The sequence below is a fragment of the Eschscholzia californica genome, unplaced genomic scaffold (assembly GCF_041429995.1).
Source record: "Eschscholzia californica isolate CP2 unplaced genomic scaffold, dmEscCali1.0.p SCAF_6, whole genome shotgun sequence".
Taxonomy (NCBI): Eukaryota; Viridiplantae; Streptophyta; class Magnoliopsida; order Ranunculales; family Papaveraceae; genus Eschscholzia; species Eschscholzia californica.
In genome coordinates, this window is record NW_028238483.1 from 13,054,169 (window position 1) to 13,124,979 (window position 70,811).

At 37.3% G+C, this 70,811-nt stretch overlaps 5 protein-coding genes across 5 annotated transcripts in view; 3 read left to right on the plus strand and 2 right to left on the minus strand.

Annotated features, from left to right (window-relative positions):
• Positions 1-10,147: 10,147 nt before the first annotated feature.
• Positions 10,148-13,464, plus strand: LOC147531803 (ranBP2-type zinc finger protein At1g67325-like). Its single transcript, XM_086646407.1, has 10 exons — positions 10,148-10,384; positions 10,654-10,699; positions 10,937-11,052; positions 11,295-11,568; positions 11,706-11,776; positions 11,923-11,965; positions 12,081-12,187; positions 12,485-12,509; positions 12,605-12,765; positions 12,979-13,464. Exons 1-10 carry the CDS (start codon positions 10,376-10,378, stop codon positions 12,979-12,981), a joined length of 855 nt encoding a protein of 284 aa, XP_086502533.1. The 5' UTR covers positions 10,148-10,375; the 3' UTR covers positions 12,982-13,464.
• An 11,714-nt stretch (positions 13,465-25,178) lies between these two features.
• On the plus strand, positions 25,179-28,391 carry LOC147531804 (uncharacterized). Its single transcript, XM_086649031.1, has 4 exons — positions 25,179-25,245; positions 25,338-25,544; positions 26,095-26,870; positions 27,005-28,391. The coding sequence occupies exons 1-3, from the start codon at positions 25,196-25,198 to the stop codon at positions 26,573-26,575; spliced, it is 738 nt and encodes a 245-aa protein (XP_086505157.1). The 5' UTR covers positions 25,179-25,195; the 3' UTR covers positions 26,576-26,870; positions 27,005-28,391.
• LOC147531805 (uncharacterized) lies at positions 26,619-28,044 on the plus strand. Its single transcript, XM_086649838.1, has 2 exons — positions 26,619-26,655; positions 27,005-28,044. Exons 1-2 carry the CDS (start codon positions 26,619-26,621, stop codon positions 28,042-28,044), a joined length of 1,077 nt encoding a protein of 358 aa, XP_086505964.1.
• A 13,068-nt stretch (positions 28,392-41,459) lies between the features above and the next one.
• On the minus strand, positions 41,460-59,172 carry AUG3 (HAUS augmin-like complex subunit). The gene is made up of 18 exons (XM_086645748.1): positions 58,653-59,172; positions 57,757-57,793; positions 56,791-56,894; positions 52,706-52,901; positions 52,060-52,126; positions 50,946-51,049; positions 50,023-50,107; positions 48,857-48,911; positions 47,513-47,644; positions 46,831-46,900; positions 45,703-45,760; positions 45,551-45,606; positions 43,657-43,809; positions 43,366-43,477; positions 43,148-43,289; positions 42,713-42,788; positions 42,475-42,570; positions 41,460-41,853 (listed from the first exon to the last, which is right to left on the minus strand). The coding sequence occupies exons 1-18, from the start codon at positions 58,826-58,828 to the stop codon at positions 41,725-41,727; spliced, it is 1,848 nt and encodes a 615-aa protein (XP_086501874.1). The 5' UTR covers positions 58,829-59,172; the 3' UTR covers positions 41,460-41,724.
• Positions 59,173-69,848: 10,676 nt separating this feature from the next.
• LOC147531807 (uncharacterized) overlaps positions 69,849-70,811 on the minus strand; it is a 1,045-nt gene continuing 82 nt past the window's right edge. Inside the window, exons 1-2 of the mRNA XM_086649839.1 lie at positions 70,488-70,811; positions 69,849-70,366 (exon numbers count right to left, since the gene is read on the minus strand). The exon at positions 70,488-70,811 is cut by the window's right edge and continues 82 nt beyond it. Of these exons, the coding sequence (XP_086505965.1) occupies positions 69,849-70,366; positions 70,488-70,811 (842 nt within the window). The remainder of the gene's footprint in view (positions 70,367-70,487) is intronic.

Below are 70,811 nucleotides of genomic sequence, written 5' to 3' on the forward strand. Positions count from 1 at the left end.
ATCGTTGTACCTCCACCACCGCCACCATCCCCATACCTCCACCACCATCACCATCACCATCATACCTCTATCACCACCAAACCCCATAATCATATCTTCAAGGCACTCCCACCACCATTACCACCAATATCACCACTATTTCGTATACAAGAGTGATCGTAGAAATCATAAATAAATTCAATTAAAATCAAGTGTCTTTATGAGTAAAAGAAGAACAAAATTATCAAAAGTAAATTGGATTACCAAAATAATTTTTTTGTTTATAAGTAGTATTTTTGCTAAATATGCTTTTAATTTTTTTTACTTCTTTAAAGCAAAAGAACTTTTACCAAAAGCAAAAGTACTTGTACTGTTAATTGTCAAACGACACCTAAAATAAGTTATTTTCTTGCTTAATTGAGTAAAAAAGTAAGAAAGTTAGTTTGGTAACGTGAAAAATTCCGACTTCACTAAAGTTAAAATTTGACTTTCTTTAAAAGTTTAGATGTTTAGTTTTTTGCCTTTACAGTTAAATAATTTATGTTCAACATATGCATGAAGTTTACTTTACCAAATCTTTTTTTCTTTGTTTATTTCCGCTCCACCACCACAATTAAACTTCCACACACCACCGTACCTACATCGCCATCACCATAACAACAACGTACCTCAACCACCACCACTTATGTACCTCCACCACCACCACCATCATACTTCTATTACTACCACCACAACTATACCACCACCACCATCACCATCACCATACAACTCCACCACAATATGCCACCACCATAATACACCACCACACCTCAACCACCATACTTTAACTACAATCTCCGTACCTCTACCACCATCACCATACCTCCATCACTACCACAACCACATCTTACCCACCTTCATTACTATACCACCACCATCAGCATACCTCCACCACCACAATTTTATCTCAACCACACGTACACCACCACATTTCAAGCACCACACGCCTACATCACCAGGCCTCCAAGGCTACACCACCAGACATAAACCATACTTCCAAGGCTGAACCACCACCACCACTACTGTCAATGTCATAACCACCTCTTCCACAAGAGTAATCGTGAAAATCATAAACAAATTCAATCAACATCAAATATCTTCACGAGGAACATAAAAATAAATAAATAAATAAATTACTAAATTAACTTTTTACTTATGTACTTATAGGAAACATTTTTGCCAAATATATTTTTGTTAGTTTTTTACTTTTTGAAGCACAAAATACTTCTACTACAAGCAAAAGTATATAGACTTTTGGTTGCCAAATGTCATCGTAATGATTTAAAAAAGTAATCTTTTTTACTTATTATGTATAATATTTTGACTCATTCAACCACTTTATATTGTGGTAAACATTTAAAAAGTGGCAATTTGGGCCAAAACAATTGGGTGTAGTGACAAAAAAATCGACTATGATATCAATATGGCGAAAAAGCAAAAAACAGGTTTAACGGTACTTTAGGCCACTAAACGACAGTTTCCGCCATAATTTATGTTCGCCAACGCCGGTCACATTTTCTAATAAGAACAAAACTACCTTTTTGTACAAACAATTATTTGTTTTCCGCAAACAGTTGTTTGCTTTCTACAAATTGTCATATGTTCTAGAAAATTAGTTATATTATGGGTTATGATGATGTTTTTCGATCTGATATGAATTTTGATGAAGCTTTAGTATTTTTATATCCGCTTTGATATGTGCTTCATGATGTGTTTTCATCTATGTTAGATCTATTTTGATATGTATTTGATGTTTTGTACATCAGATATGTTTTCTAAACATTTGTTTGTTTGATACAAATTGTTGTTTGCGCGATACAACCAACTCAATATAAATATTGTTTGCTCAATACAAAGTGTTGGCCCCAAGGGACAAGTTATCTTAAAAGAATGAAAATGGAAAACGAAGATAATAATAAACCAACATCAGTTTTCTCAAAACAAACATCAATTTCTTCAAAACAAATAATAATAGTTCAATGAAAACAATAGTAGTTCAAGGCAAACTCTAGTTTGATGATCAAACAAGTGTTTTTATCAGCCACACAGGTGTAAGTGGTTATTTTTGACAAAACGAGAAAATAACGCTTCAAAAATGATCATCTTAGTTGAAAAAATGAACAAGAAAACGGTACAAGATTACATTAGAAACAACAAAACAGTAAGAAATTTTTTTTTGGAAAAATCATTCAAATAAGGTAAAAAAAGGATATAGGGTGAGAAATGAAAAAAAATAATGTAAAGACAGTCAAAAAAACATTTCAGAAAAAAAACAATGAATTAAAAATAAGAAAGTAAAAAAGAAATAAAAAATTCATAGGACAAAACTAAAATTTTTACAAAATATACAGACAACATTTATTATGGTGTGCGTAGGATCAAGACTAGGATATAAATGTTACGTGTTGTTGTCCTTTTGGTACTTTTGCACCAAGAAACCAAACATCTATTAAGAAAAGATAGTGGCTCTTTTGCCATTACCGATCTTTTTATGGCTGACTCTGCCTTAGTTCAGTAGAAAGAAAAAAAACCAACTACAACATTCACAACCACTTAATTAATTAGGTGGATTAATTTCATTTTGGCTTCAAATTTATGATCAACTAGTCGTTTTGGCCCCTAATTGTGTTTAATAGTTTGTTTTAATCTCAAATATGTCTCACAGTTCCTTCGACCCCTAATTTTTCTCAAACTTACACATTTTGCCCTTCTGGCCTTTTTGTACATTCTTTTTTTGTCTTTATTATTTTACTAAATTCTTTTCTTTTTTTTACTATCACTCTATTTTGTCAATTTCTCTCAGTTTCTCTCTCTCTTACTTTCTTTATCTTTCCTCTCTCTACCCTCTCTACCACCACCCGCACCATCTTCATCAATAACCACCATTACCATGTCGTCAGGGACGGATCTAGAATTGAAGACTAAGAGGGCAAATGTAATACGGTATTAATTGTGTTGGTTTATTTACAGTTTATATTTACACTCCACTTATAAGAAATAATTTTTGTATGTAATGTGAAACAAGAGTAGTACCATTGATTAAAAACCACGGTTTTGGTTAATTTCTTTTTATTTTCATCACTTGAGGTATTAAAAGCTACGGTTTTGGTTAATTTCTTTTTATTTTCATCACTCGAGGTCTTCTAAATAGAGGTTTTTGGAACAAAAGTTTTCCTAAAAGAGTCATAGTTTTTTTTTGTTGTCCAATCCATTTAAATGAATGCTCTGTTTCTCAAACTCAGAAAGAAAATTAAAATATCTAATATTAAATGAGGTTTTCAATAAAAAAAAAGTTGTTAGTATTTTCTAAATGCACAAGAGAAACATACATGCTAAACCAAAAAGTTATATGTTTATAGATGGGATTAACCCTTGTCACATAAGTGGTATCTCTGCACTGTTACCAGAAAGCCTAGAAGATTTTACTTATTAATCTTTACGTTTTCTTTTCATTAACATGGCATGAGAATCATGGTTGTACTATAAACCACTGCAGCTAAGTCGAGGGGCCATGACCTCCTCTGGCCTAGCTGTAGTTCAGCCCCTACATGTCGTGGTGACTTGGGTATTGAGCCTGCAGATTTGTTGAAATCCAAAGCTTAAACAAATTGCCACAACCACCATATCACTACCACTTGGGGTTTTCAACTTTTGATTGTCATGGTCGAAGTAATTATTGGCCGCAAAAGTAGAAACCATCGTTCTTGATAGTTGTGGTGGAAGTGATTTAAGTGTAGGCACTCAGATCGGGTGTTTCGATCTACAAGACATGAACCATGGTTGCATGTGAATGAAGGATTTTTCTTAAGTAAGCAAAACAAATCCTGCTTTACACCCTACTTCATTTACTCTTCCAAGATGGGTTCTTGATTATATGAGGATAATCATGAAATTACAACCCAATTGTTTTGTTTATCTGTGAACAGATTTAATGGAGTTTGTTATGTTAAGAATATATTGAAGCTCACTTTTTTCTAGAATTTTTTGTTGGGTTATTTCCCTAATGGCCCCGAACTTTGTGACCAGCTTCCCGCTTGGCCCCCTACTTTACGAGAAATACCCATATGGCCTCCTTCCGTTATAACACCGTTACTTTCTCTCTTCCATTTCTTTTATCTCTCCTCCAGCATGTTTTCTCTCTCTGCCACCTCGTTAAAACCAGCCACATCATCGTCTTCACCGGTAGGGTCGCCGGCCGGCGACCTTCAAACTTTTTTTTTCTCTCTCTCTCTCTAAAAAATATATTTTTTGTGGTCTGTTCGTGATGAACAGACCTAGCTCTGGCGAAGGTTTCCCTTCGTCGGAGTTTAGAGAGAGAGACGAGAGAGAATTTAAAAAAAAAAAAATTTTTTAGAGAGAGAGAAAAAAGAGAGAAAAAAAAAAAGTTTGAAGGTCGCCCGAAATTTGGCCGGCGACCCTGCCGGTGAAGACGATGATGTGGCTGGTTTTAACGAGGTGGCAGAGAGAGAAAACATGTTGGAGGAGAGAGAAAAGAAATGGAAGAGAGAGAGTAACGGTATTATAACGGAAGGGGGTCATATGAGTATTTCTCGTAAAGTAGGGGGCCAAGCGGGAAGCTGGTCACAAAGTTGGGGGCTGGTCACAAAGTTGGGGGCCATTAGGGAAATAACCCTTTTTTGTTTTATTGTAGGATTTATTAGGAAGAAGAATTGGGAGATAAAGACGACATGACGAAAGGGTGGTGGGCGTAGAGAAGGAAAAGATATAGATTAACAATGGCATGGAGAGAGAAAATTAGAGAAAGAAAGATTGACAAAAGACATAAATAAATATATATAAAACGCAATGTTTTTTGCTGACTGGGACAAGTCGAAAGACAAATCCGGTCGTTCATTGCGTTTTCGATAGCATCTTGGTAGTTGGATCTATTACCCACCTAAGAAAATGAAAATTCGTTCACCCATTCAATGAAACAATGTAACAAACCCCAATTTCAGATCTATCCAATAGTCTCATCTACTTAAGAAGAATACGTTTTTATTCCTCTTTATTTATTCTTCTTTAAAAAATTTATTCATCTTTATGGAGTTATCAGTTTTTTTTTTAATTTATTATTCTTCAAGAGATTTCATTATGCTAATTAGTTTTGAAATTCAATTCTGGAGTTACAATTTTTCTTATTTATTTTTAATAATTTGTCATTTCATTTATTCTCTATACTCTCTTCCATTATCTTCTTTACCATTTCATTTCAAGATTAACCCAAAAAAAGAGGACTCCATTTCTGAGTGGCTAAAGTAAGGGAAATCAATCGAGAGACCGCTTATGAATGTAAGTGCCCATGAAACTTCTGAAAAATAGTAATAAAGAAATTTTGAAGTGTTTTTCTTTCTATGTGTTATTCTTATGAAATATCCTATATTACTCATGATGTGTTCTTCCATTACTCTATTTCCTATTGAATGTAATTTTGATTCTTAACCGAAACGTACCACAACATGTTTTATTTAATTTTGTTTGTTAAAAATTGTTGTTTTTGCAGGTTCATTCTTATGAAATATCCTCTAATTCATGGCACACTATGAGCATATTTTACTTAATTTTGATGTGTCTTCATGAGATCCCATACGAATATTGTTAAAATATCGAATCTAAAAAAAAATTTAATGTGTTGTGAATGTTTGCCCCATGTTCTAGGTTCAATTGGTTGTCATGTTCATTCATGAGTAATATTTTATGTCCATCAAAGGTACACAGCTCAAGAACCATCTCATTTTGAGGAACTATGAAAAAATATCTTCTTTAATTTCACATTTCATGGACATTCCCAAACAAAATATCTTTAGCCAAATATTTACTTTATTGTTGCTTTTCTTTTGATGTTTTCAGGGAGAAAATATTCAAAGTTTGAACAAGAACATTTCACGATTAACCCAAAAAACAGAGATTTAACAAATTTTTATGAATGTAAGTGTTCATGAAATGTCTATTTGGAATTCTTCTGAAAAATGGTAATAAAGAAATTTTATAATGTTGTTCTTTTCATGTGTTCTTCGTATGAAATATCCTCTAATTCATGATGTGTTCTTCCATTACTCTATTTTCTATTGAATGTAATTTTGATTCTTCACTGAAACGTACCATAAAATATTTTACTTAATTTTGTTTGTTGAAAATTGTTGTTTTTGCAACTTCATTCTTATAAAATATATATCCTCTAATTCATGGTACACTTTGAGCATATTTTACTTAATTTTGACGAATCTCCATGATAAATTTGTGCCTTCATGAGTTTCCATACGAATATTGTTAAAATACTGAATCTAATAAAATTTAACGTGTTGTGAATGTTTGCTCCATGTTGAAGCTCAAATTGGTTGTCATGTCCATTCACGAGGAATGTTTTATCTCCATCAAAGGTACCAACTCAAGAACCATCTCATTTTGAGGAACTGTGACAAAATATTTCTTTATTTTCACATTTCATTGACATTCCCAAGCAAAATATCTTTAACAAAACATTTACTTCATTGTTGGTTTTCTTTTGATGTTTTCAGAGAGGAAATATTCAAAATTTGAACAAGAACACAAGAATGACTTGTTTGAGTTTTTGTTCATGTGCTTTTTCTGTGGAAGGACTTTTAGTTATGACACTTTGAGATTGAGAAGCTCATGTAGTTTATTTCCTACTTTCTCTTTCACAAAATACAAATTCTCGTATGAATATTATAAGAATTTTTTTACAATTTATAATAGAGGAGGTTTAGGTTTCAACTTTTCTCTTTGTGAGCATGTATCTCTAATTAATTTGTAAATTGATCATTCTAAAAATTTAGAAAGCTAATAGCTAATTAATTTAATTATAGTATTTGCTAAGAAAATCAAAATTTCAAAGTTTGACTTTGATCTGGACCGTTCTTTTACCCGTGTGACTCATCGAGTCAAGAATCTTGTCAAAGATTTTGTGTACACTTACCATTTCTCTATTACTTTTATCTAAAAAATCAAAATAAACCATTAAATTGAATTTATTATTTTAGAAGACCAAAATATTCTTCTTGAGACTAACTATTGAAATGCTTTTTTAAGTTTGAAACATACAAAATCATTCCTTAAATACATTCTCCGCAATTATACCAGTTGCATTGAAATCCGCACGAATGAATGAAATAATTGAATTTAACTTGTGTTTTCTATCTTTCAAACTCACAAAAGCATTCTAGATAAAAATAAAATTTGTATTGGATAAATTCTTTCGGATAAGTGAATTTGAATGTATTCTACTATATAGTTATGAAGCTTTTCACTCTCAAATAGTATTTTGTTTGGTTCATTTGCAATAAGAGAAGATCCAGTAAAGCATGATTAGAAAATGTCAATTTATGCCAAACAAATGTTAATTACTTTTGATAATTGACCGTTTACCACTATATAGTGCTTAAACTGTTCACCGAGAGCAACCGTGTCGGAGGCACGGGTTATTTCTAGTAAATAAATAAAAAATGGGAAATTCATGGACGACATTCTACAACTAAAATATCAATTTCGCTCCATCAAATTCATGCATGTCTCGCAGGATCACAACAAATGGTCGGACAAACTTGCTAAATGTGGCAGGACAAATGATTGTAATAGGATTTGGAACTCTTTGATTTAGCTCCACGACGTTCTGAGTGTCTAATTGTATGTATCTTCAACAACAAAAAAAAGAAATAAAAAATGGGAAATGCTAAGTGTACAAAGAATCTTTGACAAGATTCTTGACAAAATTCTAAAAGAACGATCTCGATTAAAGTCAAACTTTGGAAAACTTTGATCAACTCTTATCTTTTAATGAAAATGAGTCATTAAGTCCAGAATTTTGTCAAAGATTTTGTACATGTAGCACTCCCGATAAAAAATAGAGACTTTGCGATGTTACAGGTGTTGTTGTAGAGTGGACACTTCACATTTCTTTTTCTTAATCATTAATCTTTGTTTCAATCATTCAATCTCTATGTCCGATAACGAATTACAATCTCTGCTTCATCATTCATCCTTCACGACTATTTCTTTACAAGTTTGAGGTGTTCGATTAAGTGCCTCACTAAATTATTTTATGTTTCTTTTATATATGTTACTTCAAGATGATTTTTTTTACCTTAACAGTTTCTTTTACTTTAATAGTTTTATCTTGGTAACCACAGGGGATAGATTGCTGTCGAGGGAGATTATTTCTTGATAACTATCGGTAAAATGTTTGATAAAACTAAATTTAGCGGGGATGTCTCACTAAATTGTTTTCTTATTTATGATTTTTTGTTTATTTTCTAGTTACTTCAAGATGACTTTGCTCACTGTAGTTTTGTTTCCTTTTCCATTTTTTATTCCTCTTAAGATCTAGTTTTACTTTATCTCCTCTTGAGTTCAATTTCTTTTTAATCTCTTTCCCTATCTATTTGTCTCTCATTCTCCCTCTATGTCTCTCCCCCTTTCGCTATCTTACTCTCCCTTTAATTCTAATTTTAATGTCTCTTTTACTCATCTAAATAGTCGCTATCTGCTTGTAAGCTAATGTTTTGATTTGAATCCTTCTTCATTTATGAACGATTAATGTTAATGCTTCATAAGAGAATGTTAATGTTTTGAGGTGTTGGTAAGTTATTGTTTTGAAGGTGTTTGAAGAAATGTCTGTCTGAATTTATTTTGTTTAAGGTGTTTGAAGCTAAAAGGTGTTTGAGGTAAAAATTTTCATTCCCTACGAACTAGATCGGTAAGTTAAAATGTTTTTAAGGTGTTTGATGAAATGTCTGACTTCTTTCTCTTTAGGTTTGTTTATCTTTGTGTTGTCCTTTTAAATGTTTTTAAAGTGTTGTTTAAATGTTTGGCTCGATTTTTTTTCTTTGTTTTAGTTTTATTGCAGAGAAGAGTGTTTAAGATGTTTGAAGATTATTTCTGTTTCACCCAAGCTTCTGACAGAGGTCTTGGGTTTCCGTTAATTATGTTTGGTAACACCTTGGTCTCCTTCTCTCTCTCCTTTTCTATAATTTTTTTTATTGATTTGAGTTATTTTGCTTGCTAGGTAGTCAATCTTTTGTGTCCGTAGTTTATAAGTTTGGTTTGCTGTGTATGTAACACGATGAGGATGATGACGAAGATAGTAAAGTAAATAATGAAGAAGATGATGATGAAGGTGTTTTTCAACATTCTCCGAGTGTAAGTGTATCATGGTATCAGTGTTCTAGTCGTCTTGCGTCACAAGGCAGTGGTGCCAATATTCATACCATGTGGGGTCATGAGAGTACCTGTTATTTAAAATCATATGTTGATTTCGAATTTAATGATAAACTGATTTTAGATGACAGATAAACACTTGCAGCAATCTGTTTGCACATATGCGTGTAAACTCGATCCAATGTGACGCTAGACAACATGAGTAGATACACATGCGCACACGGAGAATCCTAAAAATCACTTTACGTGTAAAACTGAGATGTTATGTACATGCATAACGACGTTAGCCGAAAGAAATTTACTGCGCCCATAGGCCGTAGTGGAAACTAAGTATTGTTAAAATTGCAAGATAATAGGTATAAATTATTTTATATTATCTTTTCTCTTAAAATAGAACATAGATACAAAGAACTAAAACTTTGACAAAAAAAATGTCAAGGTCCAATCAACTTGTATATATTCCATACAACAAAATTTAGACGAAATACGAAAAACATGGTGCACTCTTTGGGGCATAAGGAAAAGTCTTCAGGGCATAGAGACGGTCAGTCAAGATTAACTTAGGGGAATTTTAATTTTTTAACCTAAAAATTAAATGTGATTGTTTTTTTATCCCCTGGTCTTCATCTTCACCTCACCTTCACCCACAAATTCCAACCACCACCTCAATTTCCGACCGGCGCCAACACCACCACCGCCACCACTTTTTCTCTCCGTCTCTTTCTTCTTCTTCCTCCCACCGAGATGAAGGGAGAAGAGAAGAAGAAGATCGTCGAAAAAGAAGACTAGAGAGAGGGAGAGGGAGAGGAAAAGGATGAGAGAGATGACACAAATGGGTCGGGCTCGGGTTGAAGTGGTACTCAACATCCCGTCGCAATTTATAGGCGACTTTTAGAACTTCCTAGGTTCTCTATTGACACCTCCTAGTTAAAGGGCTGAGATGAACTTCCAAATCATCCTACGACTCACATTACTACTTACCCCGTGAGAGCGTTAAATACATATATCTTCACCTTCCCAACCCCAATCGTCAAGCGTAGGTAAAAGTTTTGAAGGAGCAAGAAAAGAGGAGAGAGAAAGTAGTCAGAAACGCAATCTCCTTCCATTTTTAGGGCGACTTGTTCAATCTGAAGTCATCTTCAAGTCTCGATCTAACGAATCATCACTTCACTCTCTCTTTGCCATGTCTCAGGTTTTGATTTTGATTTCATTAATCTTCTCTCACTTGATTATGTTCTTGAATTTCTGTATGATATTACTAGTGTTTATAGTTTTTATCATCTTCTTTGGTTTCAATTATAGATCTGTCATACTATTCTGTAGTAATTCGATTTTTTTTTGATGAATTGATAATTTGTGATTTAAGCATAGCTATTGGACTCCTTGTTAATGGGAAATTAGGGTTAGGGATTGTCATCTCCTCCCTTTTTCTTGATCGCATTATACTGGTTTATTTTTCAGGCGGATAACCGAAATTCTTCAGCAACCAAGCGTGCTCGAACTGATGGTAATAATCCGTTTTTATGTTTGATGTATCGATTTTGTACTGAAATGGGTTCTTTTCTAGCCAAGATCTTTACAAACTTAACAACAATGCTAGTTATCAACTAGTTTTTCATTCCAAAACAAAATATTTCCAGTGTAACGTCTGGTTTTTGTTAGTTTCATTATTAGGTCGGTAATCATCATTAATTACTTCATTAATTTCCCAAAAAAAAATTAATTACTTCATTATGAATTTTAGGTAGTCGTCGTGAAGATGATTGGACATGTCCCAGCTGTGGCAATGTTAACTTTTCCTTCCGTACAACCTGCAATATGCGCAACTGTACACAATCCAGACCTGCCGATCACATCTCGGTAAGCCGTACATCTAATTTTGTATATATTTGTAATATGATGAATCATGTTATGATATTCCCCATAAATACAATGGCAAGAAAGATCTGTTTCCATTTCTGTCTCGAATATTATGAGATAGTAGAAAAGGGAAAAAGGACGTTATCGTTCATCATTTGAAATTTCGAATCAGATTAGCGGTTATCTTACTATAGTTCAATTTATTTTTTCGCATATCCTAATTGGACAATTTCCCTTTACAGAAACCTGCGGGTAAGCCCCTTCAAGCTCCTCCGAGTTACTCCCCGGGAGCACCCTATCTTGGATCCGGTGCCCCCTCGTCAATGTATCTTGGCATGCCTCCGTATGGCTCTTCTGTATTTAATGGATCATCTCATCCTCCATACGATGTTCCCTTCTCTGGGGGATCAGGATATCCGTATGAGTATGGAAACCGCTTTTCTGCTGGGAGCCCTTACGGGCCAATGCATATGTCTGGACCGTCACCCTATTCCAATGGCTCTATGATGGGCACAGGTAAAACTTTCTTTATTACCTCTGTTGCTAGGCAAATAATATCCAATATATTATGTCAGAAGCGAATAACTTTCTTTGGGCCCTAGTAATTTTGTCATTTTTCTTAAATGTATTCGTTTATCCTTATTCTGTCTCAGGTGGGATGTATGGAATGCCTCCTCTAATGGATAGATATGGCCCGGGATTGCCCATGGGCCATGCTGCTATGGTATGTGTGAAAGGCACAGTTATTGGTTGATTCTAGATGTAGTTTATTAATTCCTCTCTTTTAATTTGCTTGTGCCTTGTTGTGTACTTTCGATTCCGTTCCTACCCTTACTTTAACATGATGTCATGCCTGAACTTGTGGTCTAGGGAGCAAGGTCAGGAGTCTTCCAAGGCGAGAAGAAGGCAACAGGTAAGCTGACTTCAAGCTGTAATATGTCTGGAATAGATATTTCGTTTTATATTTATTGCAAGAAGTTCTTCATATACCTATTCATTGCTAAAAGTTATTTTGTGGACTTTTCTAGATACACGTGACAGCGACTGGACGTGCCCCAATTGTGGAAATGTTAATTTTTCTTTTAGAACCGTTTGCAACATGCGGAAGTGCAACACTGCTAAACCAGGAACCCAGGTTTGAACAGTTGACTTTTATTTTAGAAATGATATTTGCTTGAATGCGTCATTCGATATGTATTATCTAAGTTTGTCAACCTGAATTACTTCGTTTGCAAACGGTGAAAACATTGGCATTATATTTGGGATGATTATGGGTGGCTGAAAGGGAAAGTAGTTTAAAACAAATTGGTTGGCTACTTGGATCCTTGAATGCGATTAACTGATATAATTTCTATCCAGGACTTCCTTTCTAATTTTTTTTTTCCAATTCACGTATGTCTTTTCTCTATTAAATGTACACCTTTTGATGCAGGCCGCTAAACCCGAAAAGACTGCCAGTAAGTTTCTCAGTTTTTTTATTTTTAATTAATTGCCTTCTCCTCTGTTACTCCAATTTCCGTTCTAATATACAACATATTATCCCATCATGTAGAGCCAAAAATGCCTGAAGGGAGCTGGAAGTGTGAGAAATGTAATAACATAAATTATCCATTCAGGACCAAGTGCAATCGACAGAATTGTGGGGCCGAGAAGCCATCCGAATCAAATGAGTCTCCTGAGGCAGTGCCAGCTGCACCTGAAGTGGATGATCAGGTTCGTTGTATGATATGTCTATATTTTACGACCATTTGTTTCTTGAATTGGCTGATGCTTTTTGTCATTTGTATTTCTTGCAAACATCACAAAATTGATAGACCGGCAATACGACATAGTATAATTTTATTCAGAATATTTCCTGCTCTAAATATAATAACTAACATCTTTACAAGTACTTCCATTGATTTATACTGTTGTCTACTGTTCCAGTGAGTTCTAGAACACTTATGAGGGTTCAAAAGGTCCAGAGTCGTCGTCGTCGTGGTCGTTCAGCATTGCTCAATATGGTTGGTGTATGAAAGTCAGTCAGTCATGGTTGTTCGTCATGTTGCAGCTTTCTTATGATACATTTCAAGTTGCTATATCCTGTCTGTTATTGGTTTGATACTCAAAAACAAACAAACATAGTCTTTATCGTTTTCTTTGGAGTTGTGTCAGTGAGTCCAATATGGTGAAGTAGCTCTTACCAGTGTGGTTCTCCTGTCCGGTTCTTTACTTTAAGGTAGTGGGTATTTCTTTATTACTTCTTTGGAACTAAATCTTGGCAACTACTCTGGTGGGTAACCGGGTATATTACATATAGACAATTAGACATGAGCTTCCTGGTACTATTAGAACTTGGAAACACTTTGATTCTGCCATGCCAGACTGTCTTGTTCTTCATTTGGGTTATGAATTCATCACTGTCTTATAAAAGCGTTGTTTTCTTGAGCTTTGCGAAGTTGTAGATTTTAGAAAAGTTGCTAGGCCTGGCCCTGTTATTTGTCATTTCGGCTTTAGGAGTTTTTTGTAAATTTTCATACCCAATAATGGCTTGAAGGGAATGTTATCGCGCATGGACTATTTTTTAGTTAGCCTACGTGAGTTTGACAAAACAAGATGGGAAATTTTTAATTTCACACGTAGGTACAAATATTTACACCCTTGCTAACATTACATGTTCTAGTTAGGAATTGAACGATGTGATAGAACTTCACATGAGTTCAGGATCTAAACCCCTTGTAAGGGGATTGGCTTGTGATCGATATATGTAGGGAATTTTAGTGATACCTCTACCAGGAATGCCCTATTCTAATGTGTTATTACCCTTGAATATAGGTTATTTTTGACCGGTGTGGTCCACGCGCGCACTGATTGACGAAATTGCCCTATTCAACTTTTTCGTTCTTTCTCACTTCACATTTTTAGGAGAAAGAAATTAGAGGGAAATTGCAGAGACTTGAGATTTCATAAAACTTGGCCACCTTGTTCATAGAGAGGAGCCCCCACCCCCACCCATTTATCTCTCCTACAAAGAGGATAGAGGGAGAAACATCATCTCTTGACCTGTACAACCTTCCCCAATGAAATCAACCTCTCTATTCTCTTTCTGGAAGAATGTCCGAAGTGTTCGGGTATCGAGACCGTCGGCTTGGTCTACCCCTACCTCCCTCTGATCCTAAGTTTAGTTAGGTGGTTTCGGCGATTCCAATTGCATAGAAAAACAAGGCATAATCATGATTTGATTATATAATTCCCCAAATACCAACAGAACTTGGTGTTCCAGAGGTCTGATTTGTGCCTTTTTGTGCTTAGTCTTTTCCCTTGTAATTGCTGTTTCTTTTAGGGCTCTTACTGGTTCCTATCCTCCGTTGTTTTTGTTTTTGTCTACCATTCAGTTTTATCAGAGTACCTTAAGAAGTCCTGATGTGTTGACATTGAAGTATTAGTTTTTGTCTACTATTGGGAGGTTATTAGGGTTTTAATTGTAGATGTTGGCACTTGTTTCAAGTACAGTTGATTTATGTTTATTAGGACGTTCTTCTAGTTTCCAAAGCCTTGTTAAAATGATCTATAGATGGTAGATTTTGGAACCTTTTCCTCTTTCCCAATTAGTTTGATCGATTTACGGTTAGAACGATGTTTTAACTTATTTGTGCTCAAAGTACAGTGGAAAAACCAAAAGAAAAGTTGTTGGGGTGTGTTTAGTTTAAGTTGGGGTGTTAGTCTCCAAGGCCGTTGCTTCTTTACTGTCGTTTCATTCATATTTTTTTTTTTTTTTTGATGAAGAATTTACAGGCAATGGCCCACGGCAATGTATTTTGTTGCTTCTATTAAAGAATACAGATCTAAGATCGAGACTAAACTTATTGGAATCTGTGATGGAATCTTGCGTTTACTTGACTCTAGGAGCATTCCTTTCCATTGGTGATTCCAAGGTTTTTTATCTCAAGAAGAAAAAAGAAATGGAGGAAGAGAGAGAAAAAAAATTGAGCTAGCCGGCCTGAGACGGCCGGTTACGGCCGCGCTGTTAGGTCAAGCATTGGTTGAGGCATTGTCTTTAACCAAACTAGGGATTGCCTTTAACCAAATTAGGGATTGTTCTTAGCGAGATTTGTCAACTTTGGATAATGCCTATGAAATGAGTTTTTAAAATTTGTGTGTTTACTGTGAAATCTAAATTGGTTCTATCGTAGGTTGCTTGTTTAGTGTTTTGAGGATTTTACTTCGAAGTCTACCTAAAATTTGGATGCATGCTAGAAAAACCCATTATCCGTTTGGAACTAGAAACCCTCATGTTGGGGGTTCGCCCAAAGGCCTAATAACTTTCGCAAGATAAGCCCAAGAATTTCACCCCATGTTACAATGTGCTCAGGGGCGGATCTATGTGGAGACCAGGCTGGGCAGTTGCCCGGCCTGGTCTCCACATATACAACACAAGCTTCCACTAATATCAACAGCTCATCTTAGCTCTTGTGGTTCACCTTGTACATTTACAACCCAAAGACCCAGGTTCAAACCCCTCTCCTTGCTTCAAGCTCTTTCTTTTTTGCATGTTTGTTTCAAACCTAAAATAAGTGCCCAATAGCTAGAGAAAGTCTTGTCTTTTTTGCATTTTTGTTTCAAACCTAAAAAGTGCCCAATAGCTAGAGAAAGTCTTGTTTTTTTCGACTTCAAGTGTTATTGAGTAATTTAACACGAAGACCTTAGATTAAGGTTAAAAAATTATGTGGTTTTTTTGTTCTATAAGATGTAAAATAATTGATAAAGATCTATTGATATTTTAGTACTCAATTGAGTTATCCAATGTTACGTTAATTTGTAAATTTAAGTCAAAAGATCACTTCCATTATTTTATTTAGATTATTAAGATAAATGTAAAACTCATGATATGAAAGGATGTTCTTAAAAAAATTGTCTTTTTTTTTTTTTTTTTTTTTTTTTTTTTTTTTTTTTTGAAACACAAATGTCATAAAAACACAAATGTATTACAGAGAAGTCCAAGAAGTAAACCAAAAGGTAAATCTGGACTAAACCGAAATAACAATGATCAACATACACTTCAAAGTGATTTTAATAGGTGTGGGGGGCTATTGCCGAAGTTGCCAGGCTGTGTGCCTCATTGTTGCTCCCCCGAGTGCAATACTCCACGGTAACATTGAGTAGGTTCACCCTTGCTTTTAATCCGTAGATTTCATTAATCAATCTCCATGGGATTTCTTCATCGACGGCCAAGATTAAATTGATCAAGACTAGGGCATCCCCTTCCACTATAAAATCAATCAAACCTAATTCCACCCCCAAATCTAGGGCTGCCTCCATTCCTTTGAGCTCACTGTAAATCGCCGACTTAGATTCTACTTCTCTTACCTTCGTTCCTATATTAACTCCTTGGAAATCTCTTGCGATGGCTGCACAAGCAGCTTTGTCACCTCGAAAAGCACCGTCGAAGTTTATTTTAAACTTACCCTCCGGTGGAGGACACCATCGGTTTTCCTGCGGAAGGTTAGTAGAAATCAAAGAAGGGGTGTGGAGAAGAGATACATACCTCAGAGCTGTTGCTGTATTCGACCAAACCCTTGTCAGATCTGTGTTCTTGTTTTGAAAATGCTTGTCGCATCTCGTTTTCCACCATTCCCACAACAAATAACAGAAGGTATACCAATCCTTTTCCCCAATTCCTTTTTGTAACAGAATAATCTTTAGGTTATTAATAGGGTCTGTGTTTCTTTGAAGGATGTGGGTGAGTCCTGCTTTGCCTAACAGATTCGCAAATGAGTTGCAACTCCCGAACAGGTGCGTGATTGTTTCTGTTTCATTGTGATTACACATGATGCATGTTTGAACTATATGTTGAACACGAGATCCTATGTTATCCAAAGTTGGAAGACCATTATGAATGAGCCTCCATATGAAGTTTTGAACCTTTGGGCTCATATGAAATCCTGGTTCCGCCCCTGAATGTGCTAGTGAAGAAGCGGAAGAAAATTTCAATATGTATAAAACTGTTATTGGGCCTTTGGGCCGATCCACCAATTTTAATGCACCGTGCATAACCAAACTTTCTAAAATATCTGTTTTATGTATCACGCATTTATAATTTGTTGAGAAACGGAAAGACGCCCAAGACATAAAAAATGCAAGACATTAAACAACAGAGGAGTCGGGGGTGGGAAATGAGCCGGGCTCGTGCACCCATTTGTATCAATGGGTCGGGTTGGGGTGTTTGAGGTAGGATATTTCAAAGTTTAATGAAGTTAATAGGCGGAGCCTAGGTAGGGAAAATTCAAGAAAACCTTGTTTCCCGCCATGGGTAGTGGTCGTGACGGGCATAGCGGGCTTTGGGTATGCGATTGCGGTTGTAGGTACTTTGCAATGGAAAGGAAATGTTTTTAGGATTTTTTTAGTTTATCCCCTCAATACTAATTTGAAGTTGAGTTTACTACCCTCAATGGGTAATAATTGAATTTAATCTCTTTGACATACTATTTTTGTCAAAAACACTAAAACAATGTTTGGCATGTGGAAAAATAATTTGACTACAAAGAATAATGATCGAGTAATTTGGTTTTAGTAATTATAGTCCCTTATAAATTAGGTTTAGTCAAGAGTATAGTTCTTAAAGATATATTTTGTCAAAGATTATTTGATTTAAAATTGGAATTCTTGGTTGTTGGTATTTACAGAGTAGTCAAGAGCAATTTACAGAACTGGTTCGCAGCTGGCCAAACAATTTGACTACTAAGAATAATGATCGAGTAATTTGGTGTTAGTAATCATAGTCTCTTATAAGTTACGTTTAGTCAAGAGTATAGTTTTTGAAGATTTATTTTGTCTAGAGATTGTTTGATTTAAGATTTGAAATCTTGGTTGTTGGTATTTATAGAGCAGTCAAGAGCAATTTACAGAACTGGTTATTTGGTACTTACAAAGCTTTAGATTTTGGGTTATAGTCCTAAATATAAAATTAACAACTAAACTATCAAAATCAAAATCATTTTATAATAAAATAGAAATTGGTGGAGAGAAAAGATAGATTATAGTTATTACACTGTCTGTTTATTACTCACTCAGGGATCATAAGAAAGATGACAATTACAAGGTAAAAGAAGAGAGTGAGAGATTCAATGCAAAATTATCTAACCAGGTTCTCCCGTATCAAGAATGAGAAGTGAGTTCTCTATATATATAATAATTAGTGGATGGAAGTAATGACTCCATGGAGGGACAAACATGGGAGTAATGACTCCATAAAGGCACAAGTGGTAATGCATGGGAATAAGGACTCTGTAATGGGACACATGGAGGAGGAAGGAATTCCAACACTTTTTATCTAAGTAAACTTGACTTCTTTGGATAAGATTTGTGTAACACTCAAAGCAACCATAAACTTGTCTATGGGCAGCCAACATCATATATAATACTTCCCCTTCGATGACTCCACTCTAAATAATTGTCTCATTAAAATCCTGTCAGAAAAACCCAGTGGAATAAAACTTGATGAAAGGAAAAATAGTACAATAGTATAGATTCTGAGTAACGTTGGATACGCAAAATGCAGCCTCATTAAAATCTTGCCAGAAAAACTCATTGGGACAAAAACTGATCGAACGAGAAGGAGTACAGAGCGTAAGAGTGATACAGGAACCTGCACATGATAATATGCTCCGTCTGATGAATATCATATCTTGGACCGATGTAGTCTTACATCATCAGAATTTTCAAGCGTCGCATTTTGATGCCTTCTACTAGTTTTCTGAACGTTGTAGTAGGCAAAGACTTGGTAAACAAGTCAGCGTAATTCTCACACGATTGTATCTTTTGGATATCAATCTCACTATTCTCACACGATGTGTTTATTTTTGTCGTCTTTGACATATCCTTCTCTGATCTAAGTAATGCATGCCGAATTATCTTCATGAGTGACTGGGGGAATTTGTAATGAAATCTATACCACTTGAGCTTCTAATGTGCTCAATAATGGATCTGAGCCATAAACTTTCTCTTATTGCTTCATGGAGAGCAATAATTTCTGCATGTTTATATGAGGTAACAGTATACTTTGTTTACTAGATCGTCATGAGAAAGTTGTACCTCCGCTTGTGAATACATAACCTGTCTGTGAAATCCCTTTGTGCGGGTTAGAGATGTAACCGGCGTCTGTGTATCCCTTTACTTGGGAATTTTCAGATAAATTCTTAAAATAGAATAATCTCATGTCAGTTGTTCTTCTAAGATATCTTAGAATTTGCTTTAACCCAATGTCTCTTAGTTGGTGCGGAGCTATATCTGACTAATAGATTTACTGCAAAACTAATGTCTGGTCTAGTGCATTGAGCTAAGTATGATAATGTACCAATAGCAGTCAGATATGGTACTTATTCTTTCTTAGGTCGAAATGGATCATTCTAAGCATCGAGAGGCCTAACAACCATGGGAGTAGCAAGTAGATAGAAATTCTCCATGTTAAAGCGCTTTAAGACTTCTTCAGTGTACAATGTTTGATGTACGAGTATGCCGCTTGTACTTTTTTCAATTTGTAAGCCAAGACAAAATTTTCTTTCCCGAAGATCTTTCATCTCGAATTATTTCTTCAAATATTCTGCTGCTTTCGAGAGCTCTTCTGGAGTTCCTATAAGGTTGATATCATCAACATATACTACAAGAATAGCGAATCCAACATCTTTGATCAGATATTCACTAAGACGATTGTACCACATTCGCCCAGATTGTTTTAATCTGTATAAAGCTCGATTAAGCTTTAGTGAATACATGGTACATGGGTTACCTTCAGGCAATTTAAATCCTTCAGGGTCTTTCATATAAATATCGGTATCCAATTTTCCATATAGATACGTTGTGACCACACCCATTAAATTCATCTCGAGTTCTTCTAGAACTGCTAAACTTAGCAAATATCGAAAGGTTATTGCATCCATAACTGGAGAATGTGTTTCTTCATAATCGATCCATTGTCTCTGCAAGAAACCTTGTGCCACAAGTCTCACCTTCTAGCGGACAACTTCATTGTTCTCATTTCGTTTTCTAACGAATACCCATTTGAAACCTACAGGGTTTACATCTTTGGGTGATAGGACTACAGGTCCAAAAACATTACGTTTTGAGAGAGAAGTCAGTTCTGTTTGGATATCTTCTTTCCGTTTTAAAATCAGTCCTCTTTCGGCATTCCTCAATACAATGTGGTTCATAATCATCATTTTCATTGATAATATTAGTGGTTACCGTAAGCACAAATATATCATTGACGATTATGTTTTTCTTAGAATGACGATTATGTTATCTCGATTCTACACTTTACCATTACAAGTATAATTTATAAATATCTCTTCATTTGAAGATAACTCATGCTCTTCAAGAGCTTCTGCCTCTTCTGGGCTTCACCCACTTCTAGGGATGTCTTAGCTCAATGTGTAGCTTGTTGTTCTTTTCTGGAATATTTCTTGTTTGTGGTTGATTTTTCATCTTTCGGGGAACTATATCTTTAAAATCGGTCGGTTGTCCACGTTTCAGACGTGTTTTAGACGATATATTCGCTACAATAATTTTATTGTGTCCTTTAGGGGCATCTATCCTTGTTGGGACATTTGCAACTGGTATATATGATTGTGTTACTCTCGCTGCATCATTAAATGCGTCAGGCATTGAATTCGTAATTTCTTATAGATGTACTATCCTTTGTACTTTAACTTCAGATTGATTAGTACGAGGATCATAATGAGACAAATTTGGTGTAAACCAAGATAGTTTCCTTTTCGTAATATTTGCTTCAGACATATTTACTCCCCCTAATGGCGGGAAAAGTGTCTTATCAAGATCTTAATCTACGAAGCGGGCTGTGAAAGTCTCACCTGTCAGGGGTTGGAGATATCGAATAATAAATGGTGTATCATAACCAATATATATTCCTAGTCGACGCTGGGGCTGAAACTTTGTGCCTTTTGGTACTGTAATAGGAACATATACATCACATCCAATATATAATCCTCATCACATTGGTCTCACAATCAGTTGGATAAGTGACAACAATCACAAAGTTACATGGTAGATAATTTTTATTTCTCTCCTCAACTTCATGAGAGTTACATAAGATAAGTTCAAAGAACTTTCGAATGTAAAGTGCCTCATGAAGGGACAGAAATTGACAAGACACTGACTCAAAGAAAAGACCCTAAAGGCCGACAAAAGATCATGAAGATTGAGAATGAAAAGACCCTAAAGGTCGACAAAATTATTACAATAATACAAATAAAATACGAAACAAGATGTTTTCCAATCCCATTTCTTTGCACGAATCCATCTTATATTCCTATCTCCTTGTGTTGTAGAAGGATCTTTTACGTCTCACCATCGCCACCACAAACCGACACAGACCACCCCTTCACCACAAAATCACCACCACAAACCACCACCACCATTACCACAAAATCCTCTCCACAAACTACCACTATCATTACCACAAAATCCTGTCCACAAACTACAACCACCATTACCACAAAATCCTCTCCACAAACTACCACGACCATTACAAAAAAAAAACCCACCACCAGGGCCACCAAACCATGGACACCACCATAAACTAGATGACCACCACCACCATTTCCACACAATCACCACTAGACCACCATAACCACAAAATACCACCACAGACCACCAAGCCTTAACAACCCCAAAAGCACTACACTAACACCACATACTCACCACAACGACCCCCGTAACACACATAGCCACAACGACGGGAAGATCTGTGATCCGATAAAATCATCTCGCTCGAAACCCTTGCCAGATCTGGCGTAATTTGACCTTGAACTTTGATTAGAGTGAAAGATAGAGAAATAAGAAGAAAAGAGATCTTGCTCGAAACCCTCGCCGGATTTTGAGAGAGGGAACGGTTTCTGAGTGATGGAGAAGTTAATAGAAGAAGAGTGAACATTTTGCCAGAGTAAAGGCGTGGGAGAGAGAGAGTGATGGAGATGGGACGCCTCCACCTGCAACTGTCACATCGGGCCGAATTTTTCAGATTTTTTCGCGTTTCCCGGGCAATTTGAGTGGAAACTATCGTAAATATTGAGTGGCACGAATCATAATTTTTGAGTGGCACGAATTGTAATTTGTTAATAAAGTAAGGGTATTTGGTTTCTCCAAATTCAGATCTGACACAGAGGACCTCTTTTACATTTTTTCCCAACTTTGGATCGGGCCCTTATTTTGGGCTTAACTTTGGGCCTTTCATCCATTCCCGGAAGATCATCTAGTCCGGTCCAATTAGGGATCATCTAGTCCGGTCCAATTAGGGATCGTAATGCTTAGCTAGAAGCTGCTTACGATCAACGGATCACTTCAGTAATCCGCGACTAACATAGACCGGATCCTACAACGGGTTACACCAAAAAGTGGTAGCTTGGTCGGAGAGAGTTGACTCGTGGGAGCTTGCTTATAGATGGATATGATCCACTCTGATACTGCTCAAAAGATAGAAAAGAATCGGGCTCGAAAGGAAAGTCTGAAAAAGGGCAAAACCCACTTTTAAGGGCAACCAAGGGATTCCCATAGAGGAAGATCCCTGGACGGCCACTTAAGGCGTATGAGCCGGATAGACTAAGCCCATTAAGGGCTAGTCTGGCCGGCCATAGCATGAGGAAACCCTAATTAGGGTTTTATCCCTAATTAGGAGTTTCAGTTAGATTAAACTCTAACTTGTGCTTATCTTTTCTGAGAGACTTTTAGAATTCCTTATTTGAGTAGGACTCTACTAAGGTAATGCCTATATACGGACCAGTTATGAGAACAGAAAAGGTGTGGATTTTTCTCAGGAGAAAACTTCACCTCTCTCACAATATACGGCTAATTAGAGAGAGTGGGTTTTAGAGAAAAAGCTCCCAATCTATCTATGGAGTCAAAAGAAGAATGGTTATTCTTCTCAACCTTCAATGGAGTTCTAAAAAAAAACAAAGAAGGGAGATCAAGTTATTTACTCGGGTGTCTCAAGTAGAGGAGCTACATATGAAGCTCTCATCTTCTTCGGGTTAAAGTTAATGGAATCTAGTTAATGGGAAAGCAAATCCAGGTATTCTTCTTTCAGTTTCTAGTTCATTATTAGTATATGCATATGATCCTGGTTAACTAGTGTTAAACATATGATGTTTGAGATTCCGCTTACAATACTAGTTAGATGATTAGTATGTATTAGATACGTACAAAACCCAACAGTGGCATCACGAGCCATTTGCATGTAACAAGTTTTGGCTAGAAGGTATTAGATTCAATAGATTAGTTTGAATAGAGATTCGAACATGTTTTGGTTAGTTTAAATTAGATTTATATGTAATCAAAACATGGTTTTGAAAGGGTTTCAAAGCCTAGTATCCTTGGATTTTGAGTTTGTTGAAAAGAGTTTTCGAAAACTAAAGTTCTAGGGTTTTGGATTTTTGACTTAGAGTTGAAAACCCACTGTTTTTTATGAGTTCATCATCAAAAACAACAGCTAACAGTAGCAGCTATGGCAGAAAATAGGAGGAAAATGATAGAATTTAGGATTTCCTAAAGACTAGCTGTCCCGGCCAAGTTGGCCGGACGCGTCCAGGATGCGCTCCAGACGCGTCCAGGACAGGGAAACCCAGTCAGACCCGGACTAGGTGTCCCATCCTCCGTGGACCGGGAATCCTAGTCCGTCTAGGACTAGGATGCGCGTCCCGACCTTCTCGGACTAGGAGTCCGAGAAGCACGTCCTTGAAAAGGTCGCGTCTCTTGGACGTGACCATGAGTCAAAGACGCGTTTCACTTGACACGCATCTAGAAGCCTCTGCCCAGAAGCGTTTAGAAGCTGATGCCCAGACGCGTCTAGGACACGTCTGGAGCATCTGGAAGTTTCCAACTAGACGCGTCCGAGATGACCTATGACTTGATCTTGGTCAAGACGCGTCTAGGACTCCAGGATGCGTCCTGCCTAGGACTTGGAGACGTCTGGACCGAAAGACCACACGTTTGGAACGTAATGGGATTGGTTCGATTTGTGTCCAGCCATGCTTTGACTTGTCTTGGGCTCACCCAAGACCTAGTCAATGGGCTTTGACCAAGATGTTGACTTGGGTAATTCGAGTTTGACTCGGACCTTGACCCGAGTGAGAGTTTTTGGTCTTTTTCTCTGATTTTCTCCTGGTTTCACCCAAATTTCGAAATTGACCCGGGCCATCCGAGGGCCCAAACGGAGTTTATCCTTGAATTGATTTTAGAAATCATTAAGGAAGAAACATAACGTGCAATTAGTCCATATTCTACGAAAATTAACTTAGAAGCATGTTAGACATAGATATGTCACAATTTCCCACAAATAGAAAACCTAAAAACGGATCTAGGATACATACTTTATTTTACAAAAAATGAGCGTTTGGTCCAAAATTTTGGGGGGAAATTGGCGTTTTGTCCCTTCTCAGCCAAATATGCATTTCCAGTCCAAAGAGGGAAGATAGCTCACACTTTTCTGTGACAGCTCACACTTTTTTGTGACAGATTTTTAAAAATCCCTCTATTACCCTTCCTCTTACTTCCTGACGCCTTTGTCAGCTGATGGAGAGGGAGCAATTAATACCATTTAATGAGGGATGGAGATTTGACGTTAATTGTTCCAAAAATCTCTCTAAACTCTGGCAATCACACCTAAATATCTCCAAATCTCCTTATTTTCTGCTTATTTCTCTCTCTAAATCCTTCTCAAAACAGTTTCATCTCTCTCTATTTCATTCAAAGTTCAAATTTTCAGCTAAAATTTGAAAGCCCGCCCATAAGTTAGAAAGATTGAGTCTGAGAAGCTTATTTATACCGAGATTTTGGTCATTATCTTCCCAACCTCTGCTCTTCCTCTGACTTTGTTTTCTTCTTTCAGGTGAAACTTTCTTATTTGTTATTCCTTTGTCTTCAATGCTTCTGATTTTTGTCTTCAATGCTATCCTAAATATTTCAGCCGAAACCATGAGACCATTATCTTCTTTGTCTTCAATGCTATCCTAAATATTTCACCTGAATATTTCTGACTTTCTTAACTAATCTTTAATGCTCTCCTAAACCATTACCTTCAAGGTTTCACCCTGAATGTTTCTGTTTTTTTTTTCAAACTTTCTTATATTCCAGGTTTATTTGTTGGCGTTACATAATGGATGGCCTTGAAGAAATAACCAACCTGTCAAACACAGGTTCATTCACGTATGGAAGTAAATTGATATTGTTATGTAAAAACTGAATCCTTGTTGATAACAAGATTCGTATTCTCATTTTCTTTTATGTTTTCCATTCAGTCAAATGCTTTTGAATGTTGGATCAACCGGCCTCTCTGGTGAATGGATGTTTATGTTACTTTCTTTAATACTTCTCTTTTGCTTTTACATCGATTACTTGAATGAATGTTTACTTGAACTACTCAGGGTGGAGCGCGACTTTTTTTGTTCTACCCCTCCTCCTGTAGCTGTAGCACACGCTAGATATGCTCAACAGGAACGACAGCGGTAGTCTACTTTAATACTCCTCATATTTCATAATAATTCATAGTAAACTCATTGATTTCCATTGTACAATCTGGTTTCCTATAAAGTAGTAATTACCCTATTTAGATAAGTGCGTAAATTGTCTTATTTACAGTTAACTCTTTGATTTTCAGTAAACCAACTGGTTTTTAGTAAACAAGATGATTTTCTGTTAACTACATAGTTCTCTAACCATATACCTGCGTAAGCTGTGTTAGTTTTAGTAAAGTCGATGTTTCCCGTAAAATTAGTCTGTTTCGAGTAAACTACCTGGTTTCTAGTAAACTTGATAGTTTCTATTCATATTATTTCCCATTAGATTAGAACTTATCCACTTTTCACTGGACACCTAATGGTTTTTTACAATAAACTCAGTTTCCTGTAAAATAAGAATTACCCTATTCATATATGTTCGTAGTCTTGTTTACAATAAACTCATTGGTTTCCGGTGCACTAACAGGTTTCTGGAAACCAGAAAGTTTTTATGTGAACTAGATTTTCTGGCTATTGACAATTGTTATGTTTCATGCAGTTTCCCACAAGATTTTATATCTCCCTCTTCAACAACTCATGCTGAGGCATCTACTGCGCTCGTTAGGAGTGAACCTCTACGATCAGATAGTTGGCCAGAAATTTTTACATCCATTGGGCAGGAATTTCCCGGAGGTGCTCCTGCGTTTCGACAAGCTCTTAGTCGATATTCCATAAAACATGGATACAATTATAAATTTCTTAAGAATGATCTATCCCGGATAACTTGTATATGCAAAACCCCCAGCTGTGGTTGGACCATTCATGCTGTTGCTCCTCTAAAGTTCCGTTCCATGTTTGTTCTTAAAGCTTTCAACCCTGTCCATACGTGTGATGATTTTGTATTGTCTACTCGTAAGCCTAGGCTGTCTACAGAAGCTGTCAGCCAGTTAATAGCTGATGACATCCGAGAGAATCCTACAAAGAGTACGAAAGACATTATAACATCATTTAAAAAGGATTATGGTATAGCTCTTAGCTAATACTATTCATATAAAGCTCGGAATGGTGTTATTTCTTTAACATATGGTGAAGAAGAGGATTCATATGCGAAGCTCCAGTGGTATGTGGATGCACTATCTCGATCTAACCCAAATAGTCATATTGATCTTCAAGTCGATCCAGTTTCTCGTCGTTTTGTTAGAATTTTTATTGCTCTTGGAGCGAGTATCGAAGGCTACAAGCACTGCCGACCGTTAATATTTGTTGATGGTACCTTTGCCAAAACCAAATACAATGGATGCATACTTGCAGCGGTAGCAAAGAATGGAAACGATGGTACATACGGCCTAGTATAGTTTTCGGAAAACTACCTGATTTTCTGACCACTACCCAGTTTTTTGAAAACTTTCTGGTAAGAAAATAAAATAAATGTTTGTTGCCTACACTGATTCATTACTGATTCATTGCAGGATTGTTTGTTGTTGCCTACGCTGTTGTTGATGTAGAGAACGATCCAAACTGGACATGGTTTTTCTGCAATTTGGGACGAGTTGTCGCTAGTAGTCCAGAGTTGACGTTTATGTCTGATCGGCACCATGGTATTATAAATGCAGTTTCCAACATATTCCCAGAGGCCCACCATTCATATTGTGTATGGCATTTACGCAACAATATGAATTTACGTGTCAAAAATGGTGCCAAGAAGTCTGACTACTTCCAGTCACTAATATTTAAAGCTGCTCGGGCGCTAACTGTTCCAGACTTTCAAAAGTACACTACTGAACTTGTTGTCATGGGCGGCAATGGAGTGCAGTCATTTTTGTACTCTGTCAATCCTAAAAACTGGGCCGATGTATATTTTCCAGGTAATAGGTATGGTTTGATTTGTTCTTCTCTATCGGAGTCTTTCAATTCTTGGGTAAAGGACGAGAGAGTTCTTCCCATTTCGGTCATGCTCGATATGTTGCGGGTAAAAATAATGAACATGATGAACGATCGAAGGATTGAATCGGCCTCCTGGAACTCATTCCTATGCCCAAAAGTCAATGAGACAATGAAGTCCAGATTTAATGTTGCTTGCAGTTGGAAATGTCTTCAGTCTTCTGAATTCAAATATGAAGTTATGTCGAACCCCAGCCACTCCGTTGATCTTGCTAATCTGACTTGCTCATGTCGTAAGTGGCAAGTTCAAGGTATTCCATGTGAACATGCTATCTTGTGTATTAAAGTGCATGGAGGTGATTCCTCAAAGTTTTTTGATCCTGCTGTCACAACGGACGCTTATTGTAAGACCTACAGTCTTTCAATCAACCCTGTCCCTACTTTTGATGCACCAAAGTCTTTCGATAAAGCCAACATGATACTTCCTCCCTTAACCAAGAAGCGTCCCGGGAGACCGCGAACTGTTAGGATTGAAAGTGCCGGGAACTTTCGGAAAAGACAGAGGGTATGTGGTCGATGTAAACAACTTTGTTATCACAGTAGTGCTTCGTGCAACCAACCTATTTAGTGGTTGTAAATGTTCTTCATTTGAGCTGGGGAAGAGTGTGCACCGAGCATTCTACAATTTTGAATAGCTTCTACAGTGTTAAAGTTTTTCAGATTATGAAGATAGTCTGTGTTTTTGTTAACATTCTGCTGTTCTTTTTTTGTGTAACTTATGTGCCACATAAGTTAGTAAATTTAGTAATGTGTTGGACATTGAACTGTTTCCTGGAATTTTGTAAATGTACTGTCTCTATGTCTCTAGGTTTCCTTCATTGTTTCTAGTGAATCTGGTAAATGTACTAAAGTGAAGCTTGTAAATGTACTGTCTCTATGTTTTGAGTTTCCAATCTATGCCTATGTTTTTGTTAACATTTTGCTCTCCCTTTCTTGTGTAAATAATGTGTCATATAAGTTAGTTATTTAGTTCCACCAACCTATGTTTTTTAGGATTCTATCTTGTTTCCAGTAAATTTATAAATGTGTTGGACATTGAACTGTTTCCTGAAATTTTGTAAATGTACTGTCTCTATGTTTCCATCTACAACCTATGCCAGTGAATCTGGTAATGTGTTGGACATTGAACATTATTTGTGTACTAAAGTGAAGCTTGTAAATTTACTGTCTCTATGTTTTGAGTTTTGCAATTTATGTTTAAAGTAAATTTAGTAGTGTATTGGACATTGAATTGTTTCCGAGAATATGTTGTAGTTAGACACTTTTGAACTTCGATTAATGAACTTAACAAAACAATGATCCAAATATGTCAATGTTCTAAGTGACAAACCATTAATATTTCAAACACTTAATATTTCAAACACATAAACTTTTAGATATTTAAATTTTTAGTTTTCTTCTGCAATACTCCTCCTCCATCCGTCCTTTGACTCCTCCAAAATTTGGTAGGTTACTTCTGCCCTCTTTCTCCTTGCTCTGTCTTCATATTGTTCCTTTTGCGAGCACTTTGGCGGGTAATTATGCTTGATGCTTTCGAGAAATATATCTTCCATCTTTATCATAACGTAGAGACCGCAATCAGGACTGTTTGTTTTTAAAATTTGAGGAACACACAGTTAGTTTCATGTACGGAATAACATAGTACTGTAATGGTCCAAAATCTGGGCTCGCCTGTCCCCTTGTTGGGGGCATTCAACATCTTTAATGAATGGGATTTTTGAGGCAATTTTTTTCCTTCCGCACTTCATCTTTATCATCTTTGCTGCCAGGATTTCTGCTAATTCTTTTGCATTGTAGTTACATCTGTTTCCCAGGTCGATGTCACGAAGTAAGGAGTTGAAGTGCGTCCATTCGTTCTCCTCAAAATCATACACCAACAAAGTCCAGTGATGGCCCTCCAAAGAGTCATCAGTGGATGCTGAATTAAGTGGAACACACAACATTGCTGTATGATCTTTGATGAAGTGCTGCTTAATCCGATCATCTAAATTAGCTTTGATTGTTCTTTCACTGCGCTTCTGCCTTATCATTGTCTGCATTGTGTCATTTTTAGTTTACTATTGAATTCACAAAATCCTCTTTAAATTTATTAAAGTAATGGCTAAGAAACTTACAAATAGCAACGATGATAGGAATAGCACTTCACGGTCGATGTTCGAATCTGCCAACATTAAGCTGTCTGCAAACCAATCAATTATTTGAGAGTCACAGCCTCTATTCATCATCAGCTCGTCTAAATCTTTTGCTGTTAGGCAGTGATGTTGTTCCTTGTTCCAGACATCGAGGTTGTAGAAGACAAAGTACAATTCATTAGTCACTCAGAATAATTAACTAGAAACTGGCTAGTTTACTAACCACAAACCAGTTTACCCGGAACCCTCCTGTGTTCCAGACACACACTAATTTTCTATCTGAAAAAAAAATTATGAACCAAAAAAATTATGAAGGAATAGATAATACCTTGTCCATCCACTTTTCATGAACTCTTCCATCAATGGTTTTTCATTCTCTTTCACATATGGCCATATCCCCCCTATTCTCCAGTTACTCAATTTCACACGGGGTTCTTTCTTCAGTATAATCATCTCCAAATCAATAACCGGGACTTCACTTGTCCCTTTTTCCGTTCTCCTCCTCACCTTTGGATTATTCTTAATCCTCTTCACAAGTGATGTTGGTACTGGCGAAGACCCTTTCCCTTTTTTGGATGCTACTCTTTTGGGAGGACTTACATGGGGTGATTGATATTTTCTCATGTTTGCGGACACTTCTTCCACTGATTGTCTTCCCATTTCAGCGATATAGTCGAAATTTTGGGCCTTGGGTGTACACTCTTCATCTTCTTCAATCTGCACGGGAGACTTTTTTGGTGGAGTCCACTCAATTAGTTGAGTCTGGAGTTCCATGTTGAGATCAAAACTAGGATAATCAAAACTAGGATAATCATTAGTTGAGAGAAAACCTACCTTTGAAATGAAATCAGGTGAAAGAGGGCTGAACTTAAATCGAGTGAAAGAGGGCTGAGACGAGAGAGAGAAAACCGTTCCTTCTTGGCTTCTGTTTATGAACTGAAATCAGGTGAAAGAGGTCTGATTTTAGAGGGATTTTATGGCTTCTAGTTCTTTAATGGCTGGTGGTGGAGAAGTTAATAGAAGAAGAGGGATTTTGAGAGAGGGAACGGTTTCTGAGTGATGGAGAAGTTAATAGAAGAAGAGTGAACATTTTGCCGGAGTAAAGGCGTGGGAGAGAGAGAGAGTGATGGAGATGGGACGCCTCCACCTGCAACTGTCACATCGGGCCGAATTTTTCAGGTTTTTTCGCGTTTCCCGGGCAATTTGAGTGGCAACTATCGTAAATATTGAGTGGCACGAATCGTAATTTTTGAGTGGCACGAATTGTAATTTGTTAATAAAGTAAGGGTATTTGGTTTCTCCAAATTCAGATCTGACACAGAGGACCTCTTTTACATTTTTTCCCAACTTTGGATCGGGCCCTTATTTTGGGCTTAACTTTGGGCCTTTCATCCATTCCCGGAAGATCATCTAGTCCGGTCCAATTAGGGATCATCTAGTCCGGTCCAATTAGGGATCGTAATGCTTAGCTAGAAGCTGCTTACGATCAACGGATCACTTCAGTAATCCGCGACTAACATAGACCGGATCCTACAACGGGTTACACCAAAAAGTGGTAGCTTGGTCGGAGAGAGTTGACTCGTGGGAGCTTGCTTATAGATGGATATGATCCACTCTGATACTGCTAAAAAGATAGAAAAGAATCGGGCTCGAAAGGAAAGTCTGAAAAAGGGCAAAACCCACTTTTAAGGGCAACCAAGGGATTCCCATAGAGGAAGATCCCTGGACGGCCACTTAAGGGGTATGAGCCGGATAGACTAAGCCCATTAAGGGCTAGTCTGGCCGGCCATAGCATGAGGAAACCCTAATTAGGGTTTTATCCCTAATTAGGAGTTTCAGTTAGATTAAACTCTAACTTGTGCTTATCTTTTCTGAGAGACTTTTAGAATTCCTTATTTGAGTAGGACTCTACTAAGATAATGCCTATATACGGACCAGTTATGAGAACAGAAAAGGTGTGGATTTTTCTCAGGAGAAAACTTCACCTCTCTCACAATATACGGCTAATTAGAGAGAGTGGGTTTTAGAGAAAAAGCTCCCAATCTATCTATGGAGTCAAAAGAAGAATGGTTCTTCTTCTCAACCTTCAATGGAGTTCTAAAAAAAAACAAAGAAGGGAGATCAAGTTATTTACTCGGGTGTCTCAAGTAAAGGAGCTACATATGAAGCTCTCATCTTCTTCGGGTTAAAGTTAATGGAATCTAGTTAATGGGAAAGCAAATCCAGGTATTCTTCTTTCAGTTTCTAGTTCATTATTAGTTCATGCATATGATCCTGGTGGATTCTTATTAGGGTTCTATATAAACACTCTTAGGGCAGAGAATAAGGTGTGGAATTTCTCTCTAAGCTTTCTTACTCTACCACATCAAGTAGAGAGGAGAAAGTGAGCTAATTCCCAAGCTATCTTCTAATCAAGCAAGAAGAAGGTCTTCTTATTATCCAACCACCAATGGTGTGCTAGCTATACAACAAGGTGGGAGATCAAATTGATTGCTCGTGTCCCAAGTAGAGGAGCTACAATTGAAGCTCTTGGTCTTCTTCAATCAATTCAACTAGTTCGAGGGAAAAGCGATTAAGGTAATCTACTATCTCCATTAGATTAATTACTAGTTTTGCATGTGATCCTGGGGATACTAGTGTAGACATTAGATGTCTTATTTCCGCTATAAACACTAGTATAAGGGTATAAAACCCTACAGTGGCGTCAGAGCCTCTTGCAATTAACTAGTTTTTGCTAAGAATCGAACTAGTTCATATTAGATATGATTGATAATTTGATAAATTAAGTTTATAAAAGTATTTTAAAAGTGTTTTAAAATTATTTAAACTCACAATTTGATATTATTGAATGGGATTCAATGAATTTCAAATTGAGAATCAAATTGACGATTAAGTGTTTTAAAAGACTCAATTTGATTGAATTTCAAACTAATCTATGCTTGATTAAGTTGATAGTTATGCTTAAAAGGTTTTAAAACATAAAATTTGATTAATTTTGAATTGGATTCAAAGATTCTTCAAATTGATTTCAAAATTGTTCTTTGAAAAGTTTCAAAAACCTAGATTTTGATCCAAAATTGGTTTGATTAAGAGTTGTTTTTAAGTTTTGGAAACTTTTGAAAAACAAAAATTTGGAATTTTAGAAGTGTTCTAAAAAGATTAGTTTTGAGTTTAGGAAACTCCCAAAACAAATTTGGAAAAATTTAAAAGTTTCTAAAAGTTTTGAAAAATTTTAGAAGTGTTCTAAAAGGAATTTCAAAATTTTGAGGAAAATTTTAAAATTGGAAAATAGCAACTTAGAGTTGCATAAGAAATTTTTTTTTTTTGGAAACTAGGGTTTTGAAAAACCCTAGTGTCCGGCCAGGAAGCTTCCTGGCCGGACCAGAAGCTCCTGGATGCGTCCTCTGGACGCGTCCAGAGCAGCTGTTGAGACGCGTCTAGGACGCGACCAGCAGCTGCGACAGAAGCTTCTGGACGCGTCTTGAAGACGCAACCAGCAGCTGCGACAGAAGCTTCTGGACGCGTCTTGAAGACGCGTCCAGAGCAGCTGTTGGGACGCGTCTTGGAGACGCTACCAGCAGCTGCGGAGGGAGCTTCCTGGACGCGTCTAGGACGCGTCCAGAGCACTCGACCAGACGCGTCTGGGTGTCTCGGACTAGTCCGAGACACCTAGTGTTGGTCCGGTCCAGCACCAGACACGTCTAGGACGCGTCTGGTACATGGACTAGCGTCCTGGCTCCGGCCTGGACGAGACCAGGCCTTGATAGGCCTCGGCCAGGACATGCCGGCCCTATGGGCCGTGCTATGTCCGGACCTTGTCCGAGCCCTTTTTGGGCTTGGGCCGGGACTTGTCTAGGACTTGTCCCGGGCTTTTTCGAGGCTTTTCGGACCACGAAAAGGGACCATCATTCGAGTGGGAGTTTTTGCCAAAATTTCTTCCGATTCCAACCAAATAATTCTAAAATCAATCCGGGCCATCCAAGGGCCCAAGACGGATTTCTCTTTAAATTGATTTATGAAATCATTAAGAATCGAACCAATATTTTTTCCGAAATTGACCCGGGCTTTCTCAAGCCCAAAACGGAGTTTTTCTTAAAGTTGATTTTAGAAATCATAAGAGATAAAACGAGAACGCACCATTAGTCGAATTCTTCGAATTTAGACTTAAAGTAGGTCATATGACATGTGATGTCAACAAAAGTATCTCCCAAGATAATCATGCATATATAATTCTTAGCCTTGATATATTATATGATTGCATGTGTTGTGAATGCGGGAAACTAGTATGGCCATAGATTTATATCTTTATTCTTGTTTTAAGCACGGATGGGTGCATGCTTTGTAATTAATTTTAATTTCAAGTTTATACGATCTGCGAATCGTTAGAGTCTTGTAATTAGAGTTTAGGGTCAATGAGTCCATTGAAGAAAACTCAAGGATGGAATCCAAAGGCGAGTGGGAGAAATCAATGGAGGTTCAAAGATGGAGATCTAGACGAACCAAAAGGCGAAACAAGAAGAAAACCAAAGGAGATTAAATCTTCTAGGTTAGGGGCCATACTAGGATCCATATCTGCCTGATTTACTTTCTCGCGCGCATTTACTTACTTTTTACGCTTTATGTCGTGGGTGTTAGTTAGGCTAAATAGTTCACTATAACAAACGCCAGACTAGCGTAAAAGTCCCCAAAACGTAATCTTGAGTAATCGCCTATCCAGATTAAGACACTCGTTGCGCCCTTGTTCGAGGAAGGTGGGTCGGCCTTCGCAGAGTACCTCCTCTACCTTGGGACAATGCGGGTAGGTCTATAGAAGAGGCCTACACGTCTAAATGGTTCTACTCAACGAGATCAGCAAGAGAGTCTTGGATACTCGAGGCAAAAGGATAGATTAGTCATTCATTAATGAAATCTATCAACCAAGAGTCATAAGGTATGATCAGTGAAGTAGTTCACTCACCCGGAACGACGGAGTCAAAGGGTAGGGCCTTCGTCCGCTTTACTCCGAAGAACTAGGGTCTTGGAATCACTTATTCAATCGGGGACGATTTTATTGAATAATGTGGGAAAACTAAGTTTTTTCAAAAACGATAACGAGTTTTAAAACTTTGCCATTTCTTTATGTAGTTTTAAGATGACACAAACGATTTCAACATTGAATCACACCTAAGGGAGGTGTTGATCCACTTCCTAGAATGGAAGAATGAATCCGAGAATAGTTCTCAGATTCAAAAGGAAGGTCACTAGAATACCCAATCCCAATGTTGACTCATACAAGAGAAGGTCAAAAGCCATTTGCAAGCAATCGTATAACATTCTCTTTGGAAGAGTAATGAATGCTAGCATAACCATTAAGACAAACTAAGGAAGAAATTCCTACAGAAGTCATAAATGGAGAGGTACGAGACCTCCAAGGCAATCTGAAAGAATCTAAGAAAGAGATCTTGAGATTCAAAAGGGCAAAAGGATCAGTCAAGTGAGACAAACATTTGATCAAAGAAAAACAGTTGCCGAGTACATGATCAAGAGTATTCCTCATTACTGTGAATGTTTCTAAAACAATGGCTAGACCATTTAAAAGGAAACTACCTTTAGCACCTGGAGGACAAAAGGAATGGAATTATGAATTCCGGTTTCGTATCCTTGCTAACAAAGTTAAAAACAAGTATCGTAAAATTCCTTCATCAGGTATTTAAGTCCAGATGAGCGGCTCAGTGGAAGCTTAAGGGAATTACATACTTGACTGAAAGAAGTAAAGATCCAAGAGGGAGCAGAAGCAGTAATGCTAGGGATGCTGAAAGGGATCAAAGTCTTCTTTTAGACACTGATCTAGCTTAGAACTTAATAGTGATTATTTTGTTCTTCTAGAAACATATGATGTTTTAAACCAGTGGTAAAATTAACTGAAGGTTAACATTGATAATGGCTAAAATCAAGAGATTCAAACTCATTAAACTTCAGCATTGTCAATTAGGTCTTAAGGACTGAATTGACAAAGTCACCCTTTTCAAAAGGCATAGAGACTGGTAATCTATTAGGACTCATACAGTGTTATGCAGACCTATAAATTTACTTGCAGAAGCTAACGAGAGAAACTTCAAATACGTACTCTGACAACTTCATGAAGTATGGAAACGTACAAATCATAAAGTATAAGTCGGAATGTTTGAAAGGTTCAAACAAAGTACAAACCGAAGTAAAAGAATCATTTTGACAAGAGAGTTTAAGTCATCCGATTAGATTGGAGTGGTAAAAACTTGAGTCAAATACTTGATAACCATCAAAGGAGTTGAGAAACCGTTTCCCAACTCGCTTCATGGAACACATCTGAGGGATGGTGGATTCAGTGGGAGTAATCGAACATTGCTATGCATAATTCGATCAAAGATGGGTTTAAGCCAGTCTTCCGAATATTTTTGTGCATATTCTAGAAACGATTGTTTTCACACCTACCAAAATTCCGTCTAAAGCTAAAATTTGTAAAAGCGTTACAAAACTAGCTAATATCTGACGCAATTTCTTTTGAAAGAAATTTGGGCTTCTTCCATAACCAATCAAGAGAACAAAGTGTTTGTTGCTCATGATAGTATTCTTCTAATAATTAGCACTAATTATTACAAGAATAAGTGGGAGAAAAGTACAAGTCGATTTAATTCGATCATGAGAAAAATCATGGAGGGTCATGAAGAACAATCATGAAACTTGTACAAGACGATTAAATTCGACCAAGAGCAACAAACTGCGGCTCCTCGAAAAAAGGAAAGGTTAAAGATATGATCTTGTAAACCCACCGCACAAAAGCGAATGTCATTTGCAGGAGAACTCTCAAAGAGAGTGAAAGTGTATCTAAAGGAATATCTCAAAGTAGTTGAGAAAATTCCAAATTGTTGTTCAAAAGCCCTGAAAGATCAAAATAAAATCTTAAAGACTCAGAAAATAAAGGTTATTTCTGAAGAGATAAAAGACTTGCGCAGAAACGGAAACTGACTCTAGATTTTGGCTAGAAGCCAAAATCATCGTGGAATCCATATCTCGTCAAGACATGAAGCTTGATAATTTAAGTCAACAGAAGACCTAAATTGGTTTTCCAAAGTAGAAAACTTAGAAGGATGGAAACATTCATGTTTCCCGAAACGAGACAAGAAGAATAAAGATTCTTCCAATCAAGTTATGTCCACATGCATGCTTCAAAAATCTATCAACGGATTAAAAGCACGCAAGAGTTAGAATCTTCGATTCAAAAGGCAATCAAAGAAGTTTGATTCCTGAGGAATGAAGAAAATCTTGAATCACGAGTTTCAAGAAGGTAAGTGGGAGAAACAAACCTTCCAGGTCCGTATGCAGAGTACATACAAAAGATTGAGTACGACATAAGGTGTTGTATAACAGTAACGAACTGACTCAATAAAGGACCACACACAAAAGGATAAAATGCCATTTTGGGCATCTGAAGATCTATAAGCATAGATCAAAAGGATGATAGGATTAGAGAGACTCAGTACGCTGAGATGCTTGAGATCCGAAACAGAAAATCTAAGACTCGGAAAGTCTAAAAGATTTCGACCCAAAAACTCATGACAGAGGGCGTTGCAAAACTCGGAGTCTGAAAAGACACCGATGAGCTAGCACGCATGAGAGAGACATTTATGTTCGAAAACATAAAGTCAATCATGTTGGACATGATTAGCATCTAAACATCCGAATTCGGATTGGAAAACCGAAACACTACTTAGTACATCCTAGAAGGCTAAAGGATGAAGTAGTACAAAAGTTGAACATGTCATCGAAGCAAACTTCCAGACATGGAAGGAAAGTAGGCTAAAAGTGTTTTAAGCCGGGAACTGTTGCAAATACTACATAAAGAATTAAAAGCCTTAACTCTAGTAAAAGTTACTAGATATTATCAAGGTTGAAGTTAGCAATCTTCAAATTAATTGATAATAAGCAAAGTTTAAAACTGACTACCACGGTAGTCAAACTAAACTGTCACCTAAGACATAGTATGAGATTCATACACAGTCTAAGGCATGAGGTATAATTTTAAACCTCGACAAGTAAAATTGAGTGGGTAAAAGGAGTTTTACGGAAGAGGCTCAGATTTACAACTCTTGTTATCAGAAATAATAGAGTTATTTCACAAGTCGTCTAAATTTGGTTTAGTATTTAAACGACAGTCCATTGATGATAAAACATTCCGAATAGGTTTGTCAGATACGTGATCTGATGAATGAAACCCTATTAAGTGAACTTGGAATATTTATTATCGAATCCCTGGTCCAGGTCATTGCATGGACAACAATGACTCACGAAGACTAGCACGGGAGTCGATGGAATAGCGCAGTTTCATGGGCTATAGGAATAGTATATTCTATTCGACTACGTGGGTGTGTAAAAGGTTTATACACTGGATAACCCTCAAAATGAGAAGTACATCACCCGTGATGAACGTCAATACTTCTCATAAAGACAATTGGAGAGATTCCTCAAAACATGAGTGCTCCACTCATCTTATGTAAGGAATGACCGACTTTGGTTCCGTTAAACGCCGCGCCGTAAAAGGAGGTTATAAAGGCGGATACTGGGAAGGACAGGATAGACATGAAGTTAAGTGGGAGTGCAAGAATGGATTGTGTCACCCTAATCACATTAGGTACAAAGTGTCTCAAGGCCACTTGATGAGTAGCAACTGAAAATGCGTGGCCGCGCTCAAACGGATTAAAAGTTAATCGTTTGTCTTTTACAGTTGTACTCGGATATCAAGAAAGTCTGGATGACGTGACGTATCAGATGGGATACTAAATTGACACGGGAATCGAGGCATTGCACTTGTTCTAAGTCCAAGTGGGAGTCTGAAGGAGTTGAAGGAGATGTCCTTCAACCAAGGTGACAATGCGAACAATTTGTCGGATAGGACAATTGATGTGGAAGATCATCAAGTCCGATTGATTTAGGGATCGTAGAGTTGTAGCTAGAGACCAACTACGATCGTCGAATTACGAAGTAATTCGCGGCTAACTTCGATCGGATCCTACAACGGGTTACACATAAGAGTGACAAATTGATCTAGGATATGACTAGTGGGAGTGAGATATAATCATGGGAGTGTCCCATAAACATATCTCATAGGCCTAAAAAGGAATTAGGCAAAGATAGTACAAAAAGGCCAAAAACAGGGTTTTTGGGCCTAGGCCGATTCGGGCACTTTTAGGGCTCGGATTGGGCTGATTTTTGGAGGGAATTGAGAAAATACCAATAGTTGCCATTTTCGACTATTTCCCTAAATCTTATTCTAAAGGGTGTTTTAGGAAACCTAAAAGGAGGTGGATTCTTATTAGGGTTCTATATAAACACTCTTAGGGCAGAGAATAAGGTGTGGAATTTCTCTCTAAGCTTTCTTACTCTACCACATCAAGTAGAGAGGAGAAAGTGAGTTAATTCCCAAGCTATCTTCTAATCAAGCAAGAAGAAGGTCTTCTTATTATCCAACCACCATTGGTGTGCTAGCTATACAACAAGGTGGGAGATCAAATTGATTGCTCGTGTCCCAAGTAGAGGAGCTACAATTGAAGCTCTTGGTCTTCTTCAATCAATTCAACTAGTTCGAGGGAAAAGCGATTAAGGTAATCTACTATCTTCATTAGATTAATTACTAGTTTTGCATGTGATCCTGGGGATACTAGTGTAGACATTAGATGTCTTATTTCCGCTATAAACACTAGTATAAGGGTATAAAACCCTACACATGCATATGATCCTGGTTAACTAGTGTTAAACATATGATGTTTGAGATTCCGCTTACAATACTAGTTAGATGATTAGTATGTATTAGATACGTACAAAACCCAACAGTGGCATCACGAGCCATTTGCATGTAACAAGTTTTGGCTAGAAGGTATTAGATTCAATAGATTAGTTTGAATAGAGATTCGAACATGTTTTGGTTAGTTTAAATTAGATTTATATGTAATCAAAACATGGTTTTGAAAGGGTTTCAAAGCCTAGTATCCTTGGATTTTGAGTTTGTTGAAAAGAGTTTTCGAAAACTAAAGTTCTAGGGTTTTGGATTTTTGACTTAGAGTTGAAAACCCACTGTTTTTTATGAGTTCATCATAAAAAACAACAGCTAACAGTAGCAGCTATGGCAGAAAATAGGAGGAAGATGATAGAATTTAGGATTTCCTAAAGACTAGCTGTCCCGGCCAAGTTGGCCGGACGCGTCCAGGATGCGCTCCAGACGCGTCCAGGACAGGGAAACCCAGTCAGACCCGGACTAGGTGTCCCATCCTCCGTGGACCGGGAATCCTAGTCCGTCTAGGACTAGGATGCGCGTCCCGACCTTCTCGGACTAGGAGTCCGAGAAGCACGTCCTTGAAAAGGTCGCGTCTCTTGGACGTGACCATGAGTCAAAGACGCGTTTCACTTGACACGCATCTAGAAGCCTCTGCCCAGAAGCGTTTAGAAGCTGATGCCCAGACGCGTCTAGGACACGTCTGGAGCATCTGGAAGTTTCTAACTAGACGCGTCCGAGATGACCTATGACTTGATCTTGGTCAAGACGCGTCTAGGACTCCAGGATGCGTCCTGCCTAGGACTTGGAGACGTCTGGACCGAAAGACCACACGTTTGGAACGTGATGTGATTGGTTCGATTTGTGTCCAGCCATGCTTTGACTTGTCTTGGGCTCACCCAAGACCTAGTCAATGGGCTTTGACCAAGATGTTGACTTGGGTAATTCGAGTTTGACTCGGGCCTTGACCCAAGTGAGAGTTTTTGGTCTTTTTCTCTGATTTTCTCCTAGTTTCACCCAAATTTCGAAATTGACCCGGGCCATCCGAGGGCCCAAACGGAGTTTTTCCTTGAATAGATTTTAGAAATCATTAAGGAATAATGAATGGAAGTTGAAGGACGTAAATCCATATCTATCATATGATTTTAAAGCGTGACTTTTTCATCTTGTCCATAGACTAGACTCATATCTGTCAAATGATTTTAAATCACCCGAATTTTGAAGTCTACCCTTTTGAAGCTTTTACATGCTTCATGTGACCTAAATGACAATGTTAGAGATAAGTGGGGTTAGAATCATTTGATCGCAGTCGTTTTATGGTTCTCTTTACTCAGATAAAAAAGATCAATTAAAAGTAAAATTTGGTGAAAAGTCCAAAACATACAGGTCCTAAATAGTTGTCCGAGTGTGGTTGTGGGCGAATTTCGAATATACGACCGTCAAACCGAGAACCGTAATCAGAGTGTCAATGAGCTTGACACTGTATATGTATGTTTATTTGTATGAAAAAATTAAAAACACTTAATATATTTAATTTAACTCATTTCAACCTTGTAGTTATATACTTGAATAGGTGGCCCATTATCTAATTCTAGTCCTTCAGTACAACCATTCGTGGTGTGATTGCCATAGTACATTAATTCTAAAGAAATTTCCCAGATTTAATGAGCCCAAGAATTAGGTGATTAATTTTTAAAATGAAGGTGCGGTCTGATTGTACTTGGAAATGAGTGGGTTGAAATTACTGAGTTATTTAACATTTCTGATGAATTTTTTTCATAAATCCATGGATTCAATGTCTAAAGAGATCATAAGTCCTTGGATTGGGAATTCAATCATCCCAATACTCTCCCGAAATAGAGCATAAGAGTTAAATAATGATTGTCATGATATCATGACATAGCTCTACAAATTTTATATGTTTCCTAAACAGTATCCAGTGTGATGTTACCTTAATCAACAATTAGTCCTTCTTTCTGGGTCTGTGACCCACATAAGTAGCCCTTCTTTCTATCCTTGTGATCTTTACCCTTTAACCTATTTCCTTTTGTATAAGAGCTTACAAAGTTTAGCTAAATTTTTTCCTTCATTTTCGTTCATCAAATTGATGTAGGATTCACAAAAGATCATAATATGCCATATTACAAAGTTTAATTCCATGAAACCCCTCCATTGCCAATAGAAATGTCACAATCTTACATTCAACAAATTAATGTAGGGATCCTAAAAAAGCAAAAGTCCGGTGCATGAACTCTTTTGGTCATTTCTTGTTTTTTCTTTGCAGGTACAATGAACTTGGTGTTCTCCTTCATCGTCAGACAAGCATTTAGTTTCAGATTTGGAGGGCTTTAACCCTAGCTGTCAGTTCTCTAACTTGGTTTCTTAGACGTTCTGGATTGCAGAAGAAATCGACAAAGACCTGCCTCTCTCTCCCTACTTCATGTGGATGGTGCTTTACAATCTGCACAAGAGGAAATGTCGAGCATAGTTCATTCATCTATACTATTGTATAAGAGAAGAGTGATGTCCTTCTATTTTAGTTATTCTCATTCTATCAACCATAAGGATATCAAATGAGACAGTAAATATGCATGTTTCACTATAAATATGCTATTTACAAACATAGCACCCGTCTAGTGTTTTCAGTATTTAGTTCACTGCGAATTCTCGGCACTAATTTCGTGCTAAGTTGAGTTTGAGTGCTACCGGGAGTATGTTGAACTCCACTCCAGTTTACTGTTTCTTTTGTCAGGGGTTCGCACGGGCTTACACAGTCTGGGACTATCCCGATTACAACAACTTAGATGTACTATTGCAACTACGCACAAGACATACATAGAGAATCTCATATTACGCCCACCAAAGGGACCAAGTATCCCGACACCGAAAGATTCTAGAAAGGAATATCCATGTTATAAAGGGTATTATTGGTGTGAATTCGTAAAGTTTTAATGTATTTATATAAGTAAAAGAACAAAGATTAATGTTGGTAAAGTAGTTGTGAATTGGACCCTAACATGTGTTCAGGGTCTAATTGCACGTTAAATGACAAAACAAATTGCGTAACAAAAGAAAAGGTCACCTCAGCCTTCTCACGGTGCTCTCGTGTCACTTCTTCCACAGCAGCAGACAGTTGGGCATTCACCTTTTCCATCTCCACAAGCTCTTTCATTAATGGCTGGAAGAATTATACAAACATTCAGAGCAAAAATTACCAAACTAGGTTAGCAAGAAGTTCTATAACACCATATTACAACAAAAAAAAAGGGACAAATCCAACAATGGTACCAAAAACGATAAGCATGCTGTAAAGATTTTACCCAAGGTGTCAATAGTGGTTGGGCAGTTGTGGATGATGCAAAAAGAAGTTTCTGCAAACTTTGGATAAGAGTGCACCTAATGGACAACGAAACACAAGATAATTTATTCTGACATGCAATATAAACATAATCAACAGTATCTAATATAATAAAAGATGCTTTCCAAAACAAAATTCATTATTTATTTTAAGAGAACCATAAAACATTTTGCTAATGAAATAAGGTGTATACTAATTCCTAACCCATAGCTCCACTTGGTATGCGGGGAACTCTTGCAAATATTTACATTATATTTGTGCTTTAGTTCATAAACTACTACCCATATAAACTAATTCATCTTCAGCCAACATGAATTTTTGGCAAGGGTGAAATATTAGTGATTTATATATATACTACAGCAGACAGGAAAAGTTTACGGAGCGTGAAATCACTCACAGATCGTTGATGCATCTACTTCTGTCCTCTGGAAGGGAATTATCAAGGTCAGACTGAAGACTGAGTAAATCAGAATGTAGACCAGATATCTGCTGCACAATGCCAGGTGCCGAAACATATGAGGGCAACACGCCTTGAGCATCTAAAAGGTTATATGCAAGAGTTAGACGTTGGGTCGTCATTTTACTGAGGCAAAAAGGAAGGTGCAGAACTCTTACTCGAGTGGATGCTCAAAAGATCTCTAAAACCATGAAGAAAAGTGTCACGGTCATCAACTGCTCCTTGCTCATGAACTTCAGCTGCAGCTTGGATCAGTACAAGGGAACGACCCTGAAACAAGTTTAAGTTGTAACGACTAAAATTAGTTACTGACGTTTCAATGGAGGTGCTCAGGTTGAATGAGCAGCTGAGATGTGCTCTCAAGGAAGTTAACTGTTGTAAGCTGGTAGTATCTAGTAAAGGAAAGGACATAGAAACTGATCGTTTCAATAATATAATAGTTTGCGTACCACACGTCCATTGGTTGCTGAGTGGTACCCTTGTAATTCTGATTCAATAACTTTAAGCAGAGAATATGCTCCAAGCATTGTCTTCTGCTCCAATTGGCAAGCTATTCTCAAAAACTTGTGTCTTGAAAGCTGATTAAGTAGATGATTTATGTACTGCAACACAGAAAAAAACCACTTTCATTTTCCTTTTCTAAGCTTCTAGCAAGAAGCAAAGTATCACATCGAAGTTTGCAGTAGACAAGGAAACCACAGTAGTCTAGTATGAAGTAACAAATGATAAGAGTAAGACCATGATCTACGTTGGAAAAGTCGGCAAGGGGAACTAGTCGGCGGACTCGGGACTAGGCATAGTCGCTACTAGTCGTATTTACACGGGACTAGTAGTAGAATATAAATATATAGTCAATTTTGTATATATAATTATATATAAGTATTTGGGCTTAATGAAGTATAAACACTACAAACTCATCCCTAAGAAGCACACATCTAATCATCAACAAGTTCTACAATATTAATGAAAAAACACTAAAAACTAACATTTATGTGAGTTTTTACAGAAAAGAGTAGATTCTGGGTTCTAGAAAGAAATAGTGAAAAAAGATTGAGAAGATAGAGAAACTTGGAATCTTGTTTGGAGATGAAGAAAACTTCAAAATTACTTCAATCTAGTTATAATGATGTTTAGAGGGGAGAGGAAGGGTGAAGAAGCCGAATGAGCAAATCCTAAACCACCTTTGTTGATTTGAGCAAAAGAAAAAAAGGGTCAGCTAAATAATCCCGACTGGCCCGACTAGTCGACTCGGTCCTAGTCGGACCGAGTCGGGGATTTACTCAGAATTCCACGGGACTAGGGTTTTGGCTCCTACTCGAGTCGGCAAGATAGGGACTGAGGAGTAGTCGGGGGTGTACTCGGGGATTAATCCCGACTTTTTCTTCATAGACCATGATAATAACCGAAATGGTACAATAATCTGAAATTGGCAGTAAATAGACTGAAAGTGTTCCGCTTTTGCTAGATGACTTCTTTTTCTCATGTCCTCCATTTATTTTCTCAAGCGCGAGCAAACAAACTTGACAAGGGAAGTTGAATTAAGAACTTGAAAAATCGGATTTCCACTGTGTTGATCTAGCGAAGTGGTGAACTTCCACCAACTTGAAATACCCAATCAATCACCCTAGATGTCTCCAATTTCCACATCCAATACTATTTCTTTTAGTTCACTGAACAAATTAGTGATTTCCAATCATAAAATCTTTATAGAGTTTATCTACAAGTAGAATATATAATTGGAGAACATACACGATATAAAGGGTCACCTAAGCAACATTAGATAAACATAAATATCAAAGTTATAGATCTGGAATCAGTATATTAATTTGAGGTCCGAGTCTGTATCTTGGTTAATTTTATCTGAAGTAACTCGATGGCCCTTAAATTAGGATCTAATGAAAATTATAGTTTCAACTTTCAAGGAACATTTGTTTCAATCTCATTTTCCAGGTTCTTGAGGTGATGGAATTATCTTCAAGGGCTCCACGGAAGTCAGTAAATCATGCATGACAGTGTGCATGTAGATCCTACCTCTTGCTATGTATATCTTTTGATAGATAAAAGAGACAACCTGTCACTTAATTACGAATCACAAACAGGCTCACTAGCAGATAGATATAGTCCATGTCGGTATTCGGTAAGTCCAATGTTCAATCATTTATCTAATATTTTGGGGCGTAGGTTCATCGACGGACATAGGAGTCACACACTCATGGGGTCACATTGAATACATATGTTACAGAATGTTTAAGGTTTTAAGTTTTTCCTTTCACTCTCCGGTTTTATATATTGCACTTGGATGAAGTAAATTGGAAAATAAACCCAATAGGTAAATAAACTTACCACTTTTTGCTGACCAATATAGTGTTCTTGGCGCATAACCTTTAAATCATAATCGCCTAGGAGTTCCAAACACCAAACCACATAAACGTATTAACAGGTCTGTTTAGTTTTTTTCACTTTAGTGGAAAAGAAAAGCTCCTATTTTGCAATACCTTGCAATATGTATGTATCTTGGAGTTGAGCAAGCTCCCAACATAGATCCGGAATGATCTGCAAAGAAAAGAAAATGATGAAGGGAAGAAATATTTAAAGAAAGGAAAAACAGCATGTGTAGGGGCAACTAACAAAGTTACCACATGAACTCATGAAAGATGGTTAAACATCATAGAATTTACCAGAACGTTACATTTACAAAGACGTCGTGTAGGCGCTAAAATGTCCTATTCGACAAGTAAAAAATTGCAACAAGCCTTGTCCAGGCAACCCAAATTGGCATGCCTACTTTCTTTTCAATGTTGAATCTTTAATTTGGGTTGAATACTTGAATGATTTGGGTTACAGTATGAACAATTAGATGAATAAATATCATGAACATATATAACCCGTGAAAACACATAGAGGGGTGGGGTGATGGGGAGAAGGCATCTGAGGTGCCTTTCCATGATATGAGGTGTTCGCCTGGGAGAGCTGAAGCCGAGGAAGAGGCTTACTACTAATTGCCTCACCAAGTGCCTCAAACATAGCTAAAATGAAACAAATATTAAGGTACTAGCCTACTACCTAGCCGTTTAAGGGAGGCAGTTTACTCTTCGAGCATTTAACGGCGAAAGTTGTGGAACCATTCACATTATGTAACTCCATAGCGTGTCTTCACTTCTTATGATTTAAAAGCAAAAAAACACATGGTCTGAAATAGTAGATGTAATTCGAAGGCCTACATGAGTTGGTACTCAATAAATGACTGACAAACTTGGGATAAGATTCTGCTGATGGTAATAAAAGAAGCAAAAGAGTTTGAATACGCAAGCATTGGTATCCAATGATCCGGGACGTAGCAGCAAATACAGAGGACAGCTGTGAAATTTACTAGATTGAGGTTATTTGAAAAAAGATGTATAAGAAAGCAGGAGCTGTTCGTCATAGGTTCATAGTTCATACAATAATATGAAATAAAGCATTACAGAACACATATTACGTCCAAAGGGACAAGACAGATACGGGGCAGAGTAGCTACTGTTTAAGCACATTTTAAGAGAACGTGTTACTTAGTGGAATTTGGTAGGCAATATTAAGATATAGAAACTATTGTTAGGGAGTGTTAGACAAGGAGAAGTGCAAACCTCTGATAGCAACTTGTCCTCTTTGTGGTATAGACTGGAAAGTTCTCCTGTCAATTCAGAATGTTTTCTCCTGCTCGGATAAAATAAGGGTTACGTTACTCTAGATAATAAAGCTAAAAAGAGATATAGAAAGACACATGTGGGAAAAGGGAAGAGGGGATGTTCAAACAAAAGAGTTACTTTTTTTTACCCATCTTTATCTCAACAAAAATTTAAGTACAAACTACAAAGCTTTACCTAAAAGCAAGCAAATGTATGAGCATATGTATAATCTCTTAGTCCATTCTACAGGAATTCTAATGTAGCTTGTCAATCCACACACTACAGTTCAGTATATTTTATTTTAGAAACTTATCCACGCAAAAAATTCTTTCAATTATGATAGAGTAGACAATCAGGGCTGTATAAGATTTAACTATACCAAGAAAACGGAGAAAAATAAGAGAATAGTAAAGGAAAACCTTAACATACTACAAATCATAACTTCATTCGCAGGTAAAAGGGGGCGACAAAACTTCGGCCTGAATTTGCTGGACGTACTATACAATGCTAAATAGATATAATATTTGCATAAGGTTTGCAAATACAGTTGCAATGGATTCAATGTCGGAAAAGGTGCAAACCATGATCAGGACATAGGATGTTAAAAGGAAACTTGAAGAGAGGAGAAGGCAATCCAAACCTAAGAGTATGAAGGTCAAGATGAATGTGTGCCTCATCTGATGCCACCTGAGATTTAAGTGCTACTAGAATTGCTTGCTGCTTGGCATTTTCAACTTGAGCTTCTACCCACTGTCTCTCACTCGTCCCAAAACTGTACAAGTATTAGACGAATTATTATCCAAAGTTTTAAACCAAGGCATTAAATTTCAGTTTCAGTCGGCTTGGAAATGGATATGTTCCGTACAAATATTTAGGTTAAAGTGGAAGTAACTACAGATTTTGTTTTGAAAACGCTAAGCAAATGATGAGAAATATATGTAATTATTCGAGACAAGCTAATTAAACGACAGAAAAGAACAAATAGTATGTTACTTTATTCTTGCAGTACCTGATGAAGGGTAATAAGGAAAATTAGTAGCATTTTGTTAAGACGCTATTGTAAAATGTTAGAGCCTGATGTATTAAGATTTTCTCGTATCTATTTATTTATTATCTGTATAAGTGCATTGCACAAGGTATTGAGTTTCTGAAATTTCAACAGAAATATTTCCTTTTCAAATCCAACCGAAACGAAATCTTATAGGTATTCTTTGCATTATTTTCACCGAAATTACGGAACAATTCTACTAGCAAATTGTTTCGACCAAACCTTGGAGAAAGTGAGGATGAAAATATTTCTGTGAACATACGTTTGTTTCAATATATCCAATATATTGATATTCTTTTACTCACTTTCTTCAAGTTTTGGTCGAAACATATTGTTCTTAGAAATATTTTGTTATTTCGGTCATTTTCGATGGAAATAATGCAAAGAAAACATGCAAGTAAGATTTCGTTTCTGTTGAATCGGAAATGGAAATTTTTCGGTGGAAATTTCAGGAAATTAAATACCTTGATCTGAACAATACAAAAAGATCACAGTAGATATGCAACATAGATATGGTTGTCTAAAAGAGGAGCGAAGCAACACTGTCTTGATGCTTAAAGAACTTGTTTAAATACTTATATGTAAGCTGTCAACGAAGCAAAGAAGCCTTCGGCAAAAAGAGGGCATGGTTGGACACGCTTGTTTTAGTTCCATAAAAGATACAGTATCATTTCTAGTCATTCCAGATTCAAGCATTATTTCCTATTAGCAGCTAAGAAAAATGTTTCAAGATGAGTGGAACATAAGAGCCCAGAGTTTCAAAATTTTATATGGTGATTTCTTAAGACCAAAAGCTTCAGATTACACGGCTCACTGATCACAGGTATAAAATAAAATCTTCAGAGTAATTAACCAACTATTGCAGAGAAGCCAAATTAAAATTAATCTGCTATAGTTAGTGAAACTTCTCAAAGTCACATGAGAGGAAGTATGTACATGGCGCGCAGTCTTTGCAGTTCAGCTACACGTTGATGATGAGATTGCTCTGAATCTGAAAGTGATGGTCAAGAATTTTTATAGTGTTTTGATCAGAATATAAGAAAATAAAACCAGAAAAAAAAAATGAAGATTTTTATTTGCAGGTTCAACAACGTTTTAATAATGTTTGGATGTTAGTATGAACATATATGTTAAGGCGTGTGCCTTGAAGCAAGATGAGGCTTCAGCACCTTAAAGTGTACGCCTCTTCGACCAAGAAAGAGGGACGCAGCATGCGGCAATCCTATCTACAGTGAAGTGTAAATGTTATAGAGTTATAGACAAGGTTTTAGCACCGGGAAAGTAAAGTATTTATTTCAAGTGGAGTCTTAAATTTGCAACCTTGGCATCTAAAACATACAAAAACCAAAATTTGCCCATTTAAAACTTTGAATTTAGACTTTTACTATATTTTATTTCAGTTGGAGTCTAAATAGCTGGACTACTTCGTGTTCTGTTTGCTAGCTACTCGTTAATTTTTTCTTTAACTTGCTTATGTTTCATATCTACGTTATTTGTAACAATGTATCTTTTTACTCTCTTTTTGGCCCCTAATGCCACGCATCAAATTTTTTAAACCCAACTTATGGCTTGATGATACGTCTCACTAGAGAAAACTGCCTCGAGGTAAAAAGATATTTTTTGTTACTATTGATTCTGTTATAAAAGAGTGAAATAAGAAAAACTCAACACCACTGCATAGGTCTAATCAGAAAAAAAACTTCATTACATAATGGAAGACCCAGGGAAATGGATAAGTACATTATCCTCTCAATCAATTTATATTTACAGTTATGAGTTAAGCGAAAAAAAAAATTAATAGTCTTCTGTTCTCCTTTCTTTCTGTACTGGTTTATATGCTTTATATTTCCGTTAGCGTTTCACAAACATTTTGCCCATAATGAGGCTTTCAGAGGGCAATTCTAAGGGGTCTTCAGTGTATGTAGTGAATGATAAAAAAAAAAAGTGGCAGTTAAAAGTGATTAAATGCGTTGAAAATACTTCATCAAGCTGATTAAATATTTGGTACCAGGCATATGGTAAAAATTCTCAATTCATTGTATTTCCCTTCAGTCTAGTTTTCCTGAAAGAAACATTGCAGAGGGAATTAGGGAAAAGGATACCTCGTACTAAGCACTTTGAGCTGTCTTCAAGTGTCACCCACGAAGATTTAGCTTTACCCTCCTCTGCAACTAATCGAAGAGGACCCTACTCAAGGTATGCAATTAAACACAACTTTATAATGTGCAGAAGAAATAGGCATTAGAGTACTTTTATGATTTGGAAAATGCACACGAAAACATAGTTATGCATGTACAGAATTAAGACAGATTTTTTGTTTCCTAACAATTTTTAGGCTAATGATCACAAGGCTGGATATATTTGAACTCGAGACTGAAATGTTTGCATCTGAAGTCACTGTTAATTTTGAGCTGTTGGGCAACACAAATATGTTAGTATTTGTTTATTGAACACTTAAGATTTTATATTATGGTAGTAAAGTAGAAAAACTATGCTATGTTTTTACATAATCGATATCAGTTTCCTTCAAAAAAAAATATTTGTTTACGCCTTTACGCAGGCGTACGCTTCGAGGCACGGCCTCGCCTTATGAGACCAAACCATCTTGAGGCGTAAAAACGCATTTTAAATCATTGCTACATGATACTAGCTTTTGCGTAAAGACATGTTCCATATACAACCAAGTTTGTGATGATATCTCACTAAGCTAATGCAAAAAAAAGATATCTCCCTAAGCCCTAAGCGAACTAGTTTGTCTTCGTCTGGTTCTATAGACGCATAGTTTTATTACTTTCTCTTTGATATCCTTCTATTGATTTAAACTTAAGTTGCAATATGCTTATTTATCTCCATTTTATGCTTTTTATTTGATTTCATGTATAATCTTCTCTTTTAGTCCATTGTTTAGTACTCTTAAGGCTTCCGCAAGCTGTACAATAAATCTATATGGCAAGCATTTATACGCAACAAATAATAAAAAATAATCTAAATCGAAAACATTATACCCCAATCCATGCTTTAATACCATTTCAAACTGCTTGACAAACCACTGATTTAGCTCCTTACTGCAAGCGGAGTCTCCCAGTAAGTATGAATGGAAGTCAGAATAAGCCAAGTAGATGCAATCATCTGCATGGAAAAAGTATTCTGAAAAGCTTTATAAACCTTTAATAAGGTGAATACGGTGCAAATGTTTGCATGCCCACAAAGATTTGAGCTATATTTAAAGCCAAAAAAAAGTAACAAAAAACACTCTTTCGTATCAGGAAACTACGCCATAGTATAATCTGCAAAAAGTTCAAGATAACTGAGGATATAGGCTGGTGTAGCAGAGTAATATTGCGGGTAGAAATTTTTCATAAACAAAGGAAAATCAAACCTTTCCACAGCTAATAGTGAGATTTCTGTAAAGGCGCTGCCTGTAGGATCCGTATGGACATGATGGTTATTTTCTAATGAAGATGCTTGCTTCACCAAGCAGATTATCTTTACCAAAAAGTACCATTTTTAAGCTTCTCTAACCTCCTCATTACAGCTATCTATTTTACAGTGAAATTCTAATGGTGATGAGCATAATGTGAAAACATCCTCATAGAATATCAGCTGCATGGGGGAGGGGAGGGGGGGCCAAAGAGGTCTTCGAAAGAATGTATCCACATGGACATGATGGTTAGTTTCTAATGAGGATGCTTCACCAAGCAAATTATCTTTACCAAAAACAACCATTTTTAAGCTTCTAACCTCTTCATTACAGCTACCTATTTTACAGTGAAATTTTCATGGTGATGAGCATAGTAAGAACACATCTTCCTAGAATATTAGCTGCATGGGGGCCCAGAGAGGTTCGAATGAATGAATCCGTGGAAAATTTTTAAAATTAATCCTGAAATCAGTTTCTGATAAGGATATAACCTTATCCCCGCTAAACCACACAAGTTCAATGTTTACAAAACAAATGGAAAAGCAGGGGTGTCATCGAAATGACTAGCTTCCTATTTATAGTAATATAGGTCAGTATGAGACTGTATATGTTAAAAGGATTACAAACACAGGTTGAAGATTAAACCCCCAACAACTTTGCCATCTCAGCTTAACTACGAAACAGAGGTAAACTTTACGTAATGAAAAGGAGAAAGTACCATCTCCAGAATGATAATGAGCCAACTCCTGTGCAGTAGAAGCCATTCTTCCAAGAACCGCATTCATCTAACATAAAAAGAAACAAATTAGAGAACATCCAAAGACTGCAGGATTTAATAATCTGATTCAACAAGAATATGCATATACTTGAGTGTTGTCTTTCACAAACAAAAACAAGCACAATGAAGAGAATATCCATGACTGCAGTTGCCCAATAATGATTTAATGCGTAAAGCCGTAAACACGAGTGTTATGCTCACATATGTGTGACTGTAAATCTTCATTGCTTTACCCCTGTCCACTTTACCTCCCAAAAACTTCTGAGAGAAAACACACCATACTTACAGTGGTAAACTAGATGGACATTATGAATAAGGACAGCAGTACTAGATATGCGTTGTGATGTTGCAGGTTGTACAAACTACGAGACGATTTGGTGAATTGAGATACAGGTAAAGGTGAAATGAGATCCCGACACCTCTGTCTCTATTGTTGCATGTACTGTAACACGACTGTTTGTATTTTTATAACCCTGCCAATACATCTACTGCTACCGTCTTACTATCAACAATATTCACTCAAAAGCATTTCCTAAGTATCAAATTTACGCAGCATTTGATTGCCTAAGAAATTATACTGGTCTACCTCCAAATTCCGAGCAGACAGCTTATCATCTATTACGGTGAGTTGTCCATTGACTGAAGATGTTGCTGCCACCCTTGCCCTCCTTCCCTGAATCAAAGTAGAAGCTTGGCCTGCAAGCAAATCAAATTGAGATTGTAGGTGCTTTATCTGTTTCTGCAGTTCCAATGCCTCTGCTTTATATCCTAGAGTTGCATCCCTGAAGAATAGAATCCAAATGAGTTTGTCATAACTCACGAAAAAAGATGAAAATTAGATGTCTCGTACACGAGGAGAAATATGAAGTATGCGCACTAGGGACGGGCATTGGTTCATCGTGAGAGGCCAGCGAGGTCTAAGAAATCACATTGAACTCAACCATGCGAATGTTTTTCAGGAACAAGACAACTAATACTGATATGAAATCATAGGCTGAAGCAACTGCAGACTACAGACGTCTAGACGTTGAGATAAAGATGAAAACTTCTACTGGAACTATAGCAATTTAAATGAACTACGAATAAACTGACTTCAAGTGACTTCAGTAATATGAATGAATCTGAAAGGAACTTGCATATACTGAAATCAACTCTCAATGAAACAAATATCAACTCTAAATTTTGAACTTATTACTCCATCATGGCTGTCCTATACTTTCTTCCAAGTTGTCCCATCATGGTATGGTAACTAGATCACAAAGTTGTTGGACTCCCAAGTAACTCTAACCAAAGAGTAAAATTTCGGGTTCGGTGGAAATTTCGGCAGGCATGGAAATGAAATATTTTGGATGAAATATTTCTTAATTCCTTGATCAGGCATTGTTAAGAGAAAGTAATTAAATTTCAGGTTTGGTAGAAATTTCGGTACGTGTGGAAATAGAAACATTTCAGTCATTTCAGCCAAAATATTTCAAAATTTAATTCCTTGACTCTAACACCACGGAGAAGCGCCAGAGCTGAGCAGGTCAGCTCACCCCTTAGAGGGTGGTAGTGGATGAGGATTCTCATGGACTTAAAATAACACATGTTTTTGTACCCTCTCTTCAAGTTCGATCCTACTCCATATAACCGCTCTCTCTCTACCCTCCTTCCTCTCTCTCTCTCTCTCTCTCTCTCTCTCTCTCTCTATCCCACTATTTCTCTCTTTTATAGTAACTTCTTCCTACTGTTTCTTCATGTTTTGTTAGCTTTTACCTTCTTTTAGTGTGTTTAGTTAAAAAAAAACGATAACTGTTTTAAGCTTGAAAATTATTATTTTTTGAATAATTTGAATTAATAATAAACGAAAAAGGAGGCAACTACAAGAAAACGAAAACCAAAAAAGCACCAGCCCAGACTAATTACATCAAGACGTCCTCCCATTAAGAGATGAACTCGACACAAGACTTATTCCTAGCCCAAGCTATTTGCCTACTCCAATGGAAGAGAATAACAAGGATATCCTCCTGGCTCCTCTAAACTAGACCGCCCACTATACTCTTTGAAAGTTTGATCATTCCTGGTAACCCAAACAGCCCACACTATAGCGAAGGGGATCAGAGACCAAAGGTCCCTCTTGATTCTATTCACAAACAGCCCATTCCATTGCTCCAAGGCCTGAGAAATAGACCTTGGGCTGCACCAGGAGCTACCTCCAGAAGAAACGAAGAAAGACCAGATGGGGGACACTCTTGGGCAATGAAGGAGCAACTGATTCACCGATTCACCATCCTCTTTGCGAAGAATGCATCTATTAGGCCAAGGCGTTCCTCTCTTCTGAAGTTGATCGATTGTAGGAAGCTTTCCTAGGACAGCAGCCCAAACCACGAAACTAACTCCAGGGGGCACTGAAAACCTAGGTCATGAGTTGCTACCTAGAAGGTTTTCTTTCTTCAGGGAACACCTTTTTCTTGAAGAAACAAAAGAAATATTTAAAGATACTGTTGACATTGGAGAGTCCAGGGACATCTTATGGATTTTAAATCGATGGACAAAATGTCCATTGACAATTTGACATTTTTAACGGCATTTTCATTGACATTCCGGGAGACTTTTTATGGCCTCTCGTGAACTCATTGATTTCATGTCCATTGAGGTTTTTAACAAAATAATATATTTATTTACGATTAAATAGATAAAAACTAATATATTATAAAAAATATATTATTATACAACGATAAATTTAAGCGATAAGAACCAAGGAATGAAGTTTAAGTTTCAATGGATTTCGGTAGGAATTTATGTCCTTGAGAAGGCATTGTTAAGAAAAAGATAGTTAAATTTCAGCTTTGATGGAAATTTTGGTACGCGTGGAATGGAAGTGTTTCAACCATTTCGACTAAAATATTTTCGAAATTTAATTCCTTGCTTTAAACACCAAAAAGGTTTTGTTGTTTAGCATAACATGTGACATGTTATAATTTTATAATGTGCATAATGTACAGTACTATATCACATGTGTAGTATAATATATATTATATTATAATAATACATTATAAATACATATTTGTATTATTATTATATATATATATATATATATATATATATATATATATATATATATATATATAACATCATGTGGTAAAAAATAAGAAAAACTTCACGAGCCTCATGGGCCGGCACGTGGGTGTCTAAACGGTCTGGGCCATAGAACAGGTAGGTCTAAATGGCCGACGGTTGAAACGTGGTCTAACCCGAGACCATCCCAAGTCATGGACCGAACTGGCTTCCATGAGAATCGGGTCGAGTCCCGCCCGCCTCGGCCCGATACACAACACTATACATTATCATTATATTATATTATTATTATTATTACTATTATTATTGTTATACTATTGTTATACAAGTATATTATTATCTGTATATAATAATACATATTATCATTATTTAATTATGTAATTAATACATGACTATCATTAGGTAATTTTTCGGCAACTTAATTAATATATTTTTGTTGTTAGTATTACTATTATCATTATTAAACTAAATTATCATTACCAGTATTAATTATCATTGTCACCTTTAACAAATCAGCATTTCAAATATTCTCGATTTTTTGGAGGACATTTTCCTCTCCAAATTTAAACAAGAATCCACCAAAATGTCCATGAAAGTCAAAATCCACCGAACTTCATGGACTTTTTGTCTAGGGTTGAATGCCTCGGGAACTCGTGGACTCTCAAATGTCTGGATTTGAATGCCTCAAACATTTTTTATCTCTGAAATGTTTGAATTTGAATGCCTTAGGATATTCCCGGACGATCAAATATCCGAAATTGATGCCCCAGACATTTGTGGACCCTCAAGAGTCCAGGAGAATCCTCATCCACGAGTACCACCTTAGTCTATTTATTTCCCTCGAAGGTTAAGCTCTTTAGAGAGAAAAAGGTAAAAAGGAGAAGAATAAGGTTAGACGTCTACAAATGTAACAAATTTATGCGTGATGGCCATGTCTTGCCCAGGTAACTCACAAGTGACTCCCTGGGATCTAATTATCCCCAGCCCTAGCTGTAGTGGAACCTCAACGGCTCATCCTGAACCTAACAAAAAGATGAAGTCATTCAGGTCATAAGGCTAGTGGTTTAAAGATCTAGTTCAGCTCATTGTGTGTGAATACCTTGCTTCATAGCAATAGGTCTTCATTACATGTGACCATGTAAGCTCAAGCGTTCCTAGATATTTGAGTATCAAAATTAGTTTTTGCTAACACTTACAGAAAGGTTAAAAAGGAAATCAAATGACTTTTTTTACAATATTAACCACAGCTTTGTCATCATATAAAAGACACTAAAACATTTTACATTGTGGACCTTATACCAAGTTATTGCCATGCTACAAAGTAGTTAGTTCGCCTTCTTAAACCAAGCAGTCTTGCATAAAATACGGTAGTTCTCGTCATTCCGAAAAGAAAGACTACGCACTAACCACGTTATTGGATGAAAATTTTCATTCTGCACTAGGGAATATTCTTTTAAGATATTGCAGGTAAACTTCATAAATAAGAAAGTAACACCCAACTCAAGTTAAATTGTAGAAAGAGCCAATTGGCACGCCAACTTTTATAAGTATACAAGTGTATTAATGAAAGATATAACATCCTGCAAAAATAAGGATTTAAACAAAGATTCTCACCTTATGTCCTTCAATCCTTCCTCCGCCCCAAAAACTGCCTCCTGATTGTCTATCCTATTTGAAAAGGCTGAAATGCTATCATAAGCAAAGTCCAAGTCTTCCCCCTGATAAATATATTTGCTGGATTTATTTAAGTAATTTGTTTATGTGGTAATATGGGTGAACGGGATAGTGCAGCTACTGATACATTTATATGCATAATGAAGTGCATGGTCTTAGACTCTTTTGCAGATGGAGCTCTTGGCTACATGGTTTTTCCTCTAAAGGAGTGAGACAAACAACATTGTATTGACTATATACAAAGATATGTCAAATAAAATTTCTGTGTATATGTTTGTGTGACCCCGTAGTCCTAATTGGTTAGCCTTATTCCCCAACATCCACCGACTGACTCTAAGATAACAACATAGCTACAGACTTGAGGATAATTTAACTTGCCATTTTTGTACAACTAAGCAAAAGCCCAAGGTTCAAATTTAATAGGTTTCTTCTAAGTCTAAGCCATACTTCTGACCTAAGCATCGGAGGAATAAAGGAAAGAGAAGCCAAAAAAGAACATGGAGAGATAGAACAGAACAAATAGAATAAAATGTTTATGCACTCCCACAAGTGCTCACTGTACGGGTGAATGGACTCCACAAAACTGAGTAAAATATATAAAAGTAATAGAGAAAACAAAATGTATAGAAAGGGATAACATCCTTAATATACCACTTCATCTGCAACTAATTCCTATTTCCTACCTCTATCCCCATCTAGCTCGCGAATGTAAGACGACAATGCCCAACTTAGCTAGATTCATGACGTAACTAACCTTGGGGTGAAGACATGGGAGTGGAAACTATTTGCAACACTACTTAAAAGTTTCCAATACCGCTGATGAGAGACATAAAATAATCATAAAGAGTACATGCAATAATTTTTTTACTAACAGGAAACGGTATGGAGGATTAGGGAAGCTCATACCTCCAATAATTTACCTTCTTCTAGAAACTGCTCATACCTGCAGTAAGTACATGATAACTATTACCGAGAGACACGGATTTGTTAACTTGGTTATTCATTTTATGTATGAAAATGAAATATATGAAAAATACTACTACTAGATGAAAATTAGGCTGCTGATGTGTGCTGATATTTAAAAATCAATATTTTGCGGATATATCACATTCTTCTTGACTAGCGAAAAAAAAAGGCATTTATGAATGTAATGTCTTCTAGTTCTTTTCCTACTTATTCTGTCGACTAGAGATATGAATCAAAATGTAACTAAACTCTCCCACCTATTCTAAAATTGAAACGAAAACTATTTTCAGAAAGATCTCAACCTTTTGAATAAACGTGGCTGGAACCCAAGAGGCGTGAAACGAGACCTAAACTGCAGTAACGATAGCAAGACTGCAAGCCCAACAAGATTTACTATCATTACATGTGACTGGATTTTATACAAAAATCTAAAATGGTCACTTCTCCATTAGGTTGCTAAACGCCTCTAACTAGTAAATCATTCAAATAACATCTGCATTATTAAGCTACTTGTCAGTCAAACACTGAATGTAATTAAATTTCTATAAATTTCACTAGAATCCGTGGCTCAACTAGGTTAAACCCTAAATGACCAAGACACAACTAAAATTGAACAGCCAAAACATTTATCAAGGTTCATAGTCATCGAAGTGACATAAAAAGAGGTAATAATGTATAAATCAAAATGGCCCTAAATTTTGAACTCACGATTACTAAATTTTCTTATCCATTTGAGAGAGATAATCAATCAGAATCAAATATAACAGTGATCGACCAAAATCATCCATATAAACTTAAATTGAAAGATAAAAAGCTAAATTGAGGTAAGAACTTACAGAGAGAGATCAGAAGGAGAGAGAACATTAGATGGACGAAGACTATGACAGATCCAATCAAGAAGTGGACGAACTTCTTCATACTGAAAAGGCCACTCAAAACTGTCTGGATCCAAATTCTCGTGTCCTTCGTACCCTAATTCACCCAACACACTGCAAAGTTTTCTTCCGCTCATTACTTTTTTAGGGTTTTGTTGAAGATTTCAAAATTTTGGAAGGAAAGAAGAAGCTTGAAAATGAATGAAGTTTTATGGGTTTTTCTCGTCATTAACAATTGAAAGACGAATTAGAATTAAAAAGGCGGGTAGCATTTTGTAGCATATATATCCATTGAGTCGGGATGGTGGAGTAACTAGAAGATGTTTAAAGGGAGTTTTTGTTTTTGTTTGCTTCCTTCCTCCCATTTGAAGTGAGTAGGACTCTCTTAAGCCAAATATTGATCGACCTTGACCAGTGATCGGGGCGGTACGTGTTGAATCTCAAAATACGCATGCACGAACGAAACCTTGACTAAGGCACTAAGCCAACTAGACAGAGGCGGAGCCAGGAATTGTAGTATTGCCGGGCTGAAAATTGTAATAAAAATTTTAATTTTTTTGAGCTTACCCCCTCAGTACTAAATGAGCATTTCTAATCCTTCACATTATGTAAACCAAAGATTTTTTTTTTTTTTTGAGCTTACCCCCTCAATACAAAGATTTTTTTTTAATTTTGATACAAGAAAGAAGTAAAACAAATATGTATCAAGCTTTTAACGATCTCTATTTTAATATAATACACTCAATTTTAGTATAATAACACTTTCGTAGGTTTGATTTATATGAAAAGAAGAATTAGCTAAGAAAATGATTTTATAGAAATGAGATTTCAAAACCAAACGCACCCTTGTTTTGGCTAGAAAACGAGAAAAAAAAATGAAAAATTAGAGAAAGCTTTTGACAAGATTCGAACACATGACCACCACAGGTGGTTGGAGAGCACTCAACCAGCTGGGCTAGAAGATTTTAGTGATTATGCTATAGGCTTCCTTCTAAATATTGACTAACCCGGGCTTTAGTGATTATATTGTAGACTTCTTTCTAAATAACGGTGGGTTCACCCGGGCTGCAGCCCGGGTTAGCCCACCAATAGCTCCTCCCCTGCAACTAGGGATGTAAAATGGGTTGCACTCCGGTACCTGCTGATACCTCTCCGTTCCCGACTTGTGCCTTCCTGGTAAATAATATGGGAACCCATCAGACTTTTCGAGCGGGGTCGGTAGGGGAAACTAAAATTACCTTGCTCAACGTCCGTCATGGGCACTTAAACACCGCTGGCATTGTGTTGGTGATGAGACATGAAAATGTCCCATCTGAATCTCTTAACTCGGGTTAGTTAGTCCAGTTCGAGCGGTTACTCTGACAATTTGTTTGTTTATTTTGTCCAGGTGTCTTTTATAGAGTTGAATGCGGAAAAGGGATAAAATCGGGAGAAAGGCACACTTGAGGGCATTTTGGTCATTCTGAAAATTTGACTGTTCTAGAAATTTTAGTACCCGGTTGAAAAATAGAGTCCAAGAGGAATCCGTAGGCGAAGACAGAAGTTGAATCGGAGTCCGAATGAGAAAGAAAGACCAAGTCAAAGTTTTGGTTAAAGTCAGTTGACTGAAATGAAACAAATATCCGTCGGAGACACGTGGCGTTCAGATGGGAAGCAAATCTGATGGTGCGGATAAGCCGCGGTATAAATTCGGGTAGTTTTACGTGTACTCCGGGCTTTTCTGGTTTGCGCTAGACAGATCAACGACCAGTTCTCTTTCGCTACACGTGGAGTCATCCTGAACCCGCGCTGCACCTTTTTCTCGTTTAGCCGCAAAGCACCGAATAAGCTTCTTCTTGCCAACAAAACAGCTCACGACTTTCCTCCTCAGTTGACCAGGTCAGTTCCAGGTTATATGTTAAAGAGAGAACGAGATATATGAGGATGTTAAAGATTGGAAAGCTAGAGATTCGATTGGTGGTTAGTATAGGGACATGGATAAATAGTATAGGGACATGGACAAAACATCATATTTTTGGATTTAAAGTCCCTTTACCGATTAGAAAATAGACATTATTTTTAGAGATTTAAATCGAATTAATTAATTTTTATTTGGATAAAAACTAAGATTAAAACAATACAAGTATCTAAGTTTTCTTTCATTTTCATTTCCTTCCTTAGATTCACAAATCTTAAAACAAAGTCCTATTTTAACCTAAAAACAACCATCATCTACAAACAACCTATTCTATAAAACAACCATCACCTATAAACACTACATTATTATTTACTATTAAGTTGTTCTCATCTCTTTCTTTCCTAAGTAAGACATTTGTTATTTAATCCTATTAGTGTATAATGTTGATTAAATCTCTTAAAAAGTAAATTCGGCTACTATGTTTACTTATTTTTATTTTTCGCCAGAATTTCGGTCACTGTGGTCGAAATATTAAACATATTTCGACCATAGTGGTTGAAATATGCCCAAAATTTCGATCAGTATTCATATTTCGACAATAATGGTCGAATTTTTGCGCATATTTCGACAATATTGGTCGAAATTGTGGCCATATTTTGATTACATTGTCCGAAATTTTTCTGTCAAATTTTATATCATCATTTGTTCCGTGCTTTTAGATAGAGAAAGAGATTTTGACTATTAAAATATTTTATCTTTTTGTGGTTAATTTTAAATATGAAATTATTATCAATATTGTCATTCGAAAGTTAATATACGATGATTTATTTAGTTTTTCTGAGAAAAATGTCTACTTACTAAAAGGACTAAAGTCCCTTTACTAATCGTGTCCCAATACACTAGAGACAGGTCCCTTTACCAAAGACCATTCGATTGGACGTGAGATTTTGAGATCTCTCCTCTTATATCAAAGAGAGCTCTCGGTCAAGATAGCTGGAGATATCTCCATTGTTATTTTGAGAGAGAAACCGAGATTTTGCCATCGAGATCTTTTAGAAATAGAAAGAAAGAGAATGAAAATCGAGATTAATGGAAAGAGGACAGAGAAGATTAGAATATGGCTGGAAATTTAGGTGAATAAGGAAGGACATGACCAAGAGATAAGGAAAGAAGCTTGATTGATGAAGAAATATTTTTAGAGAGAGAAGAGGGACTGGTTCGGTTTTCGGCTTCACTCTATAAAATAGAGAGAGAAACAGATGTGGAGTTATCTCCTGGGGGGGGCCAAAACATGAAGCTCGACTCCTCTTCTTTTTCCTCTTAAGAGCTTCAAGATAAAAATTAGAGAGAAAGAGAGAGGAGAAGGGTCGGAACAAAAACAGAGAGAGAGAGAGAGACCAAGAACAGGAATCATCTACTCATCTCTCCTCTCGGCCGGGAGCATCATCATCCTCCAAAGCTCAACAAAATCAGAATTATTACAGAGAGAGAGAAAGAAACAGTGAGAGAGAAGAATTGTAGAGAGAGAAAGAAATTGAATTTGTATTTACTAAAAACTCATCTTTTCTTCTTCATCCTTTACTGTTTTGGTTAGAGAGAGAGAGGGAGAGTTATATTAATGTTTTAGAGAGAGAAAGAGAAAGGTTAGAGTGAGAAAGAAGGAGAAAACAGGAGAGAGAGAGAGAAAAACCAGGTGAGGAAAATAATTTTCCCACAGAGAAGTATTTTCCGGGAAGACGAGAAAATCGTTTTCCCTGAGGGTGCGTTTGGCAGAATTTTGGGAAAAACAAAAGGAAATCATTTCCCTAAGGTCCTGTTTCGTTTGGAAATAGCGAAAAAGTTAAGTTTTCTTCCATTCTCTTTTATTATTCATATTTATTTAAATCTCGATCATGATTAGCTAAGACTCTCCATCTAGGATTTTATGATGAAACCCATTTTTGATTTTTTAGAGATATATTTTATTGATTAACTCTTGATTAATGCTTCATAGTTTAATTCGTTTAAGTTTGATAAATAGATTTTCTTTTCACTATTTATACTTTTCGATTTGATGCATCGTGCTTATGTTAAATCATTTGACGGTTCATACTTATTAATTGATAAATAGTAGTTTAGAGATTTATTTATTTAAAATATAATGATTACATTGTTATGTTTTATTCGGTTTTAACGAAAACATCTCCCGGAATTAGGATAGTTCATTATCCGAAATTCTGAGTTATAAAAAAAAGAAGAGAATTAACCATTTTAAGTATTTATTTCTAAAGGTGATTTTATGTGGTGAATTTCTAAAATCCTAGGTCCTCTCCCCCATTTAAGTTCGTTGTATCATAATTTGTTTTATTAATTTGTTCATTATTATTTTATCACCAAAACCAAAACCATTTTCAAAACCGTCTTACTTCTAAGTCTTAGAATAGGTTTAACTAGTCTCTGAGGAACGAACCGGTCTTACCGGAATTTATTACAACTTGACACCCGTGCACTTGCGGGTGTAGACCTATTTAGGAAACTTTCTAGGCCCATCAGTTGGGTTATGTAGTCTCATGATGTTCTAAACGATGCACCTTATATCGCTTCCCTCGAACTTTATCCCGAATATGAAGATCTCCAATTGGCAGATCCTCTACTTAAGATACCCAAACATCGACTTGATATTCTTACTTTCAAGTCAGCTACAACTTTAGTTAGCAAGTAAATGAAAGAACAAAATCTTGTTTTAGACTAGATAGATACTTGTGATCTTTTTCTCAATATCCTCTGCTTAATGTGGCATAGATAGAAACTCTTTTTAGAGAAATCCACACATTTTATTGTTCTTATGAGGTCCTGTTATAGAGACCCATAGAGTCCAGAACCCTAATCGAATTAGGATTCGATAAGAACCATATAAAAGAAAGGGCTTAAAGTCATACTCTGAGTGAGATTCCCAGATGGGGAGTTTATCCCATCTGGGACTCCCTTTAGTACGGGCGGTCATGCTATGGCCGACCTCATGCATGGTTTGGGCCACATGCCCGACCCACCTTTGGTGTGGCCACGTGATCCGACTCATGAAATCAATAGTCGGGTCCTTTTTGGGCATATTTAGATGGATCTAATTCGTACTTCTTTATCTGTAATCCCTCTAGTCATATTTGATCGAATCAACACTCTTCGGTGCAACCTATTGTAGAATTCGGTCATAGTTAGTCGTGAATCATCTAAGTGATTCGTTCATCATAGTTCGCTTCTTGCTAAACAATAAGATCCCTAAAATGACCAGACTTGATGGGTTTCGTCATCATTTGCCTTATCTAACAAATTGAGCGCATTGTCGTTCTATTTAGAGGGCAATCCTTCAATCTCCCACTTGTCTTAAAACAGGTGCAATGCTTAATTCTTTGTCGCTTAGTATCTAATCTAGAAATGTTAATCCTTTGAGACTTTCTTCACTCTGAGTTCAACTGTCAACTAAAAGATTAACTCTTTAATCTATTTTAGCACGAATGTGCATTTTCCAGTTGCCTGGAGATACCAATCCTAACATCCTAACTTAATTAGGAGGACGTAATCTATTCTTGTAGTACCACTCAGTTTCATGTCTATCATATCTCGCCCAATATCCCCCTTTATAGCCTCCTTTAAGAGTGCGAGGTTTGACGAAACCAGTGCTCAGTATTCCTTACATAATATGGGTGGAGCACTCATGTTTAAGAAATCTCTTCGATCTTGTCAACGAGAATTTTTAACGTTCAACTTATGAATTATTCTCATGGTGGGGTATCTAGTACAATTTCCAACTATACAACCATGTAGGACTTGAATACTCATCTTCCTATAGCTTACGAAACAACATTATCAATCAATTTCACATGCTAGTATGCATAAGTTATTATTGTCCATTTAATGACCTAAACTAGGGAGCAGATGACGAAATAATTTCAAGTTCACTTAATAGGGTTTCATTTATCTGATCATGCATTTGATAACCCTATTTGGAATCAATTCATCATTTCAGACTGTTGTTTAACACTAAACCAAGTTTAACAACGAAATATACAATTTTATTTCAGATATCAAGAGTTCGTAAGTTTGAGTTTTGCTACGTAAACTTATTTACGCACTTTAACCTTTTACTTCCCCGCTTTGTACAGAGAACTTATCCTTAGTTCTTCCTACGTACTTTATTTTAGATCAAACGTCTTAGTCTAGAAGATTACAACATATGAATTTGCTTCAACCTTTTATTTCCTCGCTTTGTACCGATAACCTATCCTCAGTTCTTCCTACATACTTTAGGATGTTCTTTGTGGCGATCCAGAGTACCTTATCCAGATTTGACTAGACTATACATACTCTAAGTATATGAGACGTTTGGGCGAATACTAATCATGTTCTACATATATGATCCAAACATTAGTATCAGTTGGTTGAGGCCAATAAGTCATGAAAATACCAAAAGCCCAACAGGTCAACCCGTATCAAGTCAATGAGGAGGTTGAATCCGATAGAGGTCTGCCACTCAAGCCCAAAAGTGGAGGGTTGGGATTTAAGAAAAGACTATTGGGTCCTTGTACCTGTGGTCGATAACTCAATCCTGAAACCTGGGGAGTAGAAGTGTGCCTAATGCCTATCACTGATCCTATTAAAGATCTCAGCCAGCAAGGATCTTAAGTCTTTATTAAATTTGGGCTTCAAGAGTCTCTCAAGGAGGAAAAACCTCTCGAGGAATCTACAAACTCGGGAACATTATCCATCAAGAACCATTAAACAAGGTATCTCCTAAATATCAAAGATACAGGATAATCCCAAATAGGAATCCTAGCTAATTCTTCATACTAAGAAATAAATAGCCATTTCAATCTAAAACGGTCGATCTCAACCGCCTTATCATCACCTCCTACAGCTTGTGGAAGCAGTTTATAAAAGATAATCAAATCGTCTCAAAGAAAGCACAATCACAACAAGCGAACCGATTATCTCAATCAAATGAGTAAGTTTCCAAGGTTCGTTCAATATTCAATATTTAACTACAAGGACAATCTGAGTGTTTTGGGCGTCAGAGAGACTTCCGTATTCCTTGCACATTTTGCCCCTAGACCGAGAGGAGCAAAAATGATATTTAACGTAACAGTCTCATCATTCTGACTGATTCCAAGACGACACATTTTGACATTAGCAAATTGGCGTTAGAAGGAGGGTCATCTCATGCAAATCACCATTATTCGATAATCCGAATCTTAACTCGGTTCCTCACGGAAGTCTGCTAGGGCTTGTCCCTTTATGGTGTTCTTGGGTACGTAGTTTATGTCGAACTCGTTGGGCTCTACAACCCACTTTACCAATCGTCCAGATAGATCCATCTTCTATAGCACGCTTTTGAGGGGCTGATCTGTTTGTACTATCATGGTATGTGTTTGAAAGTACGGTTGTAGTTTTTCGCTGCCAAGACAAGTGATTATGCTAGTTTCTTCACCACGGGTAGTTCAGCTTTGCTCAAGACAACACTTCGCTGAAAAAAATACACGGGGGGCATTACTTTATTGATCGTCTTTATGACCACCTCGGACACAACTTCCTTTAAAGCGAAGCAATAGATTGTCAACGACATCCCCTGGATTAGGGCTGACCAACAAAGGTAGCGTCATTAGGTGCGATTTTTAGGTCTTGGAAAGTTTGTTCTGCTTTTGCTGCCATTCGAACTGTGACTTGTTCCTAGGGATTTTGAAGAAGGGCAGAGTTTTATCCCCCATCTTGCTTAAGAAGCAGGAAAGAGACGCCAACCTCCCCATTATTCTCTGGCCTTCTTTTGGTGTGCGAGACTGGTCATATCCATCAGGGCAATGATTTTTGTCAGATTTGTCTCTATCCCCCGATGACTAACCATGAAACAGAAGAATTTTCCCGATAGTATTCCGAACGTGCACTTTTCTAGACTTAGCTTCATGTTATAAGTTTGGAGCCTGTCAAAGGCTAATTTGAGGTTAGGTATCAGGTCATTTCAGACTTTGACCTTCACAATCATGTCGTCAACATAGCACTCCACCGTTTTATCGAGCTGTTTCTCAAAGATTTTGTTGACCATTCGTTGATATGTTGCCCTGGTATTCTTCCGACCGAAAGGCATTTGTTGATAACAATACAACCCTCGATCGACCAGGAAAGCTGTGTGTTCTTGGTCAGTGTAGTATCAACTTTAGTATGATGATAGGAAAATTCAGTAAGTATTAAAATGATAACATTGACTTAAAACCCCTTTATTTAACATGATTCAAGTACATGGTTCTCGTAATTAGGCATCTCGTGCTCATAAACGAACACCTTGTATATATATATATATATATATATATATATATATATATATATATATATATATATATATACGCAAGAATAGGTGATAAAATTCACCATGATATGTGGATATATGTTGTTTAAGTTATTGTTACACATGGATTACTACTTGCCTAATATTATAGGAATGAAACCAGTAGGTCATAATAACATATTGATGAACATGAATTTTGATACATGTATGTTGTGGTGTGATGTTATTATGTGTGGGTGATGTGATAGAGTTGGTTCAAAGTTGTAAGAGATTGGTGGTTGGTCCCGCTGATGTCGAAAATTGGCTCCCAGTTAGATCAACATGAAAAAGTGAGTTGATGCATGACAACCTCCTTTATGATGGTATATTCTGTTTAGAGAGGGGAGATTCCTCTGTTCAGCTCTGCTTCTCCACTCTGCTCCGCTCCTCTGCTCTGCTTCTCTACTCCTTGCTTCTTACTCCTTGCTCTAGCTCCTGATTCCTTGCTCCTGTTCGTCTGTTCCTGAGGGGGGAAAACCTACAAAGGGTTCGAAAACCGCTCCGACGCTCAAGACAGTTAGGGTGCTCTTTGTAGTAAAAGAATGAATATTAATTGATCCTTTTGGAGGGCGAGTTATGAGAACTCCGTTTTTGGGGGCGATCCTTTTGGTATGAGGAAATCTTATTTTTGGGAGAGATGGTGTGTTTGTTCTCCAGAGATCGTCTGTTAGAGAGAGAATCTGTTTTTTCCCTCTAGAGGTCGTGTCCTTTGAAGGATGATGTGGGGGGGGCCTTTATAGGCGAAGGTAGGCTGACTATCCAGTCTATCCCGAGTTTCTCTTCGAGTGGCAGTGATGAGGCGGTGGCCGTCAAACCGTAATAGACCTCTGGGAAGGGATACCTGGTAGACCTCAATTTCCTCTCCGGTCGGGGCGCGTGACTACTTTTGTGGCTCACGTTTCTTGGTTTTTTCTTTGCCTTTCAACTATTGGGTTTTTGTAATTTCTTCCGTAATAGACCCAAGCGCAAGTGGCGGTTTTGGGTGTCCTTTTCTGCAATTTCTTCTGTAGTAGCTTCTTCTTATGAATTAATAAAGAATTACCTTTTCTTCATTACTTTTGTGCTTTCCTTTATTTCCCACGTTTGGGTCTGCTAGTTTCCCACGACTACTCGCCGCGATTCTTCGTTGATCACACCCTATCATCATGACCATTTTGCTCTATAAATAGATGTTTAAGGCAAGAATAACTTTTCCAAATCTCACCATGTCTCTTTTAATGGTTAGCGGAACTCTCCCTGGTAGTGATGTTAGGGTTGCCTTCTACATGGTTCTGAACCGTGATGACTTTTCCATTGAGAACTTCTGCATGGAAGTGGCTGGCGAGGGTTTTGTTGACGTCCTTCGTCCGCGCGATCTTGTGGTGACGATCACCTTTCTACCCTCAGTTCCTCCAGACCACTTTATCCTCTGGTTTATTCTCTGACTGGTACTACCAACACTTCTGAACCTGCCCTATTTTCTGCTGTAGGTTTTCTGGTTCGTCGCCGTGGGGGTGGTCGCCTTCTGGCCGTCATGATCAGGGCTTCGGTGGATATTGGCGGTCCTGCGTCCTCTTCTTCTTCTTCTGGCGAATAAAAGCTTGCCGCCGGACTGTGTTTTCCTATTTTCTTTAAATATGTAATAAAAAAGTTAATGTAATTAGCCCTATACTTACTAATGCAATTTTTATTAGGCTTACTACGCATGCTCCGAATGATCGTTCCTGCAAAAGAAATAATTCAGACCTAGTCTAACATGCCCTAAGCTTACTATTTCCCTCTTCAAAATAGAACCTGAATTAGCCCTGCGTAAAAAGTTTTGAATAATGTTAGAGTTTTTAGCTCTGCCCCTGGCTGTCTATACCAGAGTTGTCTTCGCATAACTAGTTTCGCCAGGACTCCTCCTTAGACCTCTGGTAGTGGCTTTCGCTACCAGAGTTGGTTTCATCAGCTTGAGCTTGGCAAGTTTCACTAGGACTTCTCCTTAAACCTCTGGTCGTTACTTTCGCTACCAGAGCTGGTTTCGTTGGCTTAAGCACAACTAGTTTTGCTAGGACTTCTCCTTAGGCCTTTGATCGTGGCTTTCGCTACCAGAGCTGGTTTTGCCAGCTTGAGCTTGGCTAGTTTAACTAGGACTTCTCCTTAGGGCCCTCGGTCGTTGCCATAGCTATCGAGGCTGTCCTGTCCCTGGTCGTGGCTTTCGCTAGCAGGGTTGTTTTCATCGGCTTGAGCTCGACTAGTTTTCGCCGGGACTCCTCCCGAGCCCCCGGTCGTGGCCTTAGCTACCAGGGTTGTCTTCCTCATTTTAAACATGAATAGTTTCGCAAGGACTTCTCCTTATACCCCCGGTCACCTTCATCGGGGCGGTAGTTTTATCTAGGAATTCTCCTTGGGGATCCACAGGGACCACGTTTTACTCGAGTAAAGGGTTGAGTTTAGCTAGGACTCCTTCTTGTGAGGCCTCGGGTCGCAGCCGTAGCTACCGGAGCTACCTCCTTTGCCGGCTTGAGCCGATCAGTGTAACTAGGACTTCTCCTTAGGACCTTGGTGAGGGGTCGGTTTTTACTCGAGCAAAGTTCAGTTTAACTAGGACTGCTCCTTAGGGCCCTCGGTTGTCGCCGTAGCTACGGAGGCTATCATGTCCCTGACCGTGGCTTTCGCTTAGCAGGGTTGTTTAAGTTAGGACCCTTGGTCGCTGCTCTCACCTACTAAGGCTGCCTTTAGGTCCCCTGGTCGTGGCTTTCGCTGTCAGAGCTACCTGCTCGATTCAGAGCGAGATGAGTTTAACTATGACTCCTCCTGTTTTAGCGTTTTGTGTTAAAAAATATTTTTATTTTATAAGGTAAAATATGTAGCTAGTAATGCTACTTCTTTTGCCTAATGGCTTTATTCAAAAAGGAAAGATAGTAGGGGTACGGATGACCTTAGTTTTTCAACTCTGCATTTTTTCCGTCGTGTCATCGTAGAACACTTTGTCTCCTCCAACGGTGACTGGATGCACTTCTTCTTGCTCGCAGCCCTGGGCGGAGATGAGATAGCATTCTCGGGCTATTTTCTGGTCTCCCTTGACCGTTCCGATGAGATTCGTTCCCAGAATTGGGAACTTCATCGTAAGGTGGTTCATAGAAACTATTGCTCCCGACTCCCTCAGGAAGTTTCTGCCCAATATGATGTTATAAGCGTACATCTTATCGACGATTACGAAGTTTAGCATTATCGCCTTTGCTGATTCTCCTTCATCGATCAGTACTGGCATGGTCGCTATCCCGTCTATTTCGACCTGATTGTCTCCGAATCCTTTCAAGCAAGATTTATAAGATTTGAGATGGCGTTTGCTTACCCCGAGTTTCTGGAAGCACGTTCGACTCATGACCTCCTTGGAGCTTCCCGTATCGACTAAAATGCGTCCTATCCTCCAATTGGAAACTACAGTTGTTATTACCAGCCGATCTGCATATTATTACCCCGACTAGATCAACGTCTGTAAAGACAATGGGTGGAGTTTCCACGGCAGGCTTGATTAGAAAGACCAGCTGGTTCTTTGCTTCGTTGGCGTATCTGCGCTACTTGCCTTTGGTTGCTCCTCCGAGGGTAGGTCCTCCTGCTATGGTATTGATATTTCCCGTTACTCCGGTGGACCCCTCTGAACCTTTGTTTGCTTTTCTAGAAATAGGGCCCTGCCCGTTGATTTCAGATCCTGATCCGATTCCTGCCCTGTTTACTGACTTTTTGATTCGGTATTCGTAGGGTCGCTGTTCTTTATGGATGTATTTATCCAGTTCTCCTTTTCTTACCATCTCCTCAATCAGGTTCTTGAGGTGCCGACAGTCGTCGGTCTTGTAGTCGTAGCCTCTATGAAAGGCACACCATGCAGTCATATCTTTGGATTCGAACT

Excerpts from the sequence above, each read along its gene's own strand:
- LOC147531805 (XM_086649838.1), top strand. The coding sequence starts at position 26,619 with ATGGTGAAGAAGAGGATTCATATGCGAAGCTCCAGTG. Across the intron at positions 26,656-27,004 it reads TCATATGCGAAGCTCCAGTG|GATTGTTTGTTGTTGCCTAC; the intron begins GTATGTGGATGC and ends GATTCATTGCAG.
- AUG3 (XM_086645748.1), bottom strand. The coding sequence starts at position 58,828 with ATGAGCGGAAGAAAACTTTGCAGTGTGTTGGGTGAATTAGGGTACGAA. Across the intron at positions 51,050-52,059 it reads TCATTATCATTCTGGAGATG|ATGATTGCATCTACTTGGCT; the intron begins GTACTTTCTCCT and ends TTTTCCATGCAG. Across the intron at positions 43,810-45,550 it reads ATATTGGTCAGCAAAAAGTG|TACATAAATCATCTACTTAA; the intron begins GTAAGTTTATTT and ends TCTGTGTTGCAG.
- LOC147531803 (XM_086646407.1), top strand. Across the intron at positions 11,053-11,294 it reads GACCTGCCGATCACATCTCG|AAACCTGCGGGTAAGCCCCT; the intron begins GTAAGCCGTACA and ends TTCCCTTTACAG. Across the intron at positions 12,188-12,484 it reads CTGCTAAACCAGGAACCCAG|GCCGCTAAACCCGAAAAGAC; the intron begins GTTTGAACAGTT and ends CTTTTGATGCAG.
- LOC147531804 (XM_086649031.1), top strand. The coding sequence starts at position 25,196 with ATGGATGGCCTTGAAGAAATAACCAACCTGTCAAACACAGGTTCATTC. Across the intron at positions 25,246-25,337 it reads TCAAACACAGGTTCATTCAC|TCAAATGCTTTTGAATGTTG; the intron begins GTATGGAAGTAA and ends TTTTCCATTCAG. Across the intron at positions 25,545-26,094 it reads GCTCAACAGGAACGACAGCG|TTTCCCACAAGATTTTATAT; the intron begins GTAGTCTACTTT and ends TGTTTCATGCAG.